Here is a 72,089-nt window from a genome sequence, read left to right on the forward strand (position 1 = left end):
AGTATTCCAACATGTGTGTGTGTGTGTGTAACACACACATATATACAATGTCTTTATCCACTTACTGATTGATGGGCATTTGAGCTGGTTCTATACTTTTGTAATCGCGAATTGTGCTGCTATAAACATGTGTGTGCAAGTATCTTTTTCATATAATGACTTTTTTTCCCCTCTGGGTAGATACTCAATAGAGGGATTGCTAGATCAAATGGTAGTTCTACTTTTAGTTAAGGAAACTCCACATTGTTTCCCATAGGGGTTGTACTAGTTTACATTCCCACCAACAGTGTAGAAGTGTTCCCTTCTCATTGCATCCACACCAACATCTATAATTTTTCAATTTTTTTTATTATGGCCATTCTTGTGGAAGTAAGTTGGTATCACACTGTGGTTTTGATTTGCATTTTCCTGATCATCAGTGATGTTGAGCATTTTTTCATATGTTTGTTGGCCACATTTGTATATGTTCTTTTGAGAATTGTCTATTCATGTCCTTAGCATACTTTTTGATCGGATTGTTTGTTTTTTTCTTGTTAATTTGTTTAAAAGAAGGCTTACTTTAAGAAAGCTCCCCAGATAAACTGGATGCAGGTGGTCTGTGGACTGCACTTTTAAACACTGACATTGTAGTAGAAAGGGAAGACAGTAGAAAAATGTCCATTTGGAAGATGGAAACACTGAGTCTACAGAGAGGACTCACTGACACCCAGCTGTGTAATGCTCGCTACATTATAAGATGAGCAGCCAGCCAGCGAGAAAAGACAAAGACAAATACTAATTGCTAACCTCACACTTTCCTTTTTCCAGATTCCTCACAAAAGTACTTTGTTAGCTCTACTTGATTACATAGTACTTGACTGTCTTCAAGTAAATGCCTAAAGGCAACTGGTAATTAATGACATGCGTGTAAGCATTGTGATGAGCAATAAACATATGCTGAAAACATGCATTTTTGTGAGATATGCTAATGAATCTTAGCACCCCAAACTACAAGCAAAACTCCAGAAGGGTTTTCTTTTTATTTATGTATTTTAACCAATGACCAGTTGATAGTAATGAGTTCACTCAGGGCTGGCTTCCCATGCTATGGGCACTGGGGGCGCTGATGGACCCATTTGAAATGCTTCAAAAACCCCTCTGTTTCCAGTGGCAAGGAATTGGCAAGGATAATCTGCATTTTATTTCTGTCAGCCATAATCACATATCTGCACAAAATAAATGCATCAAGAAATGGCTTTCTTGTTTTTTTGATTGATGGACTCTCATCTAATGAGCTTGAGTCAAAGAATTTCATGGTGTTGAAGACCACTGGGACCTCTGAGGGTAACAAGCATATTCCAATGCCTTTTCTGGACAAGGCAAAATGGAGTTTAGTGTGTAGACATGGACTATGGAGTCTGTGCCCTGGGTTTGAATCCTGGCTCTGGCACTTGTCTTAGAGCTTAACTTCTCTGGGCCTCAGTTTCCCCATTTGTAAATGTGGATGATGACAGTACCTACTTCATAGGGTTTTTGATGACTGATAAATAAGCTAATGCTTGTGAAGCACTTAGAAGAGTGTCTGGCAGATGGCAAGATCTCTAAATATGGTACTGTGGTTTGAAGGACCCGGCTTCCCTTGCAGCAGAGCCCCCATGTAGGAAGTTGGGTTTAAGGGCCTGTTGGTTGACTTTGTCCTCTCAGTTCTCATATGCGAATCACTTCCCATGTCCCCACTGTGCCAAAAAAAAAAAAAATGCATTTCAGTTTCTTCATTTCCTCAAAGTCTCCTTAGGACAATATTAACTTTTGGCACAAAGGCTCCCATGAAATTGTCTGTTGGTTGGTTGGTTTTAGACAGGAAACAAGACTGCTTGGCTTAAAAGAAAGATTTACCCAGGGAGTTTTGGAGTGCAGCTATGGAGTAGATCAGAAACTGGGGTCCTTCCTGTTCCTAAAAACACACGCTGTAGGCAGCTGAGTATGTTGCCTACAACTGTGCCCTGGCCTTTCTGAGGTCTGTCAGCTGTCCTTCCCAGGGTGAAGTCTGACCTCTCTCCCTCTCCTGTACCAGATATGGACCACACACCACCCTCCCCATCATCTTCCACCCTCATCTTCAGGAGAGATTGAAACTGTGCAAGTTTCTTTTTCTCTCCTCTCCAGACATTCCATGTTTAGAATCACAGGCGCCTTTATTTTCAGCTTTAAGCAACTGTTCCAGGCAGAAAATGCCTGCCAAGTGTTCTGGGTTGCATTCAGGCCATTTGAGCTTATGCTTTGCTGAACAAAAGTCTGTGCTGACATTTCTAGAAAACAGTAACACTTTGGGGCTGCAGTGAGGCATCCCTCTTCTATGCAGAAAGGGTATTCCTGGGAGAGGTTTGAAACTCCAGAGAAATAATTACAGTGCTTTCTACTTGACAGAACTTTATAGTTTACCAAGTTCTTACGCATCTATGATTTCATTTGCATCTTGTAACAACTGTGAGAAGTAGTCATGACAAGGATTAGGACTGTTATTTTACAGATGACAGAGCTGCAGATAACAGTGAGGTAAGCATTTGACATTCGTGCAAGAGCTTGGTCTCCTGACTTCCAAACCTATGAGCTTTCCACAGATATCAACATGATAACATCCACACACTAATTTGATATACAATTTACACAGCACTAACATGAGTACAGTATCATTTTTATCATCATGAACGTCCCATGAGTTAGAAGGGGAAGTGTTTTAGTCAGCAAGAATACTCTATGCTATAGTAACAAATAAGCCCTAATATCATAGAAACTTGCCCAAACAGAGATTGATTTCTTACTCATACCATGCATAATCTGATGCAGATCTCTGTAGTGGCTTTTCTCCAAGTGGTAACTCAGATCCAGACCGCTTCATATTATTCTCCTGACATTTAAAAAATATGGCCTTAGAAGTCACTGGGAAATGAGAACAGAGTGTCATCCATTTTCTGGAAGGTTTTATGGCCAGGCCTGGAAGGAGAACACATCATTTCCACTCACGTGTGATTGGCCTGAACTCAGTCATAACTTCAACCTAACCACAAAGGGAAGATAGTCTTGTTGTGTGCCCAGGAAGAATAAATGAAATGGGGTTTGGCGAATACAGAGCATTCTTTCTGCTACTTTGAATTATACCAGTACTTGTTCAGGCTGTCTGTAGCATGTTGGAAAATAAAACATCATGGTAAAAAACTCGTGATATTGTGCCAATTATATGGTAGCCACAAAATGCCTGCAGAACAAATTGAACTATTTCCAACATGAAGCTTCCCACAAGCTAAAGAATGGTGCTGCATATCACAACAGGTTATCAGGCCAGAACAAAGGATGGCAGATAATTTTGCATATTACTGGAACTGAAATGGAAATATTATGTATTCACTTTTTTTTGTATTCCTATCTGCATTTACAAATGATTTGAGTGGATTTCTAATCTTGAAGCATATCCAAAATAACAAAACCACACACACATAAAAGGAAGTTAAATAGAGCAGAGAACTAGCTATACCAAAAATTTGAAATTGATCAATCATTACAACTAAGCAATAGGTTTGGTTGCATGCTTACTGAAAGCTAAAGTAAAAAGGAGGTAAAGGTAGCAACATTTTGAGCATTTCTGATGTTCCAATTACTATATGAAATATTTTATATACATCAGCTTATTTGATCCACGTATCAGCTTGTAAGATAGTTAATGATAGTAGCCACCCCATATTGAATTCTTAGACTAGGCCAGGTCCAAGGCTAAACACTTTACATGTATAACTATTTAAACCTAACTAATGTACCATTTTATAATAAGAAAAGTAGAGCTTCAATGAAATGACATGAACTGTCCAAAGTATAATTAGTGGCCAAGGCCGGATCCAACTCAGCCCTATCTGATTCCAAAATCTGTGCTCTTTCCATAAACTAACAGTATTATTTGTCACGTAAAAAGAAACATATAATTAAGGAGACACAGGAAATACAGAAGATGCACATGCTCTCTATTTAAAAAAAAAAATGGTATCTTAATGAGCTCCAAATCAAATTCAAAACTTTTCTTATTATTTCAAACCCCTTGAAAGTCAAGAAAGAGTTCACTCTTGAGGATATTCAAAGGGACTGCAACATACCTGAGGCAGAGAGAGGGCTGAAAGCCAGAGGAGGAAACAGTGCAAGCAAACAGAGGTTGGAATTCTGTAGGAGGCCATCTAGCAATACAGCACCAGAGCTGCCAAGCCTTCTCCCAGCACTCCATTTATTAGACTGAATTATATCAGATCCTGAAAGCTAAAACACTAGAAATGAAGGAATTTTCATTTTTATGAAAGGACTAGAAATAAACGTGAGAGAGAAAAACATGCAGTCTATGTATTAGTTTACTTTACTGCCTTTGGCTGACACACAGGCTGTCTCTGGCCTATGATGGGGCTGCCTCTCACAGCATCGCGTTGCACATCAACTCCCTAATGAGCAGCTGCTTTCAGTCCATGCCTGCTGTAGACTCAAGGCTAAAGGTACATTCTCTCCCAAAGCCAGGGACAGGCAAACATCCAGGGATGAGCCCTTGGTGAACCTCTGTGCTTTGCCTACTTCATAGCCAGCTGGAAGTGAGGGGCTGGCCTGGGGTATCTCCAAAGTGTAGAGCCGAGTGGATACGTCCTGAATCACAATGCGGGTAGCCTTCACTTTATACTATTCTGATACACACAGATTTCAGTTACCACTGTTTACTTCAAAAGCAACAGTCTTTCAACAACACAGTTCAATTTCAGTTACCGCAGTATATTAACTGTCAGTATTTGAATAAAGTACAGTATTTGAATAAAGTACACTGCCAGGTCTTTGGTCCCCAAATCACTATGTAAATAATAGATCCACCCCATGTTCTGAGACCAGTCGAGTTATGTCTTTCAAAGCCTGTTGGGGATTGCTCACTGCCCATCTCTTATTTATTTCACATAAAGCCAGCAAAGCATGTAGTTGTGTTACCTCCTTGTCTCCTGGTGATAAAACCCATGGGACATTTTATAAAAATGAATAATCAAAAGAAGGAGTTGGCCAAAAAAAGGAGAGTGCCACAAAGAAGTGAAAAATGAAAATGCTGGAAGTGAAATTGAAATCCAATGCAAATGGAGCATTTCAGCTGATTGCGCTATTCAAGGGACTCTAGATACCCAGCCAGCGGAACTTAGTGAAGGTAAACTTTAGACGTCCATGAGGAAAGTGCTTGTGGCGAAAAGTAGAAAAAATTTTCCTAGAGAAATTAGCATCCTCAAAAAACTTCACATTAAAAGAACTCTTGGAGCTACTTTGTGACATTATAAGTATAAAGAATAAAATGCTGGAAGGTAATCCAAACTTAGCAAGCAGTATGGTAATTTACCAGGGTACAGAAAATACGTTCACATGTACTATAAGTCACGTGTGCTGTAACTTATACAATGACAAGGCAAGAACTGCTCAAATTACTCTTCATCACTTTTTTATATGAAACTTTTCACATTATCAATGTTTCTAATATTTTGAATAACACTGTAGTAACTAAATATTAATGTCACTTTTTTTTGCATTTCCCTATACATTTAAAAGTGACAGTAAGATAGTTTTTAATGTTTTGATGAAAATCTTTAAAGGTCACAGAGCAATCATACATTTTCCTATTGATTATTAAGATCATTTTTTGTGGTTTCAGCTTGCATGGTCATTTTTACTGCCACAAAATAACATGCAAAGCAAGAAATCATGTATTTCCCAGCTCTTTCAGTGAGAAGTTCTACTCACATACAGCATAACACAAAAATAATGACCTCTAAAAGATGCCCATGACATGCACCAGAGAATGAGATTCATTGCTGTGACACTTATTCATTCAATTAACCTCTTGTGAGGGTTCCTGAAGTCTGGATACAGTCCTAGAAAGAAAGGAGGTTGATAAAAAAGGTATGTGATATTTTCCAGAAAAGAGTTTCTGGGATGTCTAAGTGCTATATAACTGGAGGAGTATCATTCATCTAAAAGGAAGATCCATATATCTAAGTGGAATAGCCAAGCAACTAGACGGAGTGTTTTATTTGAATCTCTAAAGAAATCTGGGCTAAAGATAAATAATTGGGATTTGCTGCCCTACTAGTCATAGCAAAGGCCATCAGCCACAACTAGGAGTCTGCCTAAGAGACACTGAGGCAGACACTACCAGTCTATCCCTACTATCTTCTTTCAGTGATAGAACTTGGATTTTTGTTTATTTTTACACTCCACATGGTTAGGTATTCAGGGTGGGCCTTCTTTCCAGCCATAGGATGTAAGTTCTGTTAGTCTAAAGTTGTGAAGGTTATTCCATATCCCCTGCAAGGTTTAGGCATGGGCCTGGAATGTAGCTCTGCCCATTGAGAAGTAAGGGGTAGGGACTTCTGGGACAGTGTCTCTCGTGGTTGAAAAGAGGTGAGAGGCACAGCAGTGTCTGTCTCTGTTAGCCAGCTTGTATGATGTGATACCTGGTCATGATACCTGGAACTCTAGTAGTTCATGATTCCAGGGACTCCATGATACCTGGAACTCCAGTAGTCCCATGACACCTGGGACTTCCTGATGAAGCATGAAAACAGAAAAGCAAAATGAAAAGATGAAAATTACTGATGAAAACAATAAGAAGAGGATAAACATAAGAACCAAGCCAGGAGAGCAAGACAAGAAGTGAATCACCCGAGTTGCTAAGATTAACTAGCTTGGAACTGACCCATGTGGGGACTTCTTGTCCCCAAGTCAGATTTGTGAGACAAATGTCCTTACATTTTAATCTGTCTCTTACAGCTGGAACATCCCAATGGAACAGAGAGCAATCTGAGAGGTGACAGAGACCAGTGGAGATCCAGGGAAGAAGAAGAGAAGAGGAGTCAGGGAGGAGAAAAGAGAACCAGAAAGGTCCAAAGAAGAGACATAGGACAGGGACTCCTGCCTCCCTTTGAAATCTCTGACCCAAAGCATTTTAAGCAAACAATCTGCCTTCTCTTCCAAGTATTAATCCATTTCCAAACCTAGATGCAAATCAGTGAGGATTTAAGATTTAAGTAAGTAGAGGGGGAAAAAAATCACTGTCACTGCCTTAACCAAAGGAAATTTGATATATGTTTTTTTCTTTAAAAATCTTGGTACATCTTTCAAGGCTCTCAAGCTCTTGACACATACAAAATGAAAATGAACATCGTGGCAGGTGGTAGGAAATGAACAAGCACAGGCAACCAGCAACTACAAAAATGAGATAACCTGGAGCTTCAGTAATGCTGAAATTATCCACAACCCAGGAGGAGATTATTCTTAACAAAAAGCAACCGATAAAGGGCCAAATGGAACTGCTGAAAACTAGCCCAATCTTGTGTCTGCCTTTCAAGTTAAACAGGATACAGCATCTGTATTCATGCAAAAAATGTCTATGGAAAGATTTTGTTGCATGCTATTGGACTGGGATGTCAAGATAGCATCCTCTGCTCAACAGTCTTAAAAATTAAATAAGAGGCTCTTGTATAATGAATGCTTCATAATAAGATAGTGCCTAAAGGCCAGGGTGGTATGAATTACTGCTATGGAGCTGGAACTGGAGTTGGGTCAAGAAAGACACTTTTCTTGTCTCATCTCCCAACTATCAGAAATTGAATTAGTTATGTAAAGGCAAGAGCTTGGGCTTTGGAGTCAGACAAACTTGGGTAGTAACAGCCCCATTAGTTATGGGAGGTGTGGTCTTCAGCAACTCACAAAGTCTCTGAGCTTCAGTTTCCTTATGTGAAAATAGAGGCCATTATAATATAGGGTTATAATAAATATTTAATGAGATTATACTCTAATAACCTAAGTCAAAATGACAGAAATAACTAATATTCGTTAAACATGTATTATGTGGTGATGTTTTAAGAGAGATACCAGAGACAGACAAGAGATGAATTCATCCACAGTGCCAAGATAGGGATGAGAAAATGCATACTTCTGTTGAAAATGTGGGAAATATGGCTTTTCTTTTAGATTGAGGTGAGTTCGTAGTTTTAATAAGCAAGGCTCATCAATTTCTTAGACAGGGTGTTACCCATATTGAGTAATTTGAGTGACCTTAATAAGACCTATCCCCCTGAACTTGCTCCCACATTTGTGTTTGAAGTTCCATTATTAGTCCTTCTGTTAAGCTTTGGCCGCTCCCACCAATATTCTGAAATGCACATTTGTTCCATTAACAGGCCCAACATCTTCTTTCGTTCATATCTAGCAGTCTCTTGTCTCCTTTGAGTTGCTGCACATTCCCACCTCCTAGTAGTTCCAGTGGGGCTTTAATCACAATTCCCCAATATCCTGGCTATAAGGGGAAGAGGGAAGATGGGTGAGAGTACATGATTCAATCCTGGTTGATCATTAAAAATCACTGCTATGATCTGAATGTTTGTGGCCTCTCAAAATTCATACCTTGAAACTCAATCCCCAATGTAATAGTATTAAGAGGTGAGCCTTTAGGGGGTGATTAGGTCATGAAGGCAGAGCACTCATGAATGGAAATCATGTCCCTATAAAAGAGGCTCAGGGGAGCATATTTGCCCTTTCCATCACATGAGAATGCAGTGAGAAGGAGCCATCTATGAGGAATGGACCTCACAGAACACCAAATCTGCTGGTGCCTTGATCTTGGACTTCCCAGCCTCCAAGACTATGAGCAATACATATCTGTTACTTGTAAGTTACCCAGTCTAAGGTACTTTATTATAGCTGCCTGGATAGACTAAAGCACTCGCCACCCTGATCCAGGATGGGCAGATCACTCTGGGATTTTAAAACTGGATGCTCAGAGACAGAAGCTATCTGTCCTCTGGATTGCAGGCTACAAGGATGTGACCCCCAGGGCCGCTATATATTTATTCCAGATAAACATGCATCTCACCTAGCTGCTGGAAGCTAGGTTACAACTACTAGAAGAAAATATATTTGCAGGAAGAGAAAATAAAATCAACAAACAAAGAGAAACATAAGGAAAAGCAAAGCTGAATGGTAGGAACCCCTGAAGGCATTGTTTGGGTCCTCACCTTCAGTCACACCTTAAGCTAGCATCTTCTACCATCCCTCCAAGCCGGGGCTACCAAATACATTATCTTTTTTGCTTAAACTACTTTGATTTAGGTTCTGTCACCTTGAATCAACAGTTCCGATTATTATAGATTTAATCTAAAGAAAATGCAATATCATTTAACTCAAAGAAAAACACTAAAATTTTGTATTGGAAAAACATGATGGAAAGTTGCAGAATGAAAATGCTTAAAAATTACTGGTTTAGAACACAGTTCTACATCCACATATCTTTCAAGTTCCTTCTGAGGTTTCATGGGGACACTTTACCCTGTGTCTCTCTACCCCCAAGGACTTGTGACTGCCTGGAAAGAACTTTCTCCTTACTCCAGTTGGCCCTTAAACAAATCATTTGCTGGAGTCATAGTGCCAAAAGCCCTCTTGGGTGTTCAGAGAAATTGTGGCTAAAGTAAAGAGTTCTTGCTGCCAGATTGTTAAAAATGACTCAAGAAAAAAGGTATAGGAGGTTTAGGAGGAGGGTATCTGAAACCAGCTAAAGTTGGTGAATCCAGAAGAAACAATCACTCAAACTCAAGAAAGGCAGGCTGGAGCATGAAAATAGGAGAAATAAAGATACCAGAACAGTCTTGGGTCTACCAGTGCCAGGAAAGCTAGTTCCAAGGTGAAATCTGCCTTCAGGCTCTCCAAATATTTATTGAGCACAGTGTTTGATGGCTTTGGAAATTTAAAAACAAATTATCTCTCATCCCAAAGAGTCAGAAACATGGCATAGGCATACATGTAGGCTAAATTTCTTCTTTCTCCTAGAGCACAATCAGCTTAATAAACTATGAGTCTATAAAACCTTTTGTTTCTTGAATGCATGTTGCTTTTGTAGGCATATTAACATCTTATGGATCTATTAGGATTATCTAGACTAATATTAGCTCTCCTTTATTACTTGCGATGTCCCTCACATCATAGTAAGCACTTAGTATGCCCTATCTCATTCCTATTTTACAGGAGAGAAAACTGAGTCTCAGAACAATTAAGTGACTTGCCCTAGGTTAGTGCTACTCAAAGTGCTCTTCTGTGAACTCTGCTATCAGTCAGTCAGGGAGTAAGAAATTTCTATTAGAATGTAAATCAATATACTGTTTCCTGCATTGAGAAAGTCTTGTCGTGGAGAAAAAACAAAAAAACAAAAAAACAAAAACCATCAGCTGAACTAATAGGATGTTTGGTAATGTGACTGGCTTACATTCTGATGCAAGCTCCTTTTCTCCTCTTGATGGGTAACACATAGTTTGTGGACTAGCAGTGGTTTGTGAACCACACTTTGTGTTGCCCTGCCCTAGGTCACACAGCTGTGTGAAGAGAGGAGCTGGGATTCAAGTCCAAACATATCTGGCTTCAAAGCCTCTTCTCTTAAGACCACTATGACCCACTGTTTCCTAGCATTCAGTTTTACTGCCACCAACCATTTACTCAGTTTCCAGACTATGCAAGGTAGATTTCTCAAGCCCCTGATTAAATGTACCCCCAAAAGATTTATATTCCCTTTCAGGGTGAACAAACACATTAGTCTCAGCAGAACCTGGAGAGTCTTTAAGACAAGTGCATTACAACGTGGCCACAGGCTGGGCAGCTGAGCTGGTGCATCCAAGGAGCAGGGAGCATCTGAGCCCCATGCTGACTTAAGACTAAGCAGGCAGTGGGAGGCCGTCCACAGAGTCCTTTTCTAGACTTGATTTACTGTAGCTTATAATTAGGCACTGTCACTTTGATAACTGAATGAATTAGTGAGGATGACACGGGGCCGAGCAAAGACTGAAATGGGGAGGCTTTACACAAATAAACAGCCAGAAAAAATTGATCTGAAACAGAAAGTCAGGCTTCTGTGAAGCTGGAGCCAGGAATTATATAAGGCATACTGTGATAATTTAAACAACAAAGGGCTGGGGGTGTCTGTTTTTCTCCTCATCTGGGAATCTTGTCTGTATTTATATTATCTATGAAACAGACATTTTCCCTTCTCTGACTCTTAAAGGGTAGTATCTAAGAGTGAAAGCATAGTTCATTTCAGTGCAGCTCATTCATTTATTTATTACTTCCTTCAAACATTTATTGAGTTCCAATGTGTGTCAGGTACTCTATTAAGCACCAGAAAACAAAAAATAAATAAAAATATGCTGAAGCATCACAGAATTTGAGATAAAACAACTCTGCTGTCATAGATCTCAGTCAAGGAAACGGAAAAGTAAAGAAAGATCGTATGATCACACAAGCTTGTTATACAGGCCTGTAGCTAGACTGAGGCAGGTTAGAACAAACCTTCAGGATAGCGATAAGAGTAACAGGTAATGTTTAAACCTGTACTGATGTACTAACTACCGTGTTAAGTACTTTGCATGTGTTATTGCATTTGATCCTCATAGCAACTCAAAGAAGTAGGTTTTATTATTAGTTCTCTTTTACAGATGAGAAAACTGAGGCACAGAGAGGTCAAGAAACTTATCAAATGTTACACAATGAGTGTTATATCGTAGCTGCCAACCAATGCGGTCTGGCATCAGACTTTTTGTTTTTAGCTTTAAACCTCTTTGAAATAGCTTGTTAAGCGCCCCGTCTACCTGCTGAAGCCTAATTTCTCTTTCAATTAATTAATCATGAAAAAGCAGCTGCTGAATGCAAGCCATGTACCTTTCTGGGCTTGGGGAAGGGGAAAACAACAAGGCCTGAACTGCAATCAGCTCTCTTGGCACTTACATTCTGGCTGGGCTGGCAGGGCAGGACACATGCACACAAAACCATTTACAAACAAGATGCTCTTTGATACCACAGCATCATCTGATGTTTCACTGCCAAATTTCATGGTTCACCACATATGCAGAGAGATTAGAAAGGGACTAGAGCAATGGTTCCCAAACTTGGCAGTACTTGGTTTTAACAACATTGAGTGCAACCTGGATGTATTAGTCCATTCTCGCATTGCTATAAAGAACTACCTGAAACTGGGTATTAAAAAAAAAAAAAAAAGAGGTTTAATTGGCTCACGATTCCACAGGCTGTATAGGAAGCGCAGCTGGGGAGGCCTCAGGAAACAAAATCACAGCAGAAGGTGAAGGGGAGGCAGGAACATCTTACACGGCCAGAGAAAGAGGAAGAGGGTGAAGCAGGAGGTGCGCCACACTTTTAAACAACCAGATCTTGCGAGCACTCACTCACTAGCATGAGAATAGCAAAGGGGATGTCCACCCCCATGATCCAATCACCTCCCATCACGCCCCTTCCCCAACGTTGGGGATTACAATTCAACATGAGATTTGGGCGGGGACATAAATCCAAGCCATATCACTGGAGATCTGGATTTAATTGTCCATTAGGGTCCAGCATGGACATCAGAGTCTTAACATCTACCCAGGGGATTTTAATGTGTAGCAAAGTGTGAGACCGACTGATTTATTGGTTATTTTGTGGCAAGTTAGAGTAAAAAACTAGAGAGATCACTGTAGGTTATTCATTTTATACACAGCTGCCATATTACTTCCAATTTTTACACAAATGTGCTTGTCTATAACTCATTAAACCCTCAGAGTCAATGGCTAGCTACTATTATGCCCATTTTACAGATGAGGGAATTGACGTGTAGAGAGGAAAACAATTGGCCTGGGATTTAAGTCGTAGAGCCAAAACTTCCACCCCAGACTAAGAAGGCTGTTCACTTAACTACTAGTCTATTATGCTTCCCATAGGAAGAAAGAACTCTAGGAAAAGCTAACTCTGAACTGAGTCCTACAAGACAGATGTAAGGCCCAGCAGAGAGGGAGGAGGACATATCAGGGTGGGAGGAGGGTGACAGGGAGTCATGAAACCTTAGAAGCCTCTCAGCATTCAGGACAGCAGACTGAAAGTGTGAACTGAGTGATATCTGGGCTTTTCTGCATCAAGACTACTGTAAAACAGTTGCTCTCAAACTTGAGTAGGCATTCAGGTCATCTGGAGAGCTTGCTAAAATACAGACTGCTGGGCCCTACACTCGGGGTTCCTGATTCAGTAAGCTTAACAACTGCTGAGTTTAAGTGCTATGATAGTAATGGAGGCTTTTTTAGTAAACTTACTAAAAAGCAAAAAAAAAAAAAAAAAAAAAAAAGCTTTAGTCCATCCCATAAAGCCTAATTTTTGATGAATCTTTTAGATTAAAAAAATTTCAGGATTGAGCTAAAACTTAGTTCTGGATGAATTCATAATTAGAGTTGATAATATATACAGACAAAAAGGAAGACAGAGAACCCCTTAGGAATAGTTAAAAAATATTTCTTGTTTGAGGGGCTTGGCAAAAATAAAAATCTTATATACATACAAATATTAGGATAGCTTGAGGTGGGAGAATTGGGGATTGCAGAGCTAATTATAAATAGTGAGAGGATTGTTGAGTATGTGTCCACAAACATCTTGTTTTTATTATTTCCATGAAGTGTGGATTAATTAATCCCTTATGGTTTTGAGGTGAAAAAAGAACATTCAGGCTTAGCTACCATTTACAGAGCCACAACAAGTCCCTGACAGCCACATTGAATCACAGCATCCCCTCCAAATTAAAAAAAAAAAAAAAAAAAAAAAAAATGCACGCTACCACAGTTATGTGTGCTTATGGGCTGATTAGTCCTTAGGCCACTGAGATGTTTTATTTAAGGGGAACAAGTCGGTAACATTAAGTTTGTGACCCTGAAGTAAAAATCAGATGCCTGTTATAGTTTCCTGCCTAGAACCCCACTCCCCACACACATTACAGACCCAGTTACAGTTTCCTGCCTAGAACCCCACTCCCCACACATGTTACAGACCCGGTTACAGTTTCCTGCCTAGAGTCCCACTCTGCACACACATTACAGACCCAGTTACAGTTTCCCGTCTAGAACCCCACTCCCCACACACGTTACAGACCCGGTTACAGTTTCCTGTCTAGAATCCCACTCCCCACACACATTACAGACCCGGTTACGGTTTCCTGCCTCGAACACCATTCCCCACACACATTACAGACCCTGAGCGACAATAGCCATATGTCCTAAGAGGGTTTCTGATTTCTGGAAGCTTAATAGTAAATTCTATTGAAGGTAATGTGCATGTTGTTGAGACTTTAACTGAATGCACTGAGAATGATTGCTAAGTGTGCCTGAGAATTTTCTTTTCTAACAATTCCCAAGTGCTGCTGATGTTACTGGTCCAGAAAGCACACTTTAAGAACCACTGCTATAAAATGCCCCTAATAGGACAAACTTCTGTTTTACGGTTACCACCTATTGCCTGTCTGTAACTGAAAATAGAGCCTGGATCTTAAAATTATTGAACCTGGAACAAATATTCTGGGTGTCACAAGCAGTTTCTGCACTTTTGGATGAAAGATGGCATTTGTTTCTTCTCGGGGCAGAACCTCTCCTCCGTCCTTCACAGAGGAGCGAGTTTGGTGGTTTTATTTGTGTGTCCATCCATTTTTTTTTCCCCCAGGAAGTAATCCAAATGAGGATGCTTCAAAGATTTAAAGAATTTCAGTCAACAGTGTAACAGGCCATTTTTACTGTGGACAAAACACATCTCAGGTCTAACACTTTTTAGGAGTGATGAATTCCCAGTGGTGGCAGAGTGAGAACTAAGAGGAAAAAAGAAAAATAGGGACCCCAGGAGCGCTGGACTCCAGGAACGGCAACATTTCGAACCTGGTGATGAGTTTGCCTGGTTGTCACTGTAGGTGCCACTTTTATGGCACTTATATGTGTCAAGAAATTCTCTAACTTCTTTACAGCTACTGATTCATTTAAACCTCATAGCAGCTATATAAAGCAAATTCTATTTTTATTCCCATTTTATAGATGAGGATCTGAGGTGAAAGGAGGTTAAGTATAATAACTTGCCCAAGATCACGGTTATTAAGTAGCAGAGCCAGGATTTGAGCACAACAATCTGGCTCTGGAGTCTGTGCTCTTAACCAGCACGTCTCAATAATGACAATAGCAACTCTTCCTATATACTTTCTCTGTGGTAGCCTGATATTTCACAGGCATTATCTCATGTACTCCCAGTAATTACTGTGTACGAGGCTCTATTGTCATCCCACTCATTCCATAGAAAAGGAAACGCTATGAAACACCTCAACCTGGCAGTACCTGTGCTTTGGGAGAATTAAGGCAGGGACTGAAAGGAGAGCACAGTGGACGTTGTCACTGTGATCCTCGCTGAGAAGCTTAAAGCAGCACCTTGAATGAGAGGGGATGCAATTAGACTGGGTTTGTGGGAACCAGCAGCATTCACTGGGGACCCTTGGGAGGGCTTGAGGAGGGTACCACTCCTGGTAGTCATGATGAACTGGGACTAGACTCTGTTCACTGTGTATTACATGTAGGTAATATATCCATCTGGTGTCTGCAGAACTTGGATTCATTCATGCAACACATTTTTTAAAATCTTTTCTACGGCCTAGGCACTGTTGTAGGAACTTGGGGTTTGTTGTGAACTAAAGAGACAAAGGACATGCACCCTAGAGAACCACATGTGCTTTTACTGAGCAGCTTTTACTGGCAGCAAAGCCCAGAGGAAAGAACCCTACCACTAGCGATGCTGAATGAAAGGTCAAGAGGTCTTTCTAATGCTTCCTACATAGAAGATTTCTATTATCTACACTCTTGGCCTCAGTTTTTCCTTCTGTAAACTGGAGCATATTCCTATTTTGCCTATGTAGTGGCAATAAGGAAGAAAACAAATAGACAATCAAAAGGAAAGCATACTATGCCCACAAGCAGTAAGCTCTCCCTCTGCTTTAAACCTACTTTCCTGGAAACTTTTATGTAATTGCCAATAACGCGTTTCACGAGAGCGGGTGAGGACATGCTGTCTGTTGTTCTTCATTTGAGCTCCCGGACTCCTGCTCTCCAGAGGGGCTTGGCAGATGATTAACAAGTCATCTGATGAATATGCAACATGATTCAGGCTTAATAAATCCCACAGCTGTTGGGAACTTTACAAGAAAAACAAAGCTACAGAAATATGCGATGTTGGAATACAGCCTGTCAACCTCATAGAGTCCCCCAAATGGGGTCTCCCAGCCACAAATGAGCCAGGGCTATTTCTGAGATGCAAAACATAATGCTGATGGGACATACTGACCCAGCTGGGGGAGACCACTCTGGAAGCATCCTCTTTCCCCTTTATAATTTGCCTTCTTATCCATCCACCTCCAATTCTTTTTTTTTTTTTTTTTTTTTTTTTGAGATATAGTCTCACTCTGTTACCCAGGCTGGAGTGCAGTGGTGTGATGTCAATTTAGTGCAACCTTTGCCTCCCGGGTTCAAGCAATTCTCCTGCCTCAGCCTCCCAAGTAGCTGGGACTACAGGCATGCACCCAATTTTTAACAGAGATATACATACATACACATCCTGGTTTTTCTATCAACTCAGAAATAGGAAATGCTTCCTTAGGGACAGACAGAATGGAAAGAGCTGGGATCCTAAGATAGACCTGAATTAAAATCCTGGTTTCCTCTCTTGCTAGCTATACAGTTTTGGCAATTCATTTACATTTCGACCATTCAGTTCACCATTAGTAAGATGGGCATAATCACCCCTAACTTATGGTGTTGTGACAAGGCGTGTTAGTAGAGCACTTGGAATACAGTTGGTGCATAAGCAGTAATAATTATGTTGTTAATATCATCATCACGTTACCATTTTACACAGGAAGAGATCAAAGCCTTCTTCCAAGTTTTTGTGGACATTTGATTTTCTTGTCCCAGTTGAATTTCCCCTTTTTCTGGTGGTAGCCCCCTAGTTATCCTCGTCCCCAAAATATAGTGTGGATGGAATAACTCTATTGCCAGCTCCAAGCATGGCTACAAAATCCATTTCTGAAGCTATTCAGGGTATTCCAAATGCCCGGATGAAACAATCAGTTCTTAGAAAGGCATGTGACCCAATCCAAGCCAAAAATATGCAATCCTCTGATGTTACTGGAAACTGTTAGAAAAAGGAGGTATGGTCTGGACTTAAACTCAAGAAAATATAAACATAGCATTGTGTGGGGGCACTAGAAACAGGATGGCTGAGACCAACAAAAAACAGAGGTGAGAAACAGAAAGACACTACTCTGACAACAGTGCCTGAGCCCCTACATCCAGCTATCTCTAAAGCCCTAGAACTTTCAGTGTCACAAGGCAATACAATTTGGGTGCTTAAGCTACTTTACCTTAAAGCTTTGGCAGGTTTGGTCACATGCAAACTAAACAGGCCTGACTTTGTGTATTTTATTGTATGTAAATGATAACAATGAAAAATATTTTTAAAGTCATTTTTTTTTTCTGAGTTCCATATAGCTCAACATATCTTCCCAGGAACAATTCTCATTGCCACTTCTACAAAGACATTTACATGTAACTAATTTTTGGCACATAAATGTAGACCAAGTGCTAAAAGCAGCAGGTTCACACCACCTCCTACACAGTATCTGTGATTTGACACAGTCTTGCATATTCAATAGCAATGTTAATGGATGCATTTTGCTCTAACAAAGCTAGGTGGTTTTTAATGTTTAAAGATACGTACATTACAATTCACAGCACTTGTAGACACTGATGTTTGGTTTCTGTTTCTAAGATTGTTATTTTAAAATGTGGGGATCTTCCAGGAAACATTAAGGTCTTGTTTACACGCAAACTACAGTTTAATTCTACAAATCAAAGAAGTTCTATGGGACTCTTTGAGGGGAATGTACATATTAACCACAGTCAGCCTCTTCCCTTTAAGCTTGCTGACATATGGTAAAATTTGCCTCCTTGTTTTCTTTAATAAAGTGCTATTTGTGCTTTGCATTTCTCATTAACAATTCGATTTATTTCAGCTCATTAAAGCCTGGATAAAACCAATGGAAAGTGCATATTGTCCATGTAGTTTCTTGTGCCTGGAAATGTTGCATGCGAGCGTGGACAGAGAAGAATCAGAAAGATTGACAGAGTACACTGGGGCCTCTCCCACATCTATAGCCCAGTGGGAGAAATTTCTGGGAGCACTGTGCTTTCTACCCTCCCACTTTTGGGTTCCCATGACTGAAACCATCCTTACAAGGTTAACAAGAATTACGTGCAGGGCTCCGGACAGAAATATAGTTACAATTAAGTATTAATCAGGCTGCACTTTGGCTTACTTCCATGTAATCAAAATTTTGTCACTTAGCACTAGCCGCTGACCATTTGCATACCCATTGTTCCTATAGATAGGATCACTGACATTAGAATCCTAAGCCTTTTGCTTAAGAATTGCTTGGGATGTTCTTCAGATGTAAATTCCAGTGGAAAGAATGACACCAACCAGTTTGAAGATTCCCAAAGAGGAACCAAATCAGCATGTGAGAATGCAGGTTCTCCACATCCCCATCCCCTGACTTCACCCTGCACTCTTCACCCAACCAATGATCTCCACAGCTTGGTGCACCCCAAAATTCTTAAAACTTCTAGCTCCAGAGTTTTTGGGGAGATGGATTTGAGGTTTCCTTCCATCTCTTTGTTTAGAGGCTTTATTAATAAAACTCTCTGCTGCAACCCTCAGTGACTTGCTGCATCTCTGGCAACTAACATGTTACCATCACGTGGCAGCCAAATTATTCTCAGCACTTGGTGACTGATCTCCATTATAGCTACTTAATGTCTTTCTGTTCTATTCTATATTATAGCTACTTATGTTTTTAGTTCTTCATAAGGAGAGAAGTGCGTTGCAGTTTGGATGTGCACATGCCTTTCAGTTGGACAGACCTCAACTCGAATCCCCCCATAACACAAGGTCATTCACCTGGCAACTAACAAATGACCTCCATGAGAATTCAGGTTTTGATCAATAGGAGTTTTATTTAGTTGGCACAAGTAAGGAAAACACGGGGAGTATTCTCCGAAGCAATGTCTCCCTGAGAGAAAGTGACAGAAGGGTTTTATGGGGTGATGGAGAGTGGGGAGGTGCATCACTGCATGTAGAGGAGGGGTCCCATTGCACAGATACACTGAGTCATCATGCCAGCACCTAGGTCACATATTATGGCAATAAAGTTATAGCTTCTCCCAGGGTGGAGAGCACGGTAATGAGGAAAGTTCACCCAGGTTCATCTGTAAGTTGCCAAGGCCTGTCAAAAGCTGGTCCCAACCAACATGGTGACCACATTCAACCTAGGGTTTGGGGAAAATAGGCTGCAGGGTCAGAAGCTGTAAAACAGGCTGGTTGCTCAAGTTGATTGAATTCCTAGAGACCCTCCCTGTCTGCTTACATAACCTAAAATCTGAGCCTTGATTTTCTCATCTTTAAAATGGGGCCAATTATATCTATCTTCCGGGGCAGTTAAGATTCAATGGCCTAACACCTGTGAGGCCGCTGGTCCAGGTTCTGATCCATAGGAGATGCTCTACAGATGTTCATGTCCAGGCTCTTCTGCTCTTCAAATGCTCCTCAAGGGCAGAGCCCATGAGATTTTCCCCTTTGGGTGCTACCAGCTCTCAAGCAAAGAGTACGTTCTAAATGTTTTTGGAATGAATGTATGGATAAGAATGAGTTTTCATTCATTAGTGTAATTATTTGAATAATATTTGTCTCTATGCCACTAGACTGGACTGTAACAAACTCTAGGAGTTGGGTGTGTATTTGCCTTTGCTTATTATTCGCTCATTTCCAGCAAAGTCCTGACATGTATAAGGTATTAAATAGATCTTTGCTGAATGGATGAACACATCATTGGAGGCGACACTAAGAAATAAAGCTATCTGGGCATGAGTGGTGTAAGTGTGAGTGTGCACATGTGTGTGTCCATTTACATTTCATAATCAGAAAAGACCACTGTATTATTACTCTAATACAATTCCATTCCATTCCAATGTATTAATGTTCCATTGTATTAGGATTATGAGGTAGAGAAGGAGGCAACACTGAACAAAGGGATATGGAGGTGGGATGAAAATCTCTTTGGGAAAAGCTGGAGAAGGAATGAAAGAGGAGAATCAAAGTCTAGTTTAGAGTTTACTCCACAAAATCCATCTTAAGAGATGAAAGCAATTTGGCCTCATAACTCAAAATCTTAATGTTACTGACCACAGGTTCTTGGGCCCTCAATGCAATAGAAATTGACAAAAAGCCAACAGTTTTTCCAGACAGGGCTTTCTTGACACTTATGCACAGGCATAAGGTAGGCAACCCAAGAGAGAGAATTCTCAGTCTGGCTCCCCAAAGAGAGTCAGGAGAGTAATTTTAAAGGGGCTAAAGCAGGAGGAGCATGAGGTTTAAGCATGCAGAGGTGGGGAGCTTCTAGCACCTGCACAGTTTGATAACATAACTCTTCCTGAGTCACATGTCTCATTAGCATATTAAATCTCCACCCTGGGCATGGTTTTTAGTATTATAATGAAGCTAAGGTGAAGGACTGGTCATCCTTCTGGTCTTGTGTGCATGTAGGAGATGGGGCTAACTCCCTTGAGTAACATTTAAGATGGGAGCTGATTATTTCAGGCTCTTCAAGGTCCCACAATCAGTGGGCATGGCACCTTGAGCAAGATTTATGGTGCACAGTCTGGATGGTCTGACTGGAGCTCCTTCTGGCTACACCCCCATCACCAGCTTGCAATAGAGGTCATTGGTGAGGCATGAGAGGGAGCCAAGTCCTATCCCTGCTCTGCCTCATTTAACAAGCTAATAAAGGTAAATATTGTTTTATAAACAACACTCAATACTATCTTCAGGTTGCAGGCTCCAAATTTATCATTTCTTTTATTGTGACTCTGTTTCCAAGATGTGATTTATTCATTGCCTTGCCAAGACTAAGGCGTCTTGGCATGAACCAGTTTGGCCACTGTTTTGGTCCAGACTGCCTTGATTGCTCTCCTGCCATCCACCAGCCAAGCTGGAGAGGGATCTCTAACTCAGGGATTCTACCACCCGTTAGACCTTGTGTGTTACCCTTGAAATTTACTGGTTTCTGGGTCCTGAGTCCTGGCTCCTGCTTCCCCCATGTGATCGTGGAAACCATATCTCTTTGTCTCCCTGCTCAGCCTACCCATATAATATAATCTATAGTATGTTTCTCTTCTGGTTATAAAATGTAAAAATTTGGGGAAAAAAGCACAAATATAGATAAGAAAATTAAAATCATCTGTAAACTCAATACCCAGAAATAACAACTTTACAAGTATACACACACACACACACACACACAACACACACACCCTTTTTATCCCCCATAAAATTGAAATTTTACTCTTCATATGTTTGTAACATTTCTGATTTGGTTTTCTTTTTGCTAAGAGTACACTGGGAACATACTTACTCCAACATAAATATTCTTTAAGTTTTGGTTTTTAGAAACTATAAAATATTCACAATATGATATACCATATATTTTAAAGAAATTTCATTTGTTGGTAACAGTGCAGTTTTCTATATTTTACAATTATAAATCAGAATGTCTTTATAAGAAATTCCTAGATCAAAGGCTACGTATATTTTGGGATTTTTAACATATATTGACAAGTTGTCTTGCAGAAACATCAGACCCATTTCCACTATACACAACCTCGACCCTGAGTACTACACATTTTTTCATGCTTGTTGTGATGTAAAAAAATCCAATACTATTTCCTAATAGGATTTGTCTTTTCTACTATATTTATGAGTTACTTACAAAGTAAACTTATTAATTCTTTTTTGTTCATATAAAATATACGCAACTTTTTCCCTGTATTTTGTTTTCTTTTGATTATACACATGGAATTTACTGATACGTAGAAGATATATGAACTTCAGCAACCATTTAAACATTTAACTAAACATTAAGTTAGTTTTTAACAAAAAATTTTAAAAGTAAAAAATACATCAAAAATTTTAAAATAGAAAAAAGCATATAGAATAAAAATATAAAGAAAAAATATTTTTGCACAGCTGTACAATGTGTTTTAAGTGTTATTACAAAAGAGTCAAAAAGTTAAAAATTAAAAATATATAAAGTAAAAAGTTATAGTAAGCTGAGGTTAATTTATTATTGAAGAAAAAAAAGCTTTTAAATAAATGTAGTATAGCCTAAGTACACAGTGCTTATAAAGTTTATAGTAGTGTTTGGTACCATCCTAGGCCTTCAGATTCACTCACCAATGACTCACCCAGTCACCCAGAGCAACTTCCAGTCCTGTAAGATCCATTCATGGTAAGTGCCCTACACAGGTGTACCTTTAAACACTTTTAAACACAAGTCTGCTTTTGTGGTTATTATTTTTTTACATTTAACTTTTAAAACATTGTTTTCTCAGTGTATAAAACAGATAATTGATATACAGTGATCTGTCACTGAACATCAGGGATATGTTCTGAGAAATGTGTCATTAGGTGATTTCATCATTGTGTGAACATCATAGGGTGTCCTTACACAAACCTGGATGGCATAGCATCCTACACACCTAAGCAATATGATATAGTCCATTGCTCCTGGGCTATACACCTGTACAGCATATTACCCTACTTAATTCTGTAGGCAATTGGAACCCAGTGGTAAATATTCATGTATCTAAACATCTCTAAACATAAAAAAGGTAAAGCACAGTATAAAAGGTACACCTGTATAGGGCACTTACCATGAGTGGATCTTACAGGACTGGAAGCTGCTCTGGGTGAGTGGGTGAGTGGGTGAGTGGGTGAGTCACTGGTGAGTGAATCTGAAGGCCTAGGATGGTACCAAACACTATTATAAACTTTATAAGCAGTGTGTACTTAGGCTATACTACATTAATTTAAAAGCTTTTTTTTCTTCAATAATACATTAACCTCAGCTTACTGTAACTTTTTACTTCATATATTTTTTAATTTTTAACTTTTTGACTCTTTTGTTAAACTAAACATTTAACTTATTTTTACACAAGTAGAAGGAGTACAATCTAAACTAACAATAAAAAGTGTAGTATAGCAAATACTTAAACCAGTAACATAAGTTGTTTATTACTGTTATCAAGTATTTTATACTGTACATAATTATATATACTCAACTTTTATGACTAGCAGCTCAGTAGTTTTGTATCCACGAGTAGCACCACCAACATGGAGTAATGTGTTGCACTACAACATTACAACCTCACTAAGCAATAGAATTTTTCAGTTTCATTATATTCTTATGAGACCACCATCCTACATGTGGTCTTTTATTGACCAAAACTGTTATACAAGGTACTGTGTGTGTGTATACACATAAATATTATATAATATGTATATACGTGTGTACATATATCTATATGTGTGTATATGTGTATATATATACATATATATGTATATTTGTGTGTATATACACACTTTTCCGAATGGTTAACCAGCTGTATTGACAACATTTAGTGAATAGTCCATTTTGACGATTTGCAATGCCACATATATCATGTACTAAATACCTTTTTCTCCTTGGGTCTGTTTCTAGAATTTCCATTCTATTTCATTACTTGCCCACTGCTATTCTCATTTCATGCTATTTTGTTTATTGTTACTTGAAAAATCTTATTTAATATCTTATAGAGCAAGGAATCTCCTGGCCTATCGCATTATCTTTTTTACAAAATGTGCTTAGCTATACCCATCTTTTAATTTTTTTCCAGATGAATTTGATTATCCATTTTTCATTTTTAAAAGTGCCTCATTAGAATTTTGATATTAATTGAATTTAAAGTTGTGTAGAACAGTAATCTTCAAAATCTTGAAACTTTTCATCCAGTAAATGATGCTTTGTTCACTTTTTTTGAAATAAGTTTACAGGTGTTTTAAAAGCTTTTTAAGTATTTTTTATAGATTCTATATACAGAATCTATATGTTTTATAAGATTTGTAAATTTTTTTTATTTTTAGTAACGATTGTGCATAAAATCTTTAATTTGGCATTTTCTTTCTAGTTTTTACTAGTATAAAGTTACTTCTCTATATTTACTTTGTAACCAGTCAATTTTCTGTACTCATATTAGTTTCACTTTTTTTTTCTTTCAGTTTGGTTCTTTTGGGTTTTCTGGGAAGACCATCACTATTAATAAAAAAGGATAATTTTGAATCCCCTTTACAATATGTCAGCTTTTTAATTCTTTTAATCACATTAGTAAAATTTTAGGATCACTTTTGTTTTTGTTTTAAAATTAACAGACTTTATTTTTAGAACAGTTTTAGATTCATAAACTGAGTTGGGGGCCGGGCGCGGTGGCTCACACCTATAATCCCAGCACTTTGGGAGGCCAAGTCGGGCAAATCGCCTGAGGTTGGGAGTTTGAGACCAGCCTGACCAACATGGAGAAACCCCGTCTCTACTAAAAAAATACAAAATTAGCTGGGCATAGTGGTGCATGCCTGTAATCCCAGCTACTCGGGAGGCCAAGGCTGGAGAATCACTTGAACCCCGGAGGTAGAGGTTGCAGTGAGCCAAGATTGTGCCATTGCACTCCAGCCTGGGCAACAAGAGCAAAACTCCATCTCAAAAAAAAAAAAAAAAAAAAAAAAAAAAATCAAATCTGACTTGAAAGTACAAAGAATTTCCACATATCTTCATCCCCACCCCCAGACACACAAACACTCCCCACTATCAACATCCTGCATCAGTGGAGTACATTTGTTTTAATCAATGAACCAACATTGACATATCTATGTCATCCAAAGTCCATAGTTTACATTAAGGTTCACTGTGTTTAAACTCTATTGGTTTTGATAAATGTATTATGTCACATAACCACAATACAAATGTATGCATTATAGGCTCATACAAAATAGTTTTCCTGCAGTAAAATTCCCTGGTGCTTCACCTATGCATCCCTCCCTCCTTCCCCTGAATCTCTAGCCACCACTGATTCTTTTTATTGTCTCCACAGTTTTACCTTTTCCAGAATGTCATTTAGTTGGAATCACGCAGCATATAGCTTTTTCAGATTGACTTCATTTCCTTAGCAATGTGCTTTTAAGGTTCCTCCATGTCTTTCTGTGGCTTGATAGCTCATTTCTTTTCAGTGCTAAATAATATTCCATGTTATGGATGTACCACGGTTTGTTTATTCATTCACCTATTAAAGGATATCTTGGTTGATTCCAAGTTTGGGTGATTATAAATAAAGGTGCTATTTGTATGCATGTCTGCATAGTAATAAGTTTTACAAGTCATTCTGATGAATACTCATCATATTAGTTGCTGGGTCATATGTTAAGATTCTGTTTATTTGTATAAGAAACTGCTAAATTGTCTTCCAAATTGGCAGTACCATTTTGAATTTTCATCAGCAATGAATGAGGGTTCCTGATGCTTCACATCACTGTTACTGTCAGTATTTCAGATTTGAGGCACTCTAATAGATATGTAGTGGTATCTCATTGTTGTATTAATTTGTACTTTCCTAATAATGTGTGATGGTAAGCATCATTTCTTATGCTTATTTGCAATCTATTTATCATCTCTGGTGAGGTGTCTATTCAGACGTGTTGCTCATTTTTAAACTGAGTCATTCATTTTCTTATTATTGAGTCCTTTATCAGGTATGTCTTTTCCAAATATTGTCTCCCTAGGTCACTTTTTAAATAGATGTGATAGCTGATATTCCTGACTTCAATGGAAATATCCCTGTCATTACAACATTAATATTACATGAGCTATGGGTTTCGAATGAATAGTTTTGCAATTGTAAAGACCATCTGAATTCAAATCCCTAAGTTAATAAACATATTTAACTGAGATGGATATGTAACCACCTGTTTCATTGAATTATTTTTCTCCTTTGATCTATTAATGTGTGTGTTAGTCCATTTTGCATTGCTGTAAAGGAATACCTGAGAATGGGTAATTTATTTTTTAAAAAAGGTTATTTGGCTCACAGTTCTGCAGGCTGTGCAAGCATGGGACCAGCATCTGGCTCAGCTTCTTGTGAAGCCTAAGGATGCTTTTAGTCATGGCAGAAGGTAAAGGGAGGCAGTGTGTGACATGGAGAGACAGGGAGTAGGAGAGAGGAGGAGGAGGTGCCAGGCTTTTTTAAATAACCAGGTCTTTCATGAACTAACAGAATGAGAATTTACTCATTATCATGAGGACAGCACCAGGCCATTTATGAGACATCTGCCTCTACAACCCAAACACATCCCACTAGGCCCACATCTAATATTGGAGGTCACATTTTAACATGAGATTTTGAAGGAACAAAACCTACAAACCATATAATGTGTGTATCAGTTAAGGTTTTCCAGTGAAAAAGATTAAAAGATAGATAGATAGATAGATAGATAGATAGATAGATAGATAGATAGATAGACAGACAGACAGACAGACAGACAATTTATTATGGTAATTGGCTTCCATGATGATGGAAGCTGGGAAGTCCCATGATACACTGTCAGGAAATCCAGTGGTTTAATTCACTCTGAGTCTGAAGGCCTGAGAAATAGAGGAGCCAATGGTGTGACTCTCAGTCCAAAAGAATACAAACCTGAGATCTGTTACTGTAAGTCCCAGAGTCAGGCAGGAGAATATGGGTGTCCCAGATCTGGAAGAGAGAGCAAATTAACCTTTCTCTACCTTTTTCTTCTATTCAGACCCTCAACGGATTGGATAAAACCCTGTCACATTGGTGAGAGTGGGTCTTTTTTACTCAGTCTACTGATTCAAATGCTAATCTCTTCCAGAAACACCTTCACAGACACTCCCCAAAATAATGATTGAACAGCTCACTGGTATCCCTTAATGCAGTCAAGTTGACACATTAACCATCATAATATCATTTTTATTAATTGATTCTTACTATTAAACTATTTTTCCAAATCACAAAAAACTGTTAAGGTTGATATGCCCCACTCTCAGGTTTTAATTTCAGGTTTAAGCCCATAAAATAAACTGGGGAAATGTCTTTCTCTCTTTTCTGTAACAACTCATATAATATCAAACTTATCACTTATCTTGAAGTTTAAAAAAATCTTTCTTGTCAAAAAATTATTTTTGTTGGCTGGGCGCAGTGGCTCATGCCTGTAATCCCAGCACTTTGGGAGGTCAAGGGAGGCGGATCACGAGGTCAGGAGATCGAGACCATCCTGGCTAACATGGTGAAAACCCCGTCTCTACTAAAAATACAAAAAATTAGCCGGGTGCCATGGTATGTGCCTGTAGTCCCAGCTACTCAGGAGACTGAGGCAGGAGAATGGTGAGAACCCGGGAGGCGGAGCTTGCAGTGAGCCAAGATAGCGCCACTGCAGTCCTGCCTGGATGAAAGAGCGAGACTCTGTGTCAAAAAAAAAAAAAAATTTGTTTTATCTACATTAATTTCTACCTCCTATTTCCTATTGTTTTTCTTATCTAATTATTTATACTATTTAGCTAATTTTTCTAAGAATAAAAGCATTTAAGGATAATAATTTACTTCTGAGTTTAGCCTTAGCTATACATTTCCATGCTTGTCATTATTAATTTCTAAATTCTATATTATTTGTTTTTGCCTTTATTTGTGACCAAGATTTATTTAGTGTATTTACATTTTCCAAATGATATGGTTTGGCTGTGTCCCTACTCAAATCTTATCTTGAATTGTAGTTCCCATAATCCCCACACATTATGAAAGGGACCCAGTGGGAGGGCAGTTACACCAATGCTGCTGTTCTCATGATACTGAGTGAGTTCTCATGAGACCTAATGGTCTATAAGGGCCTTTTCCCTCTTTGCTCAGCACTTCTCCTTCCTGCCATCATGTGAAGGAGGACATGTTTGCTCCCTCTTCTGCCATGATTGTAAGTTTCCTGAGGCCTCCCCAGCCATGTGGTGCTGTGAGTCAATTAAACCACTTTCCTTTATAAATTACCCATTTATGGGCAGTCCTTTATAGCAGCATGAGTACGAACTAATACAGTAAATTGGTAGAGACTAGGGTGCTGCTATAAAGAGACCCAAAAATGTGAAAGTGACTTTGGAACTGGGTAAAAGGCAGGGGTTGGAACAGTTTGGAGGGCTTAGAAAAAGATAGGAAAATGTGGGAAAGTTTGGAATTTCCTAGAGACTTACAGGGCTCAGAAGACAGGAAGATGTGGAAACATTTGGAATTCCCTAGAGACTTGTTAAATGACTTTGACTAAAATGCTGATAGTGATAGCGATATGGACAATGAAGTCAAGGCTGAGGTCTCAGATGGAGATGAGAAACTTGTTGAGAACTGGAATAAAGGTGACTCTTGTTATGTTTTACCAAAGAGACTGGTGACATTTTTCCACTGCCCTAGAAATCTGTGGAACTTTGAACTTGAGAGCAATGATGTTAGGGTATCTGGTGGAAGAAATTTCTAAACAGCAAAGCATTCAAGAGATGACTTGGGTGCTGTTGAAAACATTAAGTTTTATGTATTCACAAAGATATGGTTTGGAATTGGAACTTATATTTAAAAGGAAAGCAGAGCACAAAAGTTCAGAAAATTTGCAGGCTGACAATGTGATAGAAAAGAAAAACCCATTTTCTGAGAAATTCAAGCCAGGTGCAGAAATTTGCTTAAGTAATGAGGAGCCAAATGTTAAAAACAAAGACAATGGAGGAAATGCCTCCAGGGCACATCAGGGGTCTTCACAGCAGCCCCTCCAATCACAGGTCTGAAGGCCTCAAAGGAAAAAAATGATTTTGTGGGCTGGGTCCAGGGCCTTGCTGCTTTGCACAGTCTCAGGACTTCATGCCATGTCCTAGCTACGGCTAAACTGGGCAAACGAACAGCTCAGGCTATTGCTTCAGAGGTTGCAATCCCCAAGCCTTGGTAGCTTACATGTGGTGCTGGGCCTGAGGGTGCACAGGAGTCAAGAACCGAGGTTTGGGAACCTCTGCCTATATTTCAGAGGATCTATGGAAATGCATGGCTGTCCAGGCAGAAGTGTGCTGCAGGGGTGGATCCCTCATGGAGCACCTCTGCTAGGGCAGTGTAAAAGGGAAATGTGGGGTGGGAACCCCCACACACAGTCCCCACTGGGGCACTGCCTAGTGGAGCTGTGAGAAGAGGACCATAGTCCTCCAGACCTTAGAATGGTAGATCCTTCAGTAGCTTGCATCATGCACCTGGAGAAGCTGCAGACGCTCAATGCCAACCCATGACAGCAGCTGGGAGGGGGGCTGTACCCTGCAAAGCCACAAGGGGAGAGCTGCTTAAGGCCACGGAAGCCCACATCAGCATGACCTGGATATGAGACATGGAGTCCAAGCAGGTCATTTTGGAGCTTTAAGATTTGACTGCACCACTGGATTTTGGACTTGCATGGGGCCTATGGCCCCTTCATTTTAGCCAATTTCTCCCATTTGGAATGGGTGTAACTACCCAATGTCTGTACCCCCATTGTATCAAGGAAATGATTAACTTGCTTTTGATTTTATAGGCTCATAGGCAGAAGGGACTTGCCTTGTCTCAGATGAAACTTTGGACTTGGACTCTTGGGTTAATGCTGGAATGAGTTAAGATTTTGGGGGACTGATGGGAAGGCATTATTGCGTTTTGAAATGTGAGATTTGGGAGGGGCCAGAGGTGAGATGATATGGTTTGGCTGATCTGATTGTCTTATAAGGGGCTTTTCCCTCTTTGCTTGACACTTCTTCTTGCTATCATGTTACTGCCTTTTGGGTAGAAAATTATTGCCTTAGAGAATATGATCTACTCAATTTGTGATTTTTTGAAATAATTTGGAACTTTACTGCTTAATGTGTATGCTATTTTTATATATGTTTTGTTTGAGCTAGAATACGAAAGGTACGTTCTTTATAGGGTATAAAATTTGGGATGTATTTATTAAACTAACCTTAAAATTTTATTTTTCAGAATCTCTAATTGCCTATTTAATCTCTTTGGTTTGTCAAATGCAAAGAAATGTGCAAGTTGCCAACTTTTTGTTTTTCTGTCATTTTCTCGTGGTTTTTTTTAGCCTTTGCTTTATGTATTTTGACATCATAATGTTGAATAATTGCATTCTTTTTCTTTTCTCTTGTGTTTAAAGACATTATTTTCTATGCCAGAGAATTTCTTCTGCGGCGAATATTTGATTTTTCCCAGGTATCAAATCAGTCCTTTGGTATTTCTAATACTGATTAACATTCTTCCATTGCAATTATAGTTTCAGTTTTAATCTATGTAAATCCATTCAGTTTCCTTTTAAGTCTACCTGCATCCTGCCTTAATGAGAAAATACACGTAAAATGTTTTGAACAGTGCCCGGCACATAGTGAGTGCTCAGTAAGCGTTAGCTATTTTCATGGCTAATGCCATTTAATTTTTACAGGGAACATCTTTTAAAGCTTATGAAACAACTTTGTGTCAAAAATTGATATACTTCCTGTGTCGTTCAAGACTGAACTCTTCCTAAGCTCCTCAAAAGCAATGCTCTTCTTTTTTGTTATCGGTTCTATGGAGCTCTGCAGCTTTCTGTTTTCACATCTTGAATTGCTTCTCCAAGCTTGGTATTTGTCCTGAAGCTAGTTGTGTTCACCTTGGTCCTATTTACTGAATCACTATTTGCTTTGAGAATCCTCCACTGAAATCTTAACTTAGAGGGCTGGATGATATAAATTGCATTATCAGTTCAGCAATCCAGTAGCCTGGATGGGAAAGGATGGGAAGACACTGGAGCCCTAGATTGGCTACTGTTGCAAAAACACTAAGACATTTCTTCTTTATTGTTTAGTGAATCCTTTGTACATGGGGTAACTCTTCTCAGCCAGCTCACTCTTTAGCCTGGTCCTTTTTCCAGTGACAAGCTGCTGCTTCCCAGATTCCTACTCAGCTCTATTGCCTACTGGCATCTTTTCTTCTCATCTGATGCTATGGAAAAGTTGCAATCTCCAGTGGTATGGACTTTAAAGGCTGCTGACCTACATGATCAAAAAGCAGATTAAGTCCCACATTTTATGCTACACAGCCTCCCTTTATTCTTAAAAATTAGGTGCTGCTTGCAGAAAGTTTTTTGCTTTATTCTTACTAGGGGGCGGTATCAATGCATTCACTTGCATCCATCTCTATGCTATATGTCCTGGTTTGCCCAGGAGAGTCCCAGTTTATACCTGTTATGGATCAACTAATGCCCACTGATCATTTTACTATTCCCTTTCACTCTCAAAAAGTGTTCTGGCTTAAGATATAAATTGTATAATTTCCATATGAATAATCGGTTTACAGCTGCTTACGTAGTAGGTGGCTCTGTAAAGAAAGGGCTGATTCCCTCTAAACGGGATATAGGTCTGAAACCATAAAGTATAAATCTTTCAATAGGGGGTGAGAGTATGCATTAGCCATTCTTGCATTGCTGTAAAGGAATACTATCTAGGTATTACTCAGGTAAATAACCTGAGGCCAGGTAATTTAAAATAGGTTTAATAGGCTCAAGGTTCTACAGACTGTGCAAGCATGGTGCTGGCATCTGCTCAGCTTCTGGGGAGGCCTCAGGGAGATTTTACTCAAGTCAGAAGGTGAAGCACGAGCAGGCACTTTACATGGTGAAAGGAGGAGCAAGAGAGAAAGTGGGGGGTAGTGCCACATGCTTTTAAGCAACCAGATCTTGCAATAAGTCACTATCATGAGGATATCACCAAGGAGATGGTGCCCAACCTTTCATGAGAAATCCACCCCCTAGGATGCAAACACCTCCCACAAAGTCCCACCTCCAATACTGGGGATTTCAAGATGAGATTTGGTGGGGACACAGATCCAAATCCTATCAGAGTCCAATGAGGTTGCATATGTGAGTGTGTGGCAAGCACTGTATTTGTGTGAAATCATTCTCTTTGTTTCATTTGTATAGAACTCTTTTCTCAGAAGCAACCCACCTCTTTGGGATACCACATCACAGCTCACACTAGTAAACCAACATTTCTAACACATCCAGTTTCATAATCAGAGGTCATCTTTCTGCTCAGCCTCACTCATCTCTCACTTATTACTAATCCCTTTAGCTCTAGAAGGCCACAGCTGACACATGTCTTTAGGTAACAGAAAAGGCGAACGCATGCATAATAAGTTGTCAGCCAGTTCAATCCTGAGCAGTGGGAGGCAACAACAATAATTAGGTTTTGAATAAGTGTAAAAACGGAGGGTAATGAAGTCTTCCATGTTCCATTTGGTTACCAGGCAGTCAGGGCTACTGTAGCAACTCCCTGTGTGGCCCATTCTTAGTCAGGCTGACAAATCAGGTGTGGGAGTCATTTTATTCACCAAATAATGATCAGGCATATTTGGCAATGGATTGGTTCTGTTACTCCCCCGATAGATTCCCCACTCCAATTGATCCCCAAAGCTCTAACAGAGGCAGGGCGGAGCCTTAAAGTAGACCCTGCCTAAACCCCAACATCTGGAGACCTCATTAGGCAGCCAAAGTTGAGGGGAGAAAGGAGGGTTAGGGTTAGGCTTTGTGGGATTCAAGTGCTGGGAGAGGGCTGGGGCCCAGGGCTCTCCTGCTCCACTGGCTCTCCCACCTTCAAATTTGTCAGTGAAGACAGTAGCTGTCATGCATTTTTTGCTTTCTGCCAGCAAGATGAGGAAAGAGTGAGTACTGACTCCAGCTTTACCCTTCCCCAGCAGATCTCGCCTTCTCTACTCCTTATAAGAGCAGTGCTCAAGAACATGAGGTATGAATCTAAACAGATGTACGTTCATATTCTTGCTCTGCCACTTACTAATTATGACCTTAAAAAAGTGCTTGCTTCCTTCTCTGTGCCTCAGTTTTCTCATCTGTAAACTGAGGATAGTAATACTTTCTCATAGTGTTATCACGCGATAGCATTTACAGATTGCTCAGCTTGGGCTTGGCACATGATATTCACAGTGCCTAGGACAGCACCTGGCAATCCGGATGCTCAACACCTATTTAACAAACCAAACCAAGAGGCAAAACTTCTCCAACTGAGTGCCTGTTGGGAGGATGAACAAACAATGACCACACCAACTTCACATGTTCTCATTTTGAGGACTTTTCAGATGTGTTACTAAATGTTGAAGCAGCCCCATCCCTGGCCAATCATGGGAATCCTCCAGAGGTGATGATCAGATCCAGGTTTCATTCCGTATTTATTGAGGACCTACTACATGCCAGACACTTCGGCCTATGGAAAATCTATTCCTCAGACTTGACAGTCTCCTGAGGCAGTGGATGCTGGCTTCTGTATTATGCATCCCAAATGCCAAATTTCCAGACGCAAGAGAGCAGGCTGCTTTATTTAGCCAGCAAACAAAACTTTTGGTTAGAGGTTTTGAAAATAATGCCATTTATTTTTCCTTCCTCCTAGCTATTTTCCATTCTTATGTAATGTGTGTTCTACAAAGCTCTAGCCAAGCCAGGAAGCAGAAAGCAGCAGCCAACACACATCTAATGTACTTGGAACCAAGGGGCCAAGGCTCTATACCAGGTGGCTCTGGACTTGCTGGATGGCTTCACTCAACCCATTTTCCGCAAAAAAGAGTGCAGGTGAGTTCAAAACCCACCAAATATAGTGATAAACAGTCTGAGTTTAGGTGGAGGCCTAAGTAAGGGACAGTGCTGATAATTTGGAAAATAGGCTTAATTGGCTGTTTCCTAGGAGAGGGGAAATTTGAGTCTAGGAGATCTGCTCTCAACTAAGAATCTTTCATTCTGGTCCATTTTCCTGGTTCTCTCTTTTGGCATGTTATTTTCTCTTTGGAGCAAGTGTCTGCAGGTGGCTTTCTAACCAACGGGATGATGGATCTCTTCTGGAAGAATAAATAGGATACTATTAGAAATCCAACAGGCTTCTTCCCTGACCAGAAGTGCTTCTACCTACTAGGGAAAGGGAAGGCAGAACAAGCCAGAATTTTTCCACCACTTTTTCTCTACTCCCTTACTCAAGTTCACATAACATTCAGCATGCCACAGCTGTCAGATTTAATGCATCCCTTCTAACTGGTAGTACTTTTGCTTTTACTCTCAAGTTTTGCAGACACATATTGATTCCCATGTTTAATTGAATAATACATTTTAATAATTGTTCTTTTCTGAGCAGGAGCCGTGGAACACCCAGTTCAATAGTTTTTAATTCAGTATAAAGTGTCTCTTGATACTTTTATGAATCTTTCAATACAAATGAGAGGATACAACTAGCATAAATGGCTGGAGAATACACAGTAAGCTTCATCTTTACATAGTACAAACCTGAATATTAATCACTTCAGCTGAAGTAAGAAGGCATAAATGGCATTCTTTGATGCTGAGGTGCATTTTGAAACAAAATCACTTTTTTTTTTCTTCGGTTTGTTTACAAATAATTAGAAAACCTGGCCTAAACTCGTCCTCTAAGAAGAAAAAGTGGAGAAGTGAATATTCTCAGATATGGGTCCTCTAGAAACACTGGAACTTTCAGGTGTGCCTCCTGCAAACTGACGATAAAAGTAGAAGAGAACTCTTAATGTCCATCTGTACAACAGGCATCAGGATAAGTAGTGAAGAGAGGAATGAGTAAAATGTTTGCTTAACAAATAGTCAAACAAAGGCAGTACAAAGGCTAAATATTACTGTTCTATGCTGCCTCTCTCCCTTAGAGAAAGATGTCTTGGTACCTACTGGCCAACCATCTTTTGAACTACTTATTGCCTAAAGAGGTCTATCACATCTCTGGAGGCCCCAGTAGAAAATAAAACATTGTGAAATGGGCTGCAATACCCAACTGCAATTGACAACCCCTCTTCTTTTATTTCTCCATTGCCAGTCAGTATCCGTTTTAGCATCAGTATTTCTCTTTAAAGCTTCTGCTGCCAGACATGAACACTCACTTCTCTATAAGCTCTCAGTGTCCTCACATATCCCGCTGTAATACCTTGTCTTCCAGTCCTCCAGTCTCACGCCAATCACACATCATTGTCTAATTCACTACTTAGTACACAAGAGCTTGGCTAAACCAATTATAAGTCTGGGAATGAATTGGAAAGATCTAGATTGGAACCTGGAGGCCCTCCGCTTTCCGGCTGCGTGAACTTAGACAAATCACCCCGCTTCTTGGAACTCCTGTCTACTCACCTGCAATATCAGCATAATGATGAATAACTCTTCCTGGGTGGCTATGAGAATTAAACAGAATAACATATGTGAAACCCAGCTAAATACCCAAATGGCTAGCTAGCTGCTCACGCATGGCCAACGTCATCCAGAAGAATGTCCAAAACAGTCTTTCACTTATGGTGTGAGTTTTATTTTTCAATCTTTGTGAAGTCTTAAAACTAAAAAGTCGGGCCTTGGGAGTAGTTGCTCTTCTTCATTCTACTCATCACCAGCTCCATACCACGCCTTGGACTTCAACTGCAGCTTTCACGGCCATTTTACATGGCTACTCCCTTACAGAAGCTGAAGAGCAGTAACTCGCTTGGAACTTGCCTTAATGTCCTACCTTCTCTCCAGGGCTCCTATGTCCCTTTAGTTTTTCTGCTACTCTCTCCTCCAATCCATAGCCCCTCACTTAAGTAGTTAGTGGCTGTGAGGGAAATATTGGGGGTTGGGGCATCCCTTAAAATATAGAGAGAAAAACATCTCATGATATGCAGCTATTTTGCACAGTTGAGACAAGTTGTCTCAGTACAGTTCCTGTGTGTTATTAAGCTAAAGGTCTCTGTATTTGTTTCCCATTGCTGTAATAAATCCACACAGTGGTCCCCCAAAAAAACACACATTTATGGTCATACAGTTCTGTTGATTAGAAGTCCTACATGGGTCTCACTGGACTAAAATTAAGGTATTGGCAGGGATGTATTCCCTTCTACAGACTCTTAGGGAGACCCTGTTTCTCTTCTTCAGCTTTGCAAGGCTCCCCACATTCCACGATCCATGGCCCCTTTACTCTGTCTTCAAAGCCAGCATGTTGCCTCTCTCAGCCCATTCTTCCATAGTCACATCTCTATCTGACTCCTCTTCTGCTTCCCTCATTCCACTTTTAAGGAGCCTGTGACTTCATTGGGCCCATTTGGCTAATCTCCTTGCCTTAAAGTCAGCTGATTAGCAACCTTAATGTCATCTGTAACCTCAATCCCTCTTTGCCATATAAACTGACATTATTTTGAGGTTTCATGGATTCGGACATGGACATCTTTGTGAGGCCTTTATTGTGACCACCAAAGTCTCCATTTGTTCTTCTACCTTGGTTGGCATTTCCAAATACCCTCTTTTTACATCTAATTTCAATAACTTCCATGCTCCATTAAAAGAGATTAATGTATGAGGCCTTAGGAAAAGGGGTAGGGCTTAAACATCTCTACATATACCTGAATAACTTAGTAGAGTGCCTTATACAAAGAAGTTCAAGAAATGTTAGTCTCCTCCCTTCTCAGTAGAAAAGCAATATCCCATTTACTACTAGAAATGGGCTTACTTTCCTGGTCCAGCATTCACAGTACTCTACCGTCTGCTTCCATCTGCTTATATCCCATCATGATTTCCTGGCCTACTCATAGTCCCCAAATGTCATTCAAGCCAATGAAATCCCTTCAGAATCCATTCTGTGTGTTCGGCGTGGTACTAAACGCAGATGAGGTATATTTAGCCTAGCCTTCTCAAAGGTCTTATATTTGAGTAGAGCAGTTTTTTTGAGCGGAGCCAGTTTGCCATGTTTTTCTACCCAGCACTCTGCAATTCCACTGTTGGCTCCCTGGCATCCTCTCAAGTTATTTCCTTGATGGAAATAACTTGGATGCATTGATCCATCTTAACTCTTTTGTGAAACTTACCTGTCAAGAAGCCACCCCTTCCCAGGCTGAAGGGAACTCTCCCCTCTGATAATTCAGAACATACATTAAGCCATACTCATCACTGGATACAGTTTTTAAACAGCCTTGGGATGTCTCCTGAGTCACTGCATGATTATCTCATTTTTCCCAACCAAAGTATAGATTCCCCAAGGGGAGCAACTGTTTAACCTTTTTGCATTTCTCACAATCAGAGAGTGGGTGTCAAATTGTGGAAGTGGGGTGATGAGTCTTTGTTTTCAACGAGAACTGCAGAATTGCATTGAAAAAGCAATAAAATCATTTGCTGGTCACCAATATGTCTGGTTCTCCTCCTTCTGGGAATATGAGGAATTGCATTTCCCAGCCCCCTGGAAATTAGGCGTAACCATGTCATTCATTTTCCAAATGAAATGTGAGCAGAAATGGCATAATCACTTTCCAGAAACCTTTGTTAGTGAATAATATACCCTTTTTGTCCCCCTTCCATGGTGACTACAGCTAGATGTCAAGGTTCCAGGAGCCAGTGTGCTGGAGTGAGGGAGCGGGAGTGAGCCTCAACTGAACTGGGATGTACCTGGAGCAGAAGTGAAAATTAAAACCACACTGCTGTATGACATTAAGATTCAAGTTTTCTTTTAATAGACTTTATTTTTAGAACAGATTTACAGAAAAATTGAGAAGATAGTACCGAGTTCACATATACCACCCAGCACACAGTTTCCCGTATTATTAACATCTCACAATAGCGTGGTACATTTGTTGCAATTACTGAACAAATGTTGATACATTAACTAAAGTTCATAATTTAGTCATATTTTCTTAGTTTTTACCTAATATCCTTTTTCTGTTTCATAATCCCAACCAGGATACAATACATGTAGTTGTCATGTTTCCTTTAGGCTCCTCTTGGCTATAACAATTTCTCAGTTTCCTTATTTTTGATGACTTCAATAATTTTGAGTATTGGCCAGGTGTACTATTGGATGCCCCTGTATTGAAATTTGTCTGATGTCTTTCTTATGATTATGCTGGAGTTGTATATTTTAGGGAGGAAGAGAGAAAGTACTATTTTCATTATATCAAGGATATATGTAACCCACAAGATGTCACTATTGATGTTGACCTTGACCACCAGACTGAAGTAGTATATTTCAGGTTTCTCCACTGTAACATTACTCTTCACTTAGCCCCTTTTCCATATTGTACTCTTTGGAAAGAAGTCACTGTGCATAGCCCACATTTACAGAGTGGGGACTTACGTTCCTTCTCCATAGGGTACACTATCTACATAAATTATTTAGAATTGTTCTGCCATGAACAATTTATCTCTTCTCCTCCATTTGTTTTTTTTTCTTCAACTTATTTTAACTTCTGGGGTACATGTGCAGGATGTGCAGGTTTATTACATAGGTAAACCCGTGCTGTGGTGGTTTGCTGCACAGATCAACCCATCACCTAGGTATTAAGCCCAGCATCCTTTTAGCTATTCTTCCTGATTTTTTCCCTCCCCCTGCCCCCAGAAGAGGCCTCAGTGTGTGTTGTTCCCCCAACATGTGTCCATGTGTTCTCATTGTTCAGCTCTCACTTATAAAAAGGAACATGTGGTATTTGGTTTTCCATTCCTGCATTAGTTTGCTGAGGATAACAGCTTCTAGCTCCATCCACGTCCCTGAAAAGGACATGATCTCATTCCCCTTTATGGCTGCATAGTATTCCATGGTGTATATGGAATTTTCTTTATCCAGTCTATCATTGGTGGGTATTTGGGTTGATTCTATATCTTTGCTATTGTGAATAGTGCTACAATGAACATACGCATGTATGTATCTTTAAACAGAATGATTTATAATCCTTTTGGTATATACCTTGTAATTGGATTGCTGGGTCAAATGCTATTTCTGCCTCTAGGTCTTTAAGAAATCACCACACTATCTTCCACAATGGTTGAACTAATTTACACTCCCCAAAACAGTGTAAAAAGGTTCCTTTTTCTCCAGCCTCACCAGCATCTGTTATTTCTTGACTTTTTAATAATTGCCATTCTGACTGGCATGAGATGGTATCTCACTGCGGTTTTGGTTTGCATTTCTCTAACGATCAGTGATGTTGAAATCTTTTTCATGTTTGTGGGCCACATGAATGTCTTCTTTTGAGAAGTGTCTGTTCATCCTCCGTTTGTTAATTTAGTTAATTATGTCAGAATGGACTCATGAATATTTATACTTCAGGTTATAATCCAATATTATTTATTTTGTTGCTCAAATTTATTCTGCTTTGTGAATTGTATGCTCTTTCAGTTGGCTCTTGTGCTCCCTTGACAATTCCCTATTATTTTGTTTTTCTGAGCACTTTCTTACTTTCTGGAACTGTAAGATATTTTAGGATTAGCTTGCATATTTCTTGCCCCAGTCCTAGAGTCATCTATTTCTCCAAAAAGCCCTAGTTCCTTTTATTGGAGATTGGTATTAGAAACCAAAATCTGGGTGCTAGTATGTTCTTTGCTATTGGGGTGTCATTGGTTTTAGGTTCTCCCATTGGACACAATCAAGAAATGTATGTGTATATACTAATCCATGTATATACATATATCTAAAAAATATTTCTCTGTTCAACTATCTGTATCCATATCAATCTAAACATGAGTTCTTACTGATCTAACTGCAATCTATTACCACATGGATCATTCTAGTCTCTGCCCCTTGCTTATTTGTAAATTCCCACTCCAACAATACAGAACTTGGCTCCCACCATCTGCCATTCCTTTACTTAATTCTTCAAGTAAGTATGTCAAGCAGTATCAGAATTCATAACCCATACTCCCATGGGAAATAACTATCAACTAGAGTACAGTGCTTACGTGCAGTTCCTTTTGACTTTAGTTTTATAGATGCCACTAATTTCCGAAGTTACTTGGTCAGCCACCCACCCCCTTTCACTGAAGTTGTTTCATATATTTGTAATACACTTAAATCTCTTGTCACAGTCTGCATTCCTTCCAGGCATCTTGGAGTTGTTTTTAACCACACTGATACAACATTCTAGTTCTCCTTTTTATTTGCCAGCTCATGGCAGTGGTTATTGTATATATCCATTTTTTAAAAATAGACTTTAGAGTTTGGTTAAAAGGCATACTTTTCCTGCCTCATCTGTCACTCTTAGATCGCAGGAAAATTCAAATTTACCCTAGCAATGTTCTCTCTATTCTATATCAAATCTTATTGCTCAAAAACGTAAAGAAAGATATGGACTTTGAGCAGTAATATCCATCACATCTAGATCATATGGCCCTTTTAAGGCCTGGGAACAGATACAATCCTGCCCTGATTATTTTTCCTTTGTCCACAAACCATTTTCCAAGATCACAGAAGAACTGGGTCTTGACCATATCCCTGAGGTTTGGGGATCAGCAAATTTTAACTCACTGAGGTAGTAAAGAGGTCAACAAGAGCCACTGACTGCCATATTGCTAGTCCTCCACTGTGTCTGTATTCTAACCTAGGCTGTTCCTCAGCTGCCAAGCCCTACCTTATGACCATGCTTTTAGGAAGTACAACTGCATTTTCAATCTTGTTTTTTCAGAAGAGAATCTTAATAGGATTCTGGCTGTGACCTTGGAAAATCCAAAATTTAAGGGGAGGGAGCTACAGAAAACTGGATTCTCACATACTTAAGATAGATCTTAATTATATAAAAAATGAGTTTGAATGATCACCAGGTTGTAGAGGTCTAGGTTATGCTGACAAATTTCGGAAGCATAACTTCAAGAACATGATGTTGCATCTTGGCCTCAGCTCCTCAGAGCTAAACTTGACTTTCATTGTATTTGGATGCTGCATTCATATATGGTGGTCTTGTCTGCTAAAGCTAATTTGAATGGCACACACATAGGGAAACTTCTGGCCTGCTTGTTAAATAGTGGTACAGAATTACATTTCTAAGTAGCAGCAAATCCCTTGTCAAAAAATTGCTTTAAAACCCCAGGGAGTTGTTAACACTGAATAATTAATAATAAGAAAATGTTCGCAGATTAACAGGAATACTAAGATTGCCTGACACAAAACAGGTAGAAGCACACACACACACACACAAAGGATTTGCACACTAAAGAGGTAAGAACTCTTTCTCAAGGTGCCTCTTCTTACTTAGAAGCTACACATGTAGGAATATTTTTAAATTATTAGAAATTGTTTTATATTATACTCAGTGCTCATAAACACTCACAGTTAGGAAGCTTCAGTAAATATAAGCTGGTACTAAAATGGCCTATTTGGATTTGCTAGGGTTTTTTTTTTTTGGCTTATTTTTCAAACGTTGATTACTAAAAAATCAGCACATGCCTGCATCCTCCAGTTAAGGAAACTATTACCTAGATCTCCAACCTGTGAGAGAAGTGTGTGCTCCCAACAGCCACACATTGGGAGGCTTCTAGTATTACAAGGAGAATACCAGTGTGCACATGTCAAAGCACTGAGCTACACTGCAAGCAGGAGACAATACATCAGATACAATTTTGAACATGTAATGTGTCAATTTAAAACTGCCATTCACAGAGTCGACAGAAAACCAGTTTTCAAAGGAACGGGTCAGAAGTGGTAAACAAATTCCCACAGCTAAGAAGTTGCCGATGTAAATTGCCTGAAATGAAAGATTTTTATTCATGAGCACAGAGGGCTCAAAAAAATTAATTTAGGGAAGTTTTTTTTCATCTTCCCTAGAGTATGCAATTCTTAAATAAATGATCAATAGCTGACTTAAGCCAAACAGAAGGACTTGTCCAGGATCAGGCAGGTAATTACTTACAGTGATGTGCTGAAGAAGTTAGTCAGCCAGGGACACAGTGGCATCAATCATGGCTTTAAACCATTTCTCCCTTTCTAGTTGCATCATTTGAAAAATCACTGAACAACTTCATCAGTGAAATTCATGGATCAGGCTATATGTTTCAGGTGCCTCCATTTTCAGAACCACTCCCAGGGCAGGCAGAAAGAATGACTAATGGGAAGGAATATCATTTTATGCCTTTAAGAGACACTGGAGTTCTGGCTAGCTGGGAGAGCCTGGGTGAATGGGTTGGAGGAGGTGAATGAGACATGAGCAATTTGGGCCTGAAAATATCTGTTTAGCTCCCTGGTGGGAACTGAGCACAGAACATTTGCTTCATTTAGTCCTCAGAACAAAATGCCCACAGCTGATGCTAAAACTTTCTGCCTCTACAAGCCTGGCCAAGATGAAAAGGCTAATGTGGAATAAGTCTGGGACCTCAGCCCTGGAAGTTCCTTTTCCCTAAGGGTGATCAACTCACAGGCCTACAGAAGAAAATGGCAGCGTGGTACCATGAAGGAATGCTGACGTGCAGACATTGGCCCCACAAAATCCACTTCTAGAAATCTAGGAATCATTGCTCAAATATGTAAGCACAGCCATAGTTAAAACAGTAAGCAATCTTATGTCCATCACCAGGGAGACTGGCTAAATAAAAACCAAATATTTTACAGCCATGAAAAACAAAACGGTAGATGTATGTGTGTTGTATGGAATAATTTGCAAGATAAATTATTAAGTGAAAAAAAAAAGCTAGAAAAGAGCACATGATGTGTAGTTTGTTTCCATTTGTGGGAAAGATTATGTATTTATAAATATTTTATATATTACAATTATATAGACATTACGATTTCTGAAAATCAACTATTTACTTGGAGAAGTGGGGATGGGAGTCATAAAAATGGGGAGAGAGATTTACATTTTCTTTGTGTTCAATTTTTCTCCTTACTGCAAGCATGTATTTGTTAAAAAATTAAAATTCAGTTAATAAAAGGCCCCTGTTTTATAAAAGGAGGGCTTTAAAACCTCAGGGAGTTGTTAGCACTGAGTAATTAATAATGGAAATGTAGCCCTTAGTTCTAATTCCTCCGTCATTGATGACCAATGAGAAATTTCTAAAATGGTCTCAAGGGATTAGATGTGGGCTTTACTATTTACTAGTCATGTGGCCTTGGGGAAGCCCCTTCTGGACTTTTCTGTCAATGAAGAGGTTGGACTAGACTTGGGATATGCAAAGGAGATGTTGCATCTGCTGCCTTGGCTAAGGGTGTGGAAGAACAGTGAAGAAGCAGAGGAATTCATATATCTCTGCTTCAAGAGTGGATTCAGCCTTTCCTAGTCTACATATATGGAGCATCCATGTAAGTCACAGTCAATACAAAGGTCCTGAGGTTAAAATATACTGAAAAATTTAATATCCTGTGGATATTATGAATACACATCTAACATTGGTTGCCACTGAGTGCTTATGATGTGTCAAGCACTGAACCAGCAACTTTATATGCAGCCTTTTATGAATTCTTAGAATAACTCCGTTACATAGGTACTATTATCATTCCCATTTTATAGTTAAGGAGACATTAACAGCCTTTCTTGCCCTGACCTATATCCCATGGCGGGAAAGTTTTAAAGTGAAGATGGAGAACAAACTCAAGAGCTTCTGACACTCAAGTCTGTATACTTGATGACTATGAGACAACTGTCTGGCACTGAAGAACAGAAGGTATGTTCCCATCTACTCAGTCTTGTGTAACTCATTAGAAGGCTCACTGGCTGATAAGCATGGAAAGGCAGATGCTTGGCCAGTGCTACTTATAGAGTGGTCTGGGGATGAGCAGCATCACCTAGGAGCTTGGGAGAAATTCAAAGCCAGAGGCCCTACCCCAGATCAACTCAATCAGTGTCTCTCGGGGTGAGCTCAGTTCCAGACCAGTGGTCCTCACCACTGCTGGAAAGTTCTTTAAAACTAGTGGTGCTCGGGGCCAGGCCCAGTGGCTCACGCCTGTAATCCCAGCACTTTGAGAGGCCGAGGCGGGCGGATCACAAGATCAGGAGATGGAGACCATCCTGGCTAACACAGTGAAACCCTGTCTCTACTAAAAATACAAAAAATTAGCTGGGCGTGGTGGCGGGCGCCCGTAATCCCAGCTACTCAGGAGGCTGAGGCAGGAGAATGGTGTGAACCCAGGAGGCGGAGCTTGCAGTGAGCTGAGATCGTGCCACTGCACTCAAGCCTGGGCGACACAGCGCGACTCCATCTCGAAAAAATTAAAAAAAAAAACTAGTGGTGCTCAAGCCCCACCAAAGACCAGTTAACTTATAGGTGGAGCATGGGAGTGTATATTTGCAATAGCTGCCTAGATTATTCCAACGTGCAAAGTTGATAACCATTTTCCTAGACTGAAAACTTCAAAAACCAGTGAATCTCAACCTTTAGTTAGACATTTAGATCAGCTAGGGGGCATTAAAAAATACTGATGCATGGGCCCCCCAGACATTTTGTTTTAATTGCTCTGGGGAGTGACATGAACTCCAGGATTTTTTTTTTAACATTCCCCAAGCAACTCGAACATACAACCAGTGAAGAACTACTGTAAGAGATATGGAAGGAAGGGCCCAACACATACCTGGTTTCTGATTCTACCTGGCCCATCCCCAGCTGGAAGCAGTAGATGCCTAAGGCTAATGGCAAAGTCATTCCAATGGATACCTTACCAGCACCCGGGCACCCTGAGAAAACTCCCTGGCCTTAGCACTCTAAGACACTTACTTATCAACATGTTTACCACAGCATAAACATTCTGCTGCAGCTTTGCTTCCTGTTGCCATCCTCAAACCCTCCAAATGGTAAAAATGAGTTACAGATACTGCAGTATAGGAGCTTGACACTTATTTAGCTGTAAGCTCAGAAATCTGAATAATCGTTCCCAGGGAACAGCTAAAATTGCAGCCTGTTGAGGAGAAGCTTGAAGGAAATAAACTCAGACCCCAAGTACTCCTGAGAAAATTACTCCTTTTGGGAGAAAAACAATGCATCATACCTTTTAATGAACAGGATATAGTCACTTGGGTCTCATGTTAATTTAGAGCTCATGCTAATCCCAGCTGAGAAGTCAAAATTTGCATTTATATAGAGGCTGAATACTCTTATCAAAAGGCATCTGTTCTAAAAATTTATTTTTCTATAGGAAATGTATTGAAGTCAGATGTCATCATTGGGCAAGGGTGCCACACAAAGCATGTGCTTCTAAATCAGGGAGATTCAAGTTTGAGTCTAACCTCTACTTTTTACTAGTTGGGTAAATTATTCCATCTCTCTAAGGCACAACTTCCTCATCAGTAAAAGGGGATATTTTTTTCGCAGGTTGATTGGTAATAATCAAATAATATCCATAAATCCCTTAACACAGTGATTCAAATGTTGTAGGCACCAAATTAATGTTTGCTTCCATCTCTTTCTTTACCTTGTTTTTTCAAACAGAGAATGAAATTCCTATATTATCATTTATTAAAATCCATTCTGATACCAGAATGGGCAGCTATCAGATGTCACCTAGACCAACCAAAGCCAACATTCTATTTCTTGGGGACCTCGTAAATTCTCTAGGCTGTTTATTATGCAGAGACTACCATGACTTACACTGGGGAGAATAAGCATCAGAAATTAAAAAGCAATGAGATACTGAAAGTCATCCAAGAAGAAAGAAGACTAAGGAATCAGAAGTAAAATATGAAATAGAATTAGAATCATTTATCCATGAGCTTGACCAACCCAGGCATTCAGAAGAATATGCAGTTCAATGTTTCTTTCTCAGTCCCAGGTTCCCAGTCTTGGCCATGCACTCTCTAATCTTTCCTGCCACCACCTCCCTTCTTACATTCTACTTTGTCAGAATATTCTCTCCCTAAGAAACTTACTTTTAGAAGTAACTAAAACCTCATATATAGTATTAGACACATGTTTGCTAATACTACAGTACTTTCCCCTCCTTAGTTTCGATTGTGCCCCAAATGAACCCTGCCAACTTCTAGCTTTCTTCTGGATGAGATGCAAAAATGTCCACGGTTTCTGGGAAAATGGTTCAGGTAATTTAGTGACCATAACTTTTCAACCAAACCTTCTCTTTGGATCAAAACCCAAAGTATGCTTTGAAAGCCTTTGCAAAGCAGAATAAAGGTGTTTGGCTACAAGCAGAGGAGAAGTGAGGTTGGGTAGATGAAGGGGGAAACAAAACCAGTCCCATCAAGAAGGTTTCTGTTGATGCAGAGCCGTGAATTCACACCACCACCATGTCGCTCAACCCTCTGCAGATCCTCACCTAACACCTTTGTCTACTCCCTTCTGCTCTAAAGGGATTTCTCTCTTGGCTGCTGTGATAGCACACATTCCTTGACCCCCTCCTGAACATCTGGTACCTCTTTCCCAGTCTTTATCTCATGTTCTTCTTCCCCCTGGCCACCCCTTGTATGCTATGTTCTCTCAGAAAAAAAGACAGCTAAAGGCATAAACTTAGACTCTTGTCCTCACCCATGATTTCAAGGACAGTATTTATAGGAGACTACTCTCCAAGCCAGTCTCCATTCCATGATCCTCTCCTGAGCTCCACATCTCAATACCCAAAATGCCTGCCTGATAGAGATACCTTGATTTCCCACTGAAATCTGAATTCAGCATGTGTAAAACTGAACCAGCATTTTTGCCAAAATTTGTTTTATCCTATAGTTTACATCTCAAGATACCTCCAGTAATACAGTCACATAAGTCAGAAACCATCTTTGACACTGTTTCCCATAGTAATCATCAATACATCCTGATGACTTGATTTTTGTTTTCATTCATTCATTGGATAGCTCCAAAATCTGTCTGCTTCCTGTTTGGGAGGCCAGATATCTAATATGGAAAATTACTATTAATAAAATGCAGTTTTCATTTATATATTCAATAAATATTTGTTGAAGTTTTATTTATTGGTAGATATTGCCCTAGGTTTTCCAATAGAGAAGAAAACTAAACAGAAACTCTGCCTTTGGGAAGCTCAAAGACTAAAGAAGGAGAGAAGAAATTCATATATCAATGACTAAACTTCAAAGTTGACTATGATAACTGTAATACTTGCTAAACTAAAGTCAACCTTAAACATTTTTAGGTCAGGCACGGTGGTGCATGCCTGTAATCCAAGCACTTTGGGAGGCTGAGGCGAGTGGATCACTTGAGGTCAGGAGTTCGAGACCAGCTTGACCAACATGGAGAAGCCCCATCTCTATTAAAAATACAAAATAAGCCTGGCATGGTGGCACCTGCCTGTAGTCTCAGCTACTTGGGAGGCTGAGGCAGGAGAATCGCTTGAACCTGGGAGGCAGAGGTTGCAGTGAGCCAAGATTGTGCCACTGTACTCCAGCCTGGGCAACAAGAGTGAAACTCAGTCTTTTAAAAAAAAAAAAAAAAAAGAAATTTAGAAGACCTTATGGGGACATGGAGTTTGAGTAGGAAATATAAGGATTAAAAAGTATATCAAGAAGACACTTCTTCCAACATTACTATGATTACTGGCTAATATTTATTATTAAATACCTTACCATGTACAAGGCTCTGTGTTGTGTTCCACAGACTAGACACATTGTCTCCTTCAATCCTCACAAATGCCCAGTATGATGGAGGCTGCAGTAAAAAGATTTCCATTTTGCAGATGAAGAGACTGAAGTTTATAGAGGTTGATTCGAGGCCACAGTCACACAATTAGTAAATGGCAGGGGTTCAAACTCAGGTTCATTTTCCAATCACTATGCCACATGGAGAATGACATGTCTAGCAGAATATAAAATAAATTCCACAAGAATGCGCCAGAAGGCGGGGCTCGAGCTGCCTTCTCCACTAAAAGTGTATGGCTTCTGAGCACTTTATGGCTACTCCAAACTGAGACGTGTGCCATAAATGTAAAATACAGTCCACATTTTTAAGACTTTGTATAAACAAAAGAATGCAAAATATCTCAATAATTATTTTTATGTCGATTGCATATTGAAATAATATTTAACATATGTTGGGTTAATTAAAATTAGTGTCACCTGTTTCTTTTTACTTTTTTGTGTGACTGCTATAAAATGTTAAAATACATAGGTGGCACACATTTGTGGCTTGTGTTATATTTTTATTAGACAGTGCTGGGTGAGAGGCATTTGAAGAGTGGTAAGATGACTATGAGTTGAACTATTGGGTAAAGTATCACAGAAAAATCATAACCTAAACTGAGTGTTCTGAAAGATGAGTAGGGAGGGCAGTAGAAGATTTTTCAAGTGGAAGGAAGAGCTAAGGAGGAAAGACAACCTGATTTCTGTTGGGAAATAGAGTAGAGGTCAGCAAAAGCTAAATCACAGAGTTTGTCCGTGGTATCTGGACATAAATTAAAACTCTCATTTAGACTGATGTGTATAAACAGGAAATAGCTTTTATCAAATCTTCATTAGAGGCCTATTGTAATTCTACGGCAAAAGGAAGTGAACTGTCAGTTTAAATAACTGTGCCATTTGGAGAATTGTTATTCTGTAAAATTATTAAATAAGGCAGGTCATCAGAAATTTGAGATTTCAATTTGCTCATTCTTGGAATTTTCAAGTTTATTATCTCTAACTTAAATGTAGCATGCTAACAAAGATACTATATTTCAGATGAAAGACTGTAATTCTGACAATAGGTTCTAGACCTAAATAGTGGCCCTAAATTTGTGTTAAGCTTTCCCTATGTATAAAACATTCCTCTAAGTTTGTCTTCAGTAGAGATGTTATGTTTGTGTATAAATATGAAGTTGAGGTTGATACTCCATGGGAAAGTTTATGGGTTTTGGAGTCAAATACATCTGAGGTGCTATTCTGATTTTCCCACTTATTGGCTGGTTACTTAGGTGCTCAAAATTTAAATACCCTCATCTGTAAAATGGGGCCAAAAATATCTATCTACTCACAGAGAAGATATAAGGATTAAGTTTTTTAGAAAGGTAGAGAATTTGTAACCATCCAGTGGGATCACCTTGCCTGCTGCCTAGACAGCCAATTTATCAAGACAGAGGAATTGCAATGGCAAAAGAGTAATTCACTCAGAGCCAGCTGTGCGGGAGACCAACCAGAGTTTCATTATTACTCAAATCAGTCTCCCCAAGCATTCAGGGATCAGAGTTTTTATGGATAATTTGGCGGTTATGGACGCAGAAAGTGGGGAGTGCTGATTGGTCGGATTGAAGATGAAATCATAGGGAGTCAAATGAGTTCTTCTTGCTGACTTCTGTTATTGGGTGGGATCGCAGAACTAGTTGAGCTAGATTATCTGTCTGGGTGGTGTCATCTGCTGCATCAGGATGCAGGGTCTGCAAAATATCTCAATCACTGATTTTAGGTTTTACAAGAGTGATGTTATTCCCAGGAGCAATTTGAGGAGATTCAGACTCTTGCAGCCAGAGGCTGCATGGCCCCTAAGCCGTAATTTCTAATCTTATAGCTAATTTGTTAGCCCTACAAAAGCGAACTGGTCCCCAGGCAAGAAGGGGTTTTTTGGGAAAGGGCTATTATCAATTTTGTTTCAGAGTTTAAACTATAAACTAAATTCCTTCCCAAGGCTAGTTAGGCCTACACCCAGGAATGAACAAAGAGTTTAGAGGTTAGAAGGAAGTTGGGATCAGTTATATCTGATCTCTTTTACTGTCATAGTTTCCTCAGCTATGATTTTTGCAAGGGTGCTGATATAGTGTGGCCGCGTCCTCATTTAAATCTCAACTTCAAATGTAACTCCCAGAATTACCATGTTTTGTGGGAGGGACCCAGGGGGAGGTTATTGAATCATGGGGGTTGGTCTTTTCCATGCTATTCTCATGAAAGTGAATAAATCTCACAAGATCTGATGGGTTTATCAGGGGTTTCCACTTTTGCTTCTTCCTCATTCTCTCTTTGCCTGCTGCCATTCATGTAAGATGGGACTTGCTCCTTCTTGCCTTCCACCATGATTGTGAGGCTCTCCCAGTCATGTGGAACTGTCAGTCCAATTAAACCTCTCTCTTTTGTAAATTGCCCAGTCTCAGGTATGTCTTTATCAGCAGCATGAAAATGGACAAATACACTAAACTGGTACCAGTTGAGTGAAGCTTTGCTGAAAAGATACCTGAAAATGTAGAAGCGACTTTTGAACTTGGTAACAGGCAGGGGTTGGAAGAGTTTGGAGGGCTCAGAAGAAGACAGAAAAATGTGGGAAAGTGTGGAACTTCCTAGAGACTTGTTGAATGGCTTTGCCCAAAATGCTGATACCGATATGGATGATAAAATCTAGGCTGAGGTGGTCTCAGATGGAGATGAGGAACTTATTGGGAACTGGAGCAAAGGTGACTCTTGTTATGTTTTAGCAAAGAGACTAGTGGCATTTTGCTCCTGCCCTAGAGATTTATGGAACTTTGAACTTGCGAAAGATGATTTTGGGTATCTGAAGGAAGAAATTTCTAAACAGCAAAGCATTCAAGAGGTGACTTGGGTACTGTTAAAGGCATTCAGTTTTATAAGGAAAGCAGAGCATAAAAGTTTGGAAAATTTGCAGCCTAACTATGCGATAGAAAAGAAAAACCCATTTTCCGGGGAGAAATTCAAGCTGGCTGCAGAAATTTGCATAAGTAGGAAAGAGCCTAATGTTAATACCCAAGACCATGGAGAAAATGTTTCCAGGCCATGTCAGAGAGACCTTCATGGCAGTCCCTCCCATCACAGGCCCAGAGACCCAGGAGAAAAAAGTGGTTTCATGTAAGATGGGACTTGCTCCTTCTTGCCTTCCACCGTGATTATGAGGCTTTCCCAGCCACGTGGAACTGTCAGTCTAATTAAACCTCAGCCCAGGGTTCCTATGCTGTGTGCAGCCTAGGGACTTGGTGCCCTGCGTCCCAGCCACTCAAGCCATGGCTGAAAGGGACCAATGTAGAGCTCGGGCTATGACTTCAGAGTGTGGAAGCCCCAAGCCTTGGCAGCTTCCATGTGGTGTTGAGCCTGGAGGTACACAGAAGTCAAGAATTGGGGTTTGGGAACCTCCACCTAGATTTCAAAAGATGTATGGAAATGCCTGGATGCCCAGGTAAAAGTTTGCTGCAGGGGCGGGGACCTCATGAAGAACCTCTGCTAGGGCAGAGTGGAAGGAAAATGTGGGATCAGAGCCCCCACACAGAGTCCCTAGTGGGGCACTACCTAGTGGAGCTGTGAGAAGAGGGCTACCACCTTCTAGACTGCAGAATGGTAGATCCACTGACAGCTTGCACTGTGCACCTGGAAAAGCCGCAGACACTCAACGCCAGCCCAAGAAAGCATCTAGGAGGGAGGCTGTACCCTGCAAAGCTACAGGGGCAGAGCTGCCCAAGACCACGGGAACCCACCTCTTGCAACAGTGTAACCTGGATGTGAGACCTGGAGTCAAAGGAGATCAATTTGGAGCTTTAAAATTTGACTGCCCCACTGGATTTCAGACTTGCATAGGCCCTGTAACTCCTTTGTTTTGGCCAATTTCTCCCATTTGGAATGGCTGTGATTATGCAATACCTGTACCCCCATTGTATCTAGGAAGTAACTAGCTTGCTTTTTACAGGCTCATAGGCAGAAGAGACTTGGCTTGTCTCAGATGAGACTTTGGACTGTGGAGTTTTGGGTTAATGCTGAAATGAGTTAAGACTTTCAGGGGACTGTTGGGAAGGCATGATTGGTTTTGAAATGTGAGGACATGAGATTTGGAGGGGCCAGGAGTGGAATGATATGGTTTGGCTGCGTCCCCATTCACATCTCAACTTCAGTTGTATCTCCCAGAATTCCCACTGTTGTGGAAGGGACCCATGGGGAGGTAACTGAATCATGGGGGCTTCATGCTAGTCTCATGATAGTGAATAAGTCTCATGAGATCTGATGGGTTTACCAGAGATTTCTGCTTTTGCTTCTTCCTCATTCTCTCTTTGCTGCCATCCATGTAAGACAGGACTTGCTCCTCCTTGCTTTCTGCCATTACTGTGAGGCTCTCCCAGCCACGTGGAACTGTAAGTCCAATTAAACCTCTTTCTTTTGTAAATTGCCCAGTCTCAGGTATGTCTTTATCAGCAGCATGAAAATGGACTAACACAGGTGGTTTCAAGTGCATTCAGCATAGTGCTTGGGATGTAGTGGAAGCCCAGTGAATGGCAGACATACCTATTCATACCCACCCCCAAAGGTACCTGGTATAAGAACTTCAGACCTGATTTTTAATATAGTGACTGTGAATGCTGAATCGGCATGGGAAAGCATATGCAAACCTGTCCAAGTGGCTGCCTAAATTACCACAGCACTGCCCAAGACCACTCTGCTCTTGCTGTCTTTAGCAGTCTTTGGAATGCTCTGTTAATGGCAAATAAACTGAAAATAAATCATTGTGTAATAAACAACAACTTCCCTTTTCAAACAACATCCTTTCCTACAGCAAGATGTGAAAACAGTCTTTCAGAGTAGAAAGTATATCTCAAGAGACTGGGCACATGTTGATTTGGTCTCAAGCCTAACCTTACAAAGCAATTCAACACAGTCAGAAATTGGATCTTTCTATCAACCATAATGATTTATTTGCTTTCAGCCCTTCGCACAAATGTAAATAATCAAGCCAATTCTGAATTAATAATGCAACCACCTCCGAAAGAGCAGACTACATGCTTTTATGGTACTGATTCCTAAGATACACAACAGGGTTTTGAACTGTAAACCTTGAGGGTAAGAATCATCTTATCCATACTTAAATTCCCCAGCAATGATTAGCTCTTGTGCCAACCAAGAATTTTGTTGAATAAATGAACCAGTGAATTAATGATTTCATGAGAAAACTAACACATTTTTACATGCTTTTATGGGGAATGAGTCCACCCTAGTAAAGAAGAGAACTGTCCAAGGAGAGAAGTGTCCACAGACCCCTGGAACAGTAATGTTTAAGCCTGGTTACAATTGGAAACCCAGAAGGAACATTTCAAATTTGCAGATATCCCCACCACTTGTTCTACCATTGTAAGATGGGGAGCAAACTGTTTCTTCCAGACAACTCAGATACTTAAACACACTTGGGACTCACTGTCTTAGGGAGAAGCAGTAGGGGAATAAAGACCTTAAGACCAGGTGAAACTCACTGAATCTCTAATCAGAATCCTGAAAATTGTTCATACTGAGAGTAGGGTAGTTAATGGGCATGTCAGGAAAGCAGATTCCAAATATTTTGAAGCAGTGATAAATAACTAGTTCCAATCCCAAGAGAATGGGTATGAGTTTTTGGAATTCATTAGTCATCATAGACTTCTCAGGTGGATGTGTTTAAAGCAATAAGGCAATGATGAATGACGTCAGTCGAGTCATTAGTGGGGCAGGCTTTTCTCTGGTGGTTTCTGATGCCAAGTTAATAAACCGAAAGTGAAACTCATTGAGGTAACTAGAAGCCAGACTGGCAACTGAGATGATTATTTACTGAATTTGCTTAACCAGGAAGGAAAGAAGGAAAGGTACCAATATGAAAGGATACTGAAGAAGTGAGGAACTGTAGCCATCATGTCTCTATTGAGTAGCAGAGTAGAAATGTGAAAGGCTGAGTGTACATGTGTGGATGTGTTATTTCACAAATCAAGAGGAAGCTGGGCAGTGAGAGTTCACATGAACATCTCAAGCTCAGAAGCTAGTGTGGGATAGATGCATGGTTGCGCCCTCCTCATCTTAAGATCCTAGGTGAATTTCAGCAGCCTTCCCCAACCTCGGGGTGCCAGTGTTGTCATGCTTAGCAGAAGCCCAGCCAATTTGAAAGAACCCAGATATAGGAGGAAAGAGATTCAATCTCCACTAGAGAAGCACTTACGCAGCTGATGTGACTTGACTCAGGGCTATAGGTAGGTCAGGTAATCCCATTAGCTCTCATTTCTAAAGACCTCATAGAAAATGAAAATGACAGCTTAGAAATAGCCAGAAGAGTTATCTGGTTGTTAACAAGGATGCCTGTGGGGATATACAATCCAAAAAGAAACAGAAAGCGGCAGGCAGGATAGACAGGGTGGCAAGGGTGCTCAGTGGTAGTTGGCTGACCTGGATTTAGTTGGACTTCATGGATTTTAATTCCTGTCCTGCCTTTTGCTGGCTGTATGACCTTGGAAAAGTTAACTTTTTGAGCCTGTCTTTCATCTGAAAAAGGGAACAAAGAGTGTCTAACCCATAGGGCTGTCACGGAGGTTAAATGAAGTAATTATTGTAAATTTCATAGCTGAGTGACTCCCACCTCTTGGCTCAGATATATAATCACGGTCTGTTCAGCATCTGCTGGAGGCATACGTAAATGGCAAGATCTGTTTTGGATAGGTAAATAAACACACTTTGTCAAAGGCTGAGTTACACTTAAGACAGGGTGACAAAGAGTTTCATTCTTGCTCATTCTTTAAAGGCTGAAATGAAGAAGAACGCTGAAGAAGCTGACTTCATTGAGATCAGTCTTTTTGGCCTGACTTTGGTCCCTCATGCTCCAGGATACATGCCATGTAGCTTTCAGAAGTCAGTCATCTGTGGCACCATAAATCCATATCTAATTTGCGTCAAATGTGTCAACAAGTTAACAAAAAGACAGCGAGGCTGGTACTTTTGGCACTCATATAGTCTCTCTGGCAGCTAATTTACAAGCTAAATTGAATCATCAGCACCCAATTAAATTTCTTCTGCATCATGGCACAAAATGCTCATTTTTATTTTCTTGATGAAGAAAGGGAAATGGGGAAGGTTGGGAGAGCCATCACATTCTCATCCATGTATTTCCTTGAATTAGAGTATGTTTCAGTCTTGAATTCATCTAGTTTCCCCAAGTCTAGTGAAGGAAATGTTACATTTCCTGGTTGCCTACATATTTATCCCTTTTGCTATAATCTTGGTTACTCATTAACTCCCACTGACTCTATCAAGGTTAAAAAATTTATCTGCACAGATCCCAATATCCGCTGCAGTCCCCAAGCACCCATGAGCCAGCAGATTTTGCACACTCTCATCCAGAGAAGGGGTTTATCATTTCTGGATGGGACCTGCCAATGAAATATTAAAGGAAGTCTCTGTAGTCTCAACAACCACCACCAGAAATCATCTGTTCTGTCTAGCTGGGACAAAACGGAAAATTATTCCTCCTGGAAAGAAGGTTTCCAAGTAAGAAGCAATCCCACCCAGCTGCAACTTCCAAAGCCCTACTGCTGGCACCACTGGTCGCCTTTCTCAAACCTGCTTCGCACTCTCATGCTCTAGCTAGGCAATAAAGACAAGTTGAGAGCACCCTCGCCAATACCAGATCCAATTTCATTTCTGTCTGGATTCTAATTTGTAACCACATTTCCTGTGTACAACCTCACTTTTGCCCTTTAGATTTGATGTTCAAGATGACAACATTCCAGACATAAGTCCTTCCCTCAAAAACCATGACTCAAGGTTTTGCCTCCAGCTTTTCCAGTTTCGTCTACCTTAGGGATGTTTTCAGTTTAGATTCTTCCAAATCAGACTCCGAGTCATGAATTTGGATACAAGACCATCTCAGAAAGCACTGTAAGTGGAGGAAGAAAATCCAATAAGAAAGCGCATGTTAATAAATAAGTTAGTGTTGTCAGCAGCTTGTAGTCTGTCCCATAGGCATCATCCAAGAGATGCTGTGGAGGCAACTTAGCGTTGTTTCACGAATGAGTGAAAAATCCGGAGAGTTGACCTACAAGCTCCCATCTCTCCTCAGTAGTTGCTTCTGCAGCATGAACCCCCCTGGGACATCCAGTCTGACCTACAGGCAGGATATACACCACGACCAGAGAAAACCTTCAGGCAGGGGAGCTCAGGAGGCCAGAGGATATCTGTATCGACCTTCCAGTGTGCTGAAGGGATAGAGCCCGGCTCCAACAGTCTGCAATAAGGACATTATCATCCCAGCTCAAAATGAACACAATCTGATTGGTCACCAGTTAATGGAGTCAACCAATCAGAGCTGGTGTCATGGTGGTTGGCATCCCCTTCCAAGAACACCTCAGACAAGAGTAACAGATGAATGTACTGAACTAAATTAACAGGTCATAAAACCACAGCTATAGGTTAGAGTTTGTCTATTGTGGAGATGGAAAGTAATGGTTAGGGAATGCCCATTAAATGCTAAGCAATGCATAAAACTTTCCATAGGTTATTCTGTTTAATTTTCACAATGACATTGTAAAGTCGATCTTTGTATTCTCATTTTACAGAGGAAACTGTCAAAGTTTGAACAAGCTAACTACTTTACCGAAAGTTATCAGTAAGTCATGAAACTGGGGCTGTGACAAACACCCACAAAGCCCTCCCCTATTTGCAAGGCCACAGCCTTCTTGCTGCCCCTAAAGCAGGAATGGCCTACTGGGGAGATGGAACCAATAGTATGCACTGTCTGCAGGGATCTGGGGGACTTTGAGTAAAACACCCCCACCCCCACCACTACCACCACACATGTGAAATATCTTCATTCCTGGACTGTAACCGATGTCTGAAATTCCACAGTCATCAATTCATTCTTCTGGGGCAAGCATAAAAAGACCACATAACCCTCTTGGGAGGTACAGCAAATAAATCCATTAGACTCTGAGCTAATCTAGGGCAAGGACCTTATGATTCATCATTTTGTCTTCAGTACCTAGCACTGAGCTTGGTGCGTTAAAAGGTTCTTAGTATTTGCCTGTTGAATAAATGAATAAACCTTAGTGTAAATGAATTTAGGAAATATATAAAAGTAAAAAGTCTAAATATAAAGACAGAAAAGAATAAACAATGCAGGCAAACAGAACCTGCAATTTTCCCTATTTCCCATTCATCCTATTAGTCTAGGAATCTGTATATAAACGTTCTTTTTGTAATCAGCACAGCCAATATTTACAGGCTCCCTGCTACTTTCCCAAAGTCTTCCTGCATCTGTTTACCTGTTAAGGCCTTAATAGGGTCCTAGATTCCCCTCTAAAGTCAATACTCAGAGAAAATCAACTTTATCTGCTTTCTATTCTACTGTATACTTATTTCCTGCTTAGCATTGGCCCTAACAGGATGAGATGAGCTACACGAGTGAGATTTTCAAAATTGAGTGGCTGATCTTCACTCTAAAGAAAGCTTGAGATGATCAGAAAATGTTCAGAATTGCTGTTTGCTAGAGAGGTCACAGGAATACACGACACTCAAGAAAGACAGACATTAAACCCTACCCTTTTGCACAAGATGAGTGTGTTCAAGAAAAAAAAGAAACCCTACCCTTTAACTCTACCTTGGAGGAAAAGGGTTTCTGTGGTCTCTCTTAAATCTGGGTCAAAATATTCTCCTTCATTATAAACTTGAAGGCTATATTGCTTTTCTCTCCATAGAGTTTTGGGGGATTTTATAGGGATAACATGGGGACAATAAAATGTTCCAAGTTTCTACCTACCAGATGTATCTCTGTCTCTTTTAGATTACCCAAAAAACGTCAGCAGGCCACAACTGCTAGTGGGTAAATTCTAAACTGTGACGCAGGTATCAGGTTATTTTATTCTAGTCAGAACAGTTCTATGATTCCTTCTAATTCTCAGACATAGTATTATTTTACCAGCAGTAAAATAATTTTACAAATTAAACTGAACCAGCAAATGACAAAGAAGGGACTTAAGCCTTGAATTGTGACTCTGAATTTAGTGCTTTTCTACTACCTCAAACTGAGGGCTGTATGGCGATGAGAGTGTTAAAGGATAATTATTTTTTAAATACAGCAAAATCATGACTCGTGTACAAATATAAATGAACACATGCCAAAGATTTTATTTTTAGTCCAGTTAATAATGAGAGAAGCATTAAGATGTTATGCACGGTTCAAAAGAGAAGCCAAAGAACAGACATATACTACATATGTAGGCATTCAGAAATGTTAAATTTTCTAATACATGCAACACTGACCTCTCCACAAGAAGGAAATCAAATGCATCTTCACGGGACAAAACCATTTGCATTTCTATGATCAGGAATCATTTGCATCACTATCTGGTCTCCACAGGTTTACCTCTCTCTGTGTATATAGAATTGCAAAACAGTGAAAGACAATAAAAGGCACAGGCCCCCCGTATAATCAGATAACCCTGGAAGGATCCTCAAGACAACACACAGGTCCTATTAATATCAAAAGGACACCAAGTAACATTTTGCCCATTTCAATGTCTTTAAGAAATTTTCCTGGTGGTACTATGACATGGAATGAGATACCTCTGAAGGGCTTAGTTAAAAGGACTATCTAGCTAGAAGCCCTTTTAGTCTCTTTCTCAACCTGTGCTGTTGCCTACCTGAAAATGTGAGTCTGGATCCCATCAGCGGCCCAGTTTAGGGAACTATGTCTAAATGGGAGAGAAGAGATGCTGTGGAGGCCTCTAGTAACCAAAGAAATCTCAAGCTGCAGCAGTTCTTTACATACTAAAAGCACAATGATGAGCTTCCCCATGCTCAAAAAGCTACTGCCAAGGACTAATCATTCAGATAGAAAGAGAATAAACCACCTCACCAGGAAGCTAGGCCAGCTGATGACCCACTCACAGAAGCAGTACTCAAAGAATGAAAACTAACTTAGAGCAATTTTTCAATGTGAGCCCAGAACTCTGTACTTTCTTCCTTCCCTGTACATTTGGATGTATATATACAAATTGAACATTTACTGAACACTCAAGGTATTCATCTGTAGACTAGGCTCAGCAGAGGGTACGGAAGGAGGGGAAGGAATGTTTCAGATCTGGCTATATGTATAACAGAGCAATATAACACATTGTTAATCTGAGGATGAGGTTGTATAAAGACATTTTAGGGGATGTTTAAAGGAGTGCAAGAAAAAGGAAACCTAAGATGGTATCAGGGAATACTGAAGGGTGGCAGGAGTAGATACTACAGCTGGGTATTGAAGGACAGGTAAGAGTTAGCCAGGTCAAGGAAGCTGGGGAAACAGCATTCCCCTGCTAGAGAACTGCTATCATAGCTGCAAATAACTTTGAGTTAGAGCATAGCAAACTCCAATTAATCTCCCTGGGTCTTGCTGCTTTGGCTTAGAAAAACTAGCCTGATTTACTTTTCTTCTTAAGTCTTTATATAGACAATTACCTACATCTTGTCCAGTGCAGAAGTGGCAGCAATTAAATGTATCAAACTAGTTAGCATGAGGATTTATGCCACCAGCATGAATGCAGTTGCATGATGGACAGAAGAGGATACTGGAAAAGAATTTGTCCTAAATCTGAAAGTCAGAGAGGTTTCCAGGTCAACGTAGCAGAAGCAGAGAGTGAGACTATTATAGTGAATACTATAATAGAGGAGACAATACGTAAAACCTTTGATCCAGGGTCTGGCACTTCCTAAGCTACAATAATTGCTAGCTATGAGGCGCTCTAACTTGCTGCCTCTGTGAGTGCTTAATTTAGTAGGAAGAAAAGAATCCTGGAAACTTATCTGATTTTATTCAGTATCTATTGGAGAAATCACAACATTTGATATCAATCATTTATTTGGTAGATCTTATCCATAATGTACAATCAAAAAAAGAAAAAATCATTAGTAAGACAAAGTCTTTCCCTTATTTTCATCCATCCAGAAGGTCACAAGTCAATGTTGTTCATTTCTATATTGTAAAACCATTGTAGATGCCTCCACTAATGAGATGCTTCTAAAAACAGCAGCTCTGTGAATCTCATGGTGCTGCATAAAGGACTTTTATGAGGCTATTGGCTTTCTGCAAAGAATCACTTTAGTTATATATCCTAAATGTAATTGTAAACACTCAGTGAGGCTATTTAACCTTAATGACACTCGAGCAGGGGAAAACAGAAAGAATGATGACCTCCCTCAAGAAAAAGTAAAAGGTATGAAAATGAGAAAGGCTTTGTCTGCTAATTAAACAGAATGGATGTACTAGTCTACATGGAGGCAGAATCCTCTGATGGTTAAAAATACAGTTTTAGGGATCTATGCTAGCTCACTGACCTCAGATCATAGTCTTTTTTTTAGATCTTAACCTCTTTAAGGCAATTTTTTTCTTTTCTATGGCATGAGGATCATGTTAAACAACTTTCAGGCTTAATTCACTTAAATGAGTGCCTAAATGGAAAGTGTTTGGCACACAGGTGATCAATAAATTGTAACTATTGTCACCGTGAACATCATATATGTACACTATGTGCCAGGATCAGAGACTCTTTGCCATGTCCCTTCACAGGCATTAAAAGTCACTGAGCTTCCTTCTGGAAAATTCCTGCAATCAGAAGTATCTCAGTGAAAGCTGAGATACCGTGGCAGATAATCCAGGCCTCTAAGTGTAAACTACAAAGGAAGATTTCCCTCCAGACTTGCATATAGTTACTTTGTTTTGGGTCTATATACAAGAGGATTTTGTAAATAAGATCTGTGGCTGGAGGGCTCAAGCCTGAGTGAGGGAGCAGAGAGTTCCCCTCCAAAAATGTCTTTTCCCCACTTACTTTCAGTACTCTATCTGGACTGCAGTTTGGAAATTTCCATTACGCCACCTGGAATCTGTTTTGCCACAGGGATATTAAAAAACAAAAAACAAAAAACAGCGTAGCTTATCTGAGATGATGGTTTACAATCTATTGTTTTTAATTAGACAGGCTGTGGAGGAGAGTACAACAACAAAAAAGCATTCATCAAAAACAAAGTTCAGACACCCTCTTCCAGGATATGTGTTGACTCATACAGACACACACACTCCCCTCACCCACAGACCGTGACATCAATGCTTGACATTACACCAGGATGACAGTTGTGAAGTGTGTGTGTGTGTGTGTGTGTGTGTGTGTGTGTGTGTCTATGCATGTCTTTTTTTTTTTTTTAATAATGATGCAGATAAGTTAGTGAAAGTTTGGGGAAAAAAATAAAAATATGAGATAATCCTCACTCCACCTATATTTCAAAGTAAATCCCCAGGCAAAATGAGTCAGTTCTTCAAAAGTGTTTTCCATCAAAGGGCATTCTGAGATTCCAAGACAAGTTTTACTGTGGAATCCCAAATAGATCAATTAACTACCTTACTAGAACTTTGTAGTCAGCTCTCCTCCAATAATTGGGGGTTTGTGCCCCTGCTAATGAACTTGGAAAATCTGCTTTAGACTCCCAAGCATCCTCAAGCTGGCAATGCTCTTAGAATTTACCTGTCCAATTCCCTCATTTTACAGATGTGGGGCCAAACTCATATCACTCAGGATGTTTGTGACAGAAACCCCCAGCTCAGACTGGCTTACAGCAGAAAGGACATCTTTATCAAGTAACTGAAAAGAACTGGGTAGTAGCTTTCAACATAGCTTGAAACAGTAGTTAAACAGTATCATCTGAATAGTGCTTTCAACCCTTCATTCTATTTGTGTCTATGTTGCCTTAGTTTTACAGATTCTCTCTCTGAAGAAACAAGAAGGGCTGGCATGACCTCCTGCTTATGTCCAGAAAGCCTTGAACTTCAAGAGAAAGAAGGCCCCAGAGTTCCAACAAATACCCTAGAGTTACATTCATTGGTTAACCTGGGTCATATATCCATGTGCTCATGAACATGGGATGGATGGAACATGCTGGTGGGCAGACCTCAGGCACACCCCAAAATAACGGGCCAGAGAGGAGGCAGCAGTCACAAAGGAAAACGAGGCCACTCTCACCATAGAAAAGGGATGAGTGGATAGTGAGACAAAATCAACAGGTGTTTATTGCAGTCATTGAGAAGGGCTGTGGCTTACCCCAAAATCACACACAATTAATGGAACACAGATCTCTTGCATTATGCATACTGACTTTTGACCCACAAGAGTCAAACCATTATTCAGAGGAACCAGAAAATTGCTTCTTTTTAATTCAGCAGATTCATTCATATCAGGCTACCTGAATAGTATGTAGCTACATATTATCAACTGAGAAAATATATAATGACAAATGCTACTATGAATTCAGCAATACCTTTCAAATAATTACAAATGACAAGAGCATCTACACACATTTGAAAAATTATCTTTCAAGTATGCACGAGGACACCTACTTGCACAGTTTACAGACAATTCTTTGTGCCCACATGGATTTTTCAGCACCTCGCTGGGTTCACTGCTTAGAGAGTCATTGTTTTAATCCAGCTCTTAACCTTGCCAGAAAAGAAAGCAATGTCTTTGGGAAAACTCAAGCAACAATCATTCCGAGAGACCACTCTGTGGTGGAGATAGAATTTGAGATGAATGCTGTGGGAAGAGCACGATCACAACATTGACAAGGGGCAGGCTTCCTTCTATTTGGTGGAAATAACAGGAGACCAGCCTGGGTGGTATAGAGAAGTGGGCTGGGGATAGTAGTAGGCTGGATTTTGGGGAGTCAGGATATTGGCTTCTGACCTCTGTTTCCATATATTTACTGAAGGTGTGTCTCTATGCAGGATTCAATGTGAGGACAGTTAAGATCTTTAAATTGGCAGATAAAAGGATGAACATAGAGATAACCTATAAAGAAATAAAATCCTTGGCTCTCTTAGGAAACCAGATCCCCCCCTGAATCTCCTGTTTGTAGAATTACAATAAATTCATTTCAGAGTATCAGTCTTAATGAAGATTAGCCATTTCAGGCTCCACTGAATCTCCTTCAAGTGATGAGCAGAGCATCAACCTCCTTGTTACCATTGTACACAGAAAATAAAGTAGAGACTGAGTGGGAAATGCTGGCCAGGGCAGCAGAAGCTCATAGCCCTACTCTTATTCTGATGAAGCAACTTTCTTGGTACTATGTCATCAAGTCAACAAGAATTGGTTACTTCATAAGGTAGCCAAATTGTCAAAATTATTCCAGTCCTCAAGGCCCCTACCAGATGTTGGTATCTCAACTGTCAGCCATATGACCAATATCAGCCCTGCTGGTCTTCTGCCTTCTACTCTTTGTATTAGCTATTTGAATGGTCCACCACTGGACCATGCACTTGACTGACAGAAAAGCCTGTGCTCTTTATTATAGGGAAAGTTGGGGGAAAGAAAATGAAGTAAATTCAGAAGTGATGAAGCCGGAGACCACTTCAGATACATTCTCATTTGTTTTCTTATTTAACTCTCCCAAATACACTGCATGATAGGTATTATTGCCTTCATCTGAAGAGTAAGGCTCAGAGAGACTAAGAGACCTACTTAAGAACACACAGGCCAGGTGCAGTGGCTAACGCCTATAATCCCAGCTCTTTGGAAGGTCAAGGTGGGAGGATCACCTGGGGCCAGGAGTTCAAGACCAGCCTAGCCAGCATGGTGAAACCCCATCTCTACTAAAAATACAAAAATTAGCCAAGTGTGGTGGGGCACACCTGTAATCCCAGCTACATGGGAGGCTGAAGCACAAGAGTCACTTGAACCCAGGAGCAGAGGTTGCAGTGAGCCAAGATTGCACCACTGCACTCCAGCCTGAGCAACAGTGAGACTCTGTCTCAAAAAAAAAAAAAGAACACACAGCTTGTAGTTGTGGAGTTGAGAGTCAAGACCCTATATCCAAAGTCCATGAACTTTCTAATATATTATACAGCTTTGACAAATCACGACATGGGGTAGCAGGGGTGGCAGAATGGCTTTTTCTGTTATTACTCCATGGCTATTAAAGTGAGAAATACAGGGATTTTGAATAATTAGAGAGCCTTACTCTGCACACCTCTCACTCCTTTGACTTAGATCTAACTGTAGATGATCATTTATCAACCCATTTCCATCCAATTTAGTTTGAGCTCACCTATGGATCTCCTATAATGTGCTAGCCACTAAGGTACTTAATCTCATTTAATTCTCACAAAAACTAAATGAAGTATGTACCAACTTTTCTTATTTAATATATGGAAAAAATCTAAGGAACAAATAAATGAAGTAACTTCCCTAAGGTCACACAACAAGAAGAGTGACAAGGTGGGATTCCATTCCATGTCTGATTCTAAGCCCTAGCTCTCCCCTGAATGTCGGATGCCCAGCCATGCCTAGTATCTCATGGCACCACCAGCCATTTTGCTCCAAAACCTCCTGCCACAGAGTTTCATTAGGCTCTGGAGGGTCACTGCCAACCAAGCATTCAAAAGCCTCCTTCCTCAATTATTAATTTTCCCAAACAAATGGAAACTTCAGTAGGGTCCCTCTCTGTTCAAGGTACTTGCTGCCAAAGAGCAATTGGGTATTCCCTATAAAGCCAAATGGCACTGAAGTTGCCAGCTGTCACTAAACATCAAATTCCTTCTTGGGGTCCTAGCACCCTGACAAGCTAATTTTCAGGTGTTTAAATCAAGTGTCGAAAGATTTCACAATTAACCCCCCTCTGCGTTTGGCAGCATCATTTCTCTTCCTGCTGAAGCTGCCTCTGCTCCACTTCATCTGCTCAAAGTATTCCCAAGCCCTAGGCCTTAAGTCCAGGGAAACCACATTCATTTAGCATGGCCAGTGTAAGCACGGTCAAAGAGGTCAACCAGCGGCAACAGACACATGTGTTGTGCATTTCCAAGCAAAAAGCAGGTTTGACTATAGACTGGTTTATTTGCCATGGAACTATGAACCTCTATTATTGGTTTTTGTTTTTTTTTTAAAAAAGCAGAGAATGTAAAATTAAGCCTTATAGTCCCAAATATCTCTGTTCCCTTTTTTAGGCTGAAAGAGTTAGAAATTAATTCTAACTTCTCCAATTAGTTTCAAAAGTTTATATTCCCAGCTAAGCTTATAACCTTAAAAACTGCATTTATGGTTTTGATTTGCATTTCTCTGATTGCCAGTGATGGTGAGCATTTTTTCATGTGTTTTTTGGCTGCATAAATGTCTTCTTTTGAGAAGTGTCTGTTCATGTCCTTCGCCCACTTTTTGATGGGGTTGTTTGTTTTTTTCTTGTAAATTTGTTGGAGTTCATTGTAGATTCTGGATATTAGCCCTTTGTCAGAAGAGTAGGTTGCGAAAATTTTCTCCCATTTTGTAGGTTGCCTGTTCACTCTGACGGTAGTTTCTTTTGCTGTGCAGAAGCTCTTGAGTTTAATTAGATCCCATTTGTCAATTTTGGCTTTTGTTGCCATTGCTTTTGGTGTTTTAGACATGAAGTCCTTGCCCATGCCTATGTCCTGAATGGTAATGCCTAGGTTTTCTTCTAGGGTTTTTATGGTTTTAGGTCTAACATTTAAGTCTTTAATCCATCTTGAATTGATTTTTGTATAAGGTGTAAGGAAGGGATCCAGTTTCAGCTTTCTACATATGGCTAGCCAGTTTTCCCAGCACCATTTATTAAATAGGGAATCCTTTCAACCACAATGAGATACCATCTCACACCAGTTAGAATGGCAATCATTAAAAAGTCAGGAAACAACAGGTGCTGGAGAGGATGTGGAGAAATAGGAACACTTTTACACTGTTGGTGGGGTTGTAAACTAGTTCAACCCTTGTGGAAGTCAGTGTGGCCATTCCTCAGGGATCTAGAACTAGAAATTCCATTCGACCCAGCCATCCCATTACTGGGTATATACCCAAAGGACTATAAATCATGCTGCTATAAAGACACATGCACACGTATGTTTATTGCCGCATTATTCACAATAGCAAAGACTTGGAACCAACCCAAATGTCCAACAATGATAGACTGGATTAAGAAAATGTGGCACATATACACCATGGAATACTATGCAGCCATAAAAAATGATGAGTTCATGTCCTTTGTAGGGACATGGATGAAATTGGAAATCATCATTCTCAGTAAACTATCGCAAGAACAAAAAACCAAACACCGCATATTCTCACTCATAGGTGGGAATTGAACAATGAGAACACATGGACACAGGAAGGGGAACATCACACTTCGGGGACTGTTGTGGGGTGGGGGGAGGGGGGAGGGATAGCATTGAGAGATATACCTAATGCTAGATGACGAGTTGGTGGGTGCAGCGCACCAGCATGGCACATGTATACATATGTAACTTACCTGCACATTGTGCACATGTACCATAAAACCTAAAGTATAATAATAATAATAATAATACAAGAAAAAAAAAACAAAAAAAAAACGAAAAAAAAACAAAACAAAAAAAGTCGATCGAGAAAAAACAAAAAAAACTGCATTTATGGAGTTCTCTAGGTTGTAAATCAACCCTGTAAGAAAGCTTAAGGTAACACAACCAGTAATAATTAGGATGTAAAGCAGAAAAATGATTTTCTTCGCTCCTCATTTAGTACTCTTTCCTTTGGGTAACACTGCCCTTCGAGTATTCTCCAGAGAGTTTGGAGGTTCACCAACTGAAGCTCAGAACGTTGGTGCTCAAGAACTGAAAAAAAGAAATACACCTCCAGAGCAAATTCTGACCTTCTGAAAATCTAGTCCAGCCTCCCTGGCCAATCTTACAATTTTAACAAACATTTACAGATTGTCTATCATGTGCTAGCACCAGATGCTATAAACACAGAGTTTAACAAAACAGTCTTTGGGGACTCACAAACCCAAATTGTTGAGGGCTCAACAATTATCTCTAGAAATCCTTGCTGTTAGAGAAGGCTGTACAATTCCTGTAGAAACTCAAAAGAGGAATAAGGGGGAAGAGAGGGAAGAATGGCACTCCAGATAAAGGAAAAGTATGTACAAAAATACATATATTGGGGGAACTATATGTGATAAAATTGGAATGAAGAGTAATGATAAAAGGAAGCTAGAAATGTAAGCAGAGACAAGATCCTGAAGAATCTTGAACATAATATTTGAACATTATTCTGAAGGCATTGGAAACCAATTCCAACCATTGAAGAAATTTGAAATTATTTAAATTGTATTTTAGAAAATTCCTTTTGATGGCAGTTGGAAAAACGGATTGGGCAAGAATAAAGATGGGAAAACCATTTAGGAAGTTATTAAAACCATTCAGAGTTTTTAAAATGTGTTTTTAAAACTGTTATTCTAAAGTATTCAGAGGGGAAGATAGAAAGGCAAGAGTGAGTTGAGAGATGTTTAGGAGAATGAATAAAGAGGAATTTATGATAGATTAAAAGTAGGGGTTGAAAAGACCAAAGGTCAATAAATGACTCCTGAGTTTCTGATTTTGGTGTTTGGAAAGTCATGCATTCTCTAGGGAAGATCAGACTGAAGAGGAAGGTGAAGAGTAGACTTTTAGAAATGTCAACTCCATGAATCATCAGATGAAGATGTTAAAAGATTTGTGGATGTATATGTCTGGATTCCTAGATGGAGCTAAGGATTAGAAGATCCACCAGGATGTGGTGAGTAGTTGAAGCCAAAGGCAAAGATGACATTATCCACTGAACGAGTATAGAAATAAACAGATTAAACCCTAAGATACAGCAGCACCCAGGTCAAGCAGATGTCCTGGAAATCAAGGACAGAGAAAGGTCACAAAGTAGGAAAGGTCAATATTGAGCTAAATTTGATAATTTCATTTAGCACCAGAAAGTGACTATTAAACTTTAACCAGTTCCTATGGAACTGACTCTAGTCAAATGTGGGAAGAAACAGTAGAAATGGCTTTTTGCCTTCTTGGAAGTAGATTATTTGTTTTTGTAAAGGCAAAGGGTTTCAATTGTTTATACACAAAAATATCTATCCATATTTCACTATGTAACTCTTGGAGTCAGAGGTGGAGAACAAGGCTCTTTGTTCTAAAATCATCCTTTCATTTCCATAAGCTTCAATTTTTTTTTTCATAATTAACTCTCTCCTAGATACCTGTATTAGTTTGTTTTGTGTTGCTATAACAGAACAACTGAGGCTGGGTAATTTCTTTATAGAAAAGAGGCTTATTTGGCTCATGATTCTGATGGCTGAAAGTTCAAGATTGGGCAGTTGCATTTGGTGAGGGCCTCAGGATGCTTCAACTCATGATGGAAAGTAAAAGGGGAGTGGAAAGTGAAACAGGAGTGGGAAGTTACAAAGAGAACACGCAACAGAGGAAGCAAAGGACAGAGACCAAGGAAATCAGATTATTTCACAAACCATTTTCATAGGGACTTAATCTCACAAGAGTGAGAACTCACTCACTCCATTCTCAAGACTTGAGTGAGAATTCACCTATCCCTGGAGGAGGGTATTAAACTATTAATGAGGGATCCACCTGCTCTTTCACAACCCAAACACCTCCCACTAGGCCCCACTTCCAACACAGCCACATTGGGGATCAAATTTCAACATGAGTTTTGGGAGGACAAACCACATCCAAACCATAGCCATGCCCAATTACAAATGCCACTTTAAAAAATAGTACCCAAATACAAATTGATGCTACATGTAGTCCTGTCTGGAGAGACTGTTGTGTTCAAAGAAACACAGTCTAAGAACCATAAACGTTTTAAAAGTAACAATTATTAAACAGCGTGCAAAGGAATCGAGTTCATAATACTCCTCTTTAATGCTTTTCCAACCCTGTTTCTTTCTTGCTCCACCAGCTGCTTCAGGGCCTCCCACTCTTAGCTCCACACTTTTTCTCTGTACCCCCAAAGCCCTAGAATCTCTGCTCTCCTCCTCCCTGACTCTTTGGGCTGGGAACTAGCTGCAGAGGCAGTGCCCCCATCGAGACAGAGAGAGAGAGACAGACAGACAGAGAGACTAAACAAAGATTAGCCTCTCTCAAAGTCAGTAGTGAGGAGTTCAGAAAAGACTGTGAAATGCAAGTTTTAATAAATTTTGACCCAGCTACACATATAGGACTTTGAACTTTTTAAAACACACTTGTGTTGTATTCTCAGATGATCTTCAAACCACCACCTCTTTGAGATTGATGGAGCTGATATCAGTGTCTCCATTTCTAGACAAGAAATCTGGCATTATAAGTACCCTTCATGCATATACAACGGAACTTAAATCCATGGAATAAGGGTATGGGGAGAAATGAACTCCACATTCTTAAATTTTTATTACCGCTGTAGCCTAGGCATGTCCTGTAGACTCAGCCAGTGATCTTAAATATCATTTTTATGCTTTAATTTTTTATGCCTACAATTTTTGTTGAAAACACCATTTTGTGCCTCTGCCTGACAGTTTGCCCCAACCCATCATCTGCCAGATGCACAAATTTAGAAAGAAATGCTAGAAAGCTAGCCCCCTTCTCTTCAAAGATAATTAAGTATGAATTATTCAGAAATCCTATATTACTGAGCAGTATTTGGGAGGCAATTTTTCTCAGCCCCTATTTTTCCTCATGGTACCAAACAAAACTCAATCTTCTACAGGATATGTTATTTCATCTGTTCTTAACTTTCAAACTGTCTTAATTGAAAGGCAAATCAAAAATTTTTTTTTATTTTCATGGAAGAAAATCATATATCTTCATCAGATACTAGTTTCTATGTTATTGTGCTTAGATGAGCAGAGGGAATAGACAACAGTTTTAGTAACAGTAGTTCTTCACATGGCATTTGGGCAGCAACCTGGATTCTTTTTCTGACAGTTAAGTCAGGGACCTGAGTTGGAAATAAGTGTTGAAACTTTATTTATTTTGCACATCTTGGGGAAATATCCCTGTAAACTTAAAAATACTATTGGCACCAGGTGCATGCTCAGAATGTAAGTGGTGCTGTTAATTTACTCTCATTAATTAATTACAGTAATGCCTCGGTCTACAGGGAATTTCCCTAGAAAGAGAAATGGAATAGTAAAAATTCCTCCAAAGCTGCTTCATCACTCACACTGGAGGAAGTTCACCTTAGAATGGCTGTTCTAGGTAGTCCAGAGCAATGGGGGAAGGAGGAAATCACAAGAAACCCCCAGGAGGAGCTGGTATTCCAGCGGTTCTCAGAATCTGTCAGAACACCAGGAGGGTTTGTTAAAACCTGCAGTGCCCGGCCCCGCCCCCAGAGCTTCTGGTTCCAGTCTAACAGGTTCCTAGGTGACGCTACTACTGCTGGTCCAGGCACCACATTTTAAGAACTGTGGTCCTAGACAATTAGCCCACAGAGTCGGAGGCAGAGTGGGCTCTGGAATCAGCCAGACCAGCTAAGTGTGAGACCCTGTGGAGGTACCTTAACCACTCAAGGAGACAGACTGCTCATCTGCAAATGGGGATAAGAGCAAGTCTGTGGAGCTGAGAAGTGGAGCTGAGAAGTGCTGCTGTGAAGAGGACTACAGAGTCTGACACAGTATGTGATGTTTAGCAGGCTCCAGACAGATGTGACTGGCATTAGCAGCAGGCACAAAACCCCATCTTCTCTATGCACTCAGGCAAAGCCTTCATCCATGTAAAACAAGGAAAGGACACAAATGTGCCCTGAATGTTCTTTCTGTGCCTCTTTGGGTCCACTTTTCTTTCAAAAGCTCTGTTTAAAAGTAAAGACTGGCACCCTATGCAGGACAAAATACAACATAGAATAATAATGACAGTAACTGACAGCTAAGGAGCACTTCTGAGATGCCAGGTGTGTCATACCATGAGACTTACCATGTTGACATTTAAACTTCATAACAACCGTATAAGATAAAAAGCATCATCATTCCTATAACAGGATGACCAAGGGGAAACTGAGTCTCAAATGGGGTAACTTGCCCGGCATCAACCCAGCAGTGAGTGGCAGAACTGGGATTCAAACTGAGATTGGTCTAACTCCAGAAATCCGGTGCTAGCCATTCTGCTGTGGGCTTACTTAGGAGGTGACAAGGATGATATTTTGCATTTGCTCAGTGCTTTCCAGCTTCCACAATATGCTCATCTCTATCATCATGACTGTCCTCTCACCACCCTAAAGAAGAGAAACAAGGTAAGCATTACTCTGTCCACTTTACAGACTCAGGGAGATAATAAGTAGCACAACTGGGACTCAGCTACAGATTCTGAGGCTCGCTGCACTATCTTTTCATTACCTCGAGACCAGCCTCGCTGGCAGGATTAAATTTGAATCTGCCTTCTCAGGAAGGAGCAGCCAACTGGCCATGAGCGTAAGCAGTAAATGCTGGTCCCTGTTTTCATGCAGTGAAAGACTGGAGATCCAGCATTAGCAGTGGAGTACATGGGAAATAACAGCCACTGGGTTTGATTTCTGACTTACACAACTTACTTGCTGCGTACCCATGAACAAATCATTTAACATCTCTGAGTAACCTTATAAAAGCCTCAGCAGCTTTATGAGTATCTGTGGGAGTAACAAAAGATGGAAAAGGAAAAGAAATGTCAGAAAAGAGAATGAGATTAAACCCTACTAACCCTCCACCCCACTCATACCAGTTCAAGGAGTTACTCACACCTATTAGAACAGAGGGCGGTATTCTCTAATCCCACACACCAGAGGTAGATTAAAAAGTGACACAGCTTGGAAATAGGAATAGTTATTAAGAGAAAGGACAGAAATAACAATATGAGAATCTGTTTTATACTGGCACTCTGATATGGGGCTTTACACAAATTTGCATATTTAATTTTATCCTTCTAATAGCACCTTAGGAGCAATATGAATGTTCCTGTTTTACAGGTCAGCTTAGAGAAGTCAAGTTACCCAGCAGGACACAGGCACAGAGCTGTTCACTTCCTACAACCTCTTTCTGTGAGAAACCCCATTAAGGTTAGGACACAAATGAGCCTGGCACCCATTCTTACCAATGATGTGTGTAGCAGGCTCCCTGCTCATTATCTACATCTCTTCCAAATTCCATGTTGCGTAAAGTCACCTCGAGAGCTTGAAACCATCCATGTGGGAGTATTTACACTACAGAAATCAGCAGATGCTACAAAGCAGGGCTTCCTCTCCCCTCCTTCCTTCCCCACCCCTAGCCAGTTTATCAACACACTGCTGCTCCCATCCTCCCTCTTATATTTCTTTTCAGTTAAGGTTTGTCTCCCACCAGGCAACAGAGAGATTGCAAGGGACTAAAACACTTCCTAAAATTTCTGGGAAGAAAACTAAAGTTGCTTTGATCAAATATTGTGTTGACTTCAAGACTTTATTCTTTTCCCTTCTTTACCCAGTGGATGGTGTTCATTATCCCCAGTGCGCAAGCAGAGCATGAGTGTTTTGGATACATGGTTCCATTTATTCAGTTTGACCTCTTCAGATTCCACAATGAGAGTGGAATTATAACCTTAGGACGAAATAAAGTGAGTCCATGAAAACATCAAGCAGCAAAAACAAATAAAGGAATCTTCACTTACATCTCCAGGATATTATGTTCCAGGGGTTGGAAAGAGCCCTCCTCCCTGGGCTCATGAAAACAAAGGGATCTTGTCAATATTGATCCTGAAAGGCTTTATGTTTCCTTCTGTGGTTTGAAGCAGAAAAATTCCTGGGAGGTCTATCCCTCTCTGTCTCCTTAGGACTCCAGTTCCCTCTCAGTAGGATGATTAAACTAATCAAAAGAGGTCTTTACTTTCTCTTGCCTTTAAATTGTCCTTCACACTCCACATACTGCCTGGGGTTCATTAGGGGCTTCCTGTCTGACGCTTCTTTCTCAGCCCTTGACAGATATTAGGATACAAGAAATGCTGCTAATACTCTCTTTTGCAATTCCATAAGAGCGAAAAATAACTTTCTTTTGTGTTTCTTTTCACAAAAATAT

This window comes from Pongo pygmaeus, chromosome 8 (assembly GCF_028885625.2).
Source record: "Pongo pygmaeus isolate AG05252 chromosome 8, NHGRI_mPonPyg2-v2.0_pri, whole genome shotgun sequence".
Taxonomy (NCBI): Eukaryota; Metazoa; Chordata; class Mammalia; order Primates; family Hominidae; genus Pongo; species Pongo pygmaeus.